Here is a 71,578-nt window from a genome sequence, read left to right as displayed (position 1 = left end):
GCTCGGGCCTGTTTTTTTAATTTAACAGAAGTATTTACGCAGTTTACCCCCAAAAGGATGTACTTTTATACCCAGTTTCCCACAAAACATTCGACAGCCATCCTCAGTAGACAAAACATCACGTATTAACAGCCACAATTCAAGTATCATGAATTTTGGTGGCTGGAAAACAGGACTACCCTAATCAAAGAAACGGACCAGATGTACCTGTGATTGCCCAGTTCACACGGGACGTTTGCATGTACAGGTGTACTCCTGGGTGGCAACCATTGTGGGCATCAGCTGTTAGAAACAAACGCTAGTGAACAAGTCAAGATCGCTCCCTACTTACAGACAGTGGTTGCTACAATCACGATCACGACCAGGAATAAAAACTTGAGGCTTTTCAAGGGAGCCATTTGCTCAGAGACAGTCCTTGGAGATGAGCCTTGAAGTCCGGGTGGAGCAGTGGAAGGAGAATATGCAGCAGAGGCAAGGGGGCTCTGATATGTATTCTGCAGGGAAAGACATCCCAGAGAGTGCCTGGGGCGGGGATTAGACTCAGGCCTGGAGTCGAGGAGGTGCGACAAACTATTTAAAGAAATTTTAGCTGTCTCCTGTATTGCTAGTCTTAAAAAATCTATCAGAAGCTTCTGAAAAGAGGGGTTTGCTTTGAGATGGGGGCGAGAATTAGATCTCCAGATTAAAATGGAGCATGCTTTCAATCAACGTGTGGATGCCCCTGGCAAAAGCAGACCTTGGCTCACACACGTCTCTCCCACAAGACTTTTGTTAACTTCTCAGGTGCCCTGACAGAGCTTGGCTGTTTCTTGTCAGCACTCTGATGTAGAAACACTCTGGAATTAATAACGTGATTATATTGATGGGAAGGAGTGAGGGAGTGTTACGCTAAGGGGGGGCGTCTCCTTGGGAGTTAGGCTGCGCTTCGGTTCTCACAGTCCCTCTGCCTGTTTTTGCCCATCCTCAGGATACCTGCCAAGTCTCAGTTCCTTTTCGTGGCGTGTTTACCGAAAAGCAAGCCCTGCTGAACTCAGAAGAATGATCTGCACGCACACGCACACTTTTTTCAGTCCCTGTGTCTAGGGGAAACGTACCAGTTTTTCAAGTTTGCTCCATTTTTTTCTCTCAAACAGAGGGGAAGCCGATTCCTCTTCCAATTCTATTGATTTTCTATGTGTGAAGAACACTACTGGCTAGTTTGTATAAAATCCCCAACGTGCCTTCCACCTCAACCCTTAGGCTGAGAGCAGAATCACAAGTGACAAAAGGCACAGGTTGGACGCTTGTCTGCTTCCCTCAAGTTTTGATGGGAAATGTAGGCAGCTTGGCGGAATGTTGGACAAGTGACAGTTGAAAAATCCATTGGACAGCAGTCGGAGAGCCAAGCTGCGAGACCAGGATGCCTACATTCCCCATCAAAACTTGAGGGAAGCTGACCAGTGTCCCACCTGTGCCTTTTGTCACTTGTGGTTCTGCTCTCAGTTTTTATTTCAAAAAGTTAAGCAATGAAATATAAATATAGTTTAATCTTTTAACAAAATTTATACTCCACCTTTCTACTTTTATATGGGCCAAATAGTAAGTCCATATTTTAAGAGTTAAAACCAACCAAAACAACAACTGCAGCAACAATACATAATTAAAACTGTTACATCCGAGCTAAAAACATCCTATCATATAAAAGGCAAGCCATACTAATTAGCTATTATCCTAGTGAGCCTCCCAAGACAGTGCTGCGGCATGAAGCCCAGGCTGCGATCAGGCACAGAGCAAGAGGCAATGCCCACCCACCCCTTCACCTAGCTGGAGTCAGGCACAGAGCATGCAGTAATGCCTGATCCCCTTCACCCAGCCTGGATCAGGAGTGGAACAAGAGGCAATGCCCACCCCCTTCAGCCAGCAGGGATCTGGAGCAGAGCAAGTGGAAATGCCCACTCCCTCCTTCACTCGACCATGCTCAAGCACAGAGTAGGCGGCAATGCCTGCTCCCCCTGCCTTCACCTGGCCAGGATCAGGTGTGAAATCAGAGGCAATGCCTGCCCCTTTTCACCTGGCTGGAACCAGGCGCGGCATAGGCGGCAATGCCTGCCCCTCTTCACTCGGCTGGGATCAGGCCTGGAGGAGGGTGTATTGCCTGCCCGCCTGCCCTCCACTTTCTAGAACTCATTGTAATTTTTTTTCACAAGGGGAAGTATATAAAAGAACATCTTGACTGGGACTCCATTCCAGTCACATAAAATACCAGTTGAATTCTGATCCGATTCAAGGTTTTGGTTCTAACCTTAAGGCCTTTAGCAGACTGGGACCAGCGTACCTACGGGACCTCCTCTTGCCATATGTTCACCGGAGGCTGCTTCGTTCAGCAGACCACCTGCCAGTGACCACCTGGCCCCAAGGAGGTTCGCCTTGCCACAACCAGGACCAGGGTTTCTCGGCCCTGGCCCCAACCGGGTGGAACTCTCTGTCTGTGTCAACGTGGGCCCCTTCTATGCTGTTATTGATGTTTATATTGCTGCTCCATCTTATCCTATTTATTGTACATTTTAAAATACTGTGATCCGCTCTGAGCTCTCTTGCAAGGAGAGTGGAATGAAAATCAAATCAAATGAAGAAAAACATTTAAAACAATCAAAAACATTGGGCTTGAAGAAGAGATCACTGAGGAAGCGTTAAAGCAAAAGAAGTCTTCCCTGGCTGGCAGTAGACAATGAAGGAAAGGGGACAGATGAATCTTCCTGGGGAGAGAGTTTTAGAGTTTTGGGGCCACAACTGAAAAGTCCCTCTTCCTGGGTCAGCTGCTGCCTTATCTCAGATAGTGGAGGCACCCAAACCAGGGCCTCCAAAGATTACCTCAGTGGTCAAGAAGGTTCATAAGGGAGTAGATGGTAGACAGTCGTAATGATAGGGTACTTTGGAGGTCACTGCACCAAGTTATGAAAGGGAATTTATTTCAAAGTGTTCTGATTGCCAGTTTACTTTCCCTTTTAGCCGATACCGTCAATCAATTAAGACACCAAAAAGTGACCAATAAAGAAATGTGAATTTTATTATCTTCTTACTATTTAATTGAGTAAGTGTGTTTCAGACAACTCACTTTATACCCTGGTGCACCACCAGAGGGCGGTCACAGATGAAAGCCCAGGTAATTCATCATATCATTCCAGAAAACATGTCATGGTGGGAAGCCCAGGCCGGGAACAGGAGCAGAGCAGGGGGCAATACCCTCCCCGCGCCTTAACCCGGCTGATATTAGGTGTGGAGCAGGTGGCAATGCCCACTCCCCCACCTTAACCCAGCTGATATTTGGAGCAGAGCAGGTGGCAATGCCCGTCCCCCCTTCAGCCAGCTGGTATTAGGAGTGGAACAGGTGACAACGGCCACCACCAGCTTAACCCAGCAGATATTAGTAGCAGAGCAGGTGGTAATATCCACCCCCCATCAGCCAGCTGGGATCACGAGCGGAGCAGGTGGCAATGCCCGCCCCTACCTTAATCCAGCTGGTATTAGGAGTGGAGCAAGCAGCAATGCACACCCCCGTCTTAACTCAGCTGGTATTAGGACAGCAGGTGGCAATTCCCACTCCCCACCTTAACCTAGCTGGTATTAGGAGCGAAGCAGGTGGTAATGCCCACCACCCTCCTTATCACAACTGGCATTAGGAGTGGAGCAGGTGGCTATGCCCACTCTCCATCTTAACCCAGCTGGTATTAGGAGCAAAGCAGGTGGCAATGCCCATCCCCTTCACCCAGCTGCGATCAGGAGCCGGTGCCAATGCCTGCCCAGTGCCTTCACCTGGGTGAGAGCAGGCACAGAACAGGAGGCAATTCCCTTCTGCCCTTCAGCCAGCCAGGATAAGAAGTGGAGCAGGTGGCAATGCCTGCCCCCTTCAACCTACTGGAATATGGCACTGAGAAGGCGGCAATGTCCATCCCGTCTTCACCCTGTCGGAATCAGGTGCCAAGTAGGCAGCAATCTCCGCCCCCCTTCAACCAGTTGGAATCAGGAGCAGAGAAGGTGGCAATGCCCCCACCCCCTTCACCCAGTTGGGATCAGGTGCAGAACATGTAGTCAAGCCCACCACCTGCCTTTGCTTGTCAGGATCAGGCAAGGAACAGGAGATAATGCCCACTCCTTTCTTCTCTCAGCCGGGAACAGGTGGCAGTGCCCACCCCTCTTCACCCAGCTGGGATCATGCTTGGAGCGGGAAACAATGCCTATCCCCCTTCACCCAGCTGTAATCAGGCACAGAGCAGAAGGCAATGCCTGTTTTTCTTTCACCCGGCTGGGATCAGAAGTGGAGCAGGTGGCAATGCCTATCCCCCTTTACCCAACCTGTATCAGGCATGCAGCAGGCAGCAAAGCCCACCACCCCTTCACATTGCTGAAATCAGGTGCGGAACAGGTGGCAATGCCTACTCCCCTCCTTCACCGGCCGGGATCAGTGAAGGAGAAGAAGGGAATGCTTGCCTGCCCGCTTTGCAGGACGATTACTGAGTGCAACTTTTCTACGAAAAACTGGGTGTAGGACAGAGATTTGTACTTGTATTAGGATCAAGCCTCACATGAATTCCGTCTCACTCCAGCCTGTTTTGATGGGTGTTCTCTTCTTGGATATAATCTCACTAGAATATAGGCCCAAGAAAGGTTTGCATATAAAGGTGGGCCAGGATTAGGCGTGGACCTGGTGGCAATGCCCACCTCTTGCCTTCACACGGTCGGGATCCGGAGCCGTGCAAGTGGCAACGCGTGCCCCCCCCCCACTTCACCCAACTGGGTGTCAGTCCCTGGCAGTTAGATCCCTGAGTTCTCCACAGCAAACGCACAGGTGATTTGGTTGAAGTAACTTTATTAGAGATCCACCAGTTCAAGTTGCTCAGACAGTGAAATTGGCAGAAGTGACGTGTTAAGAGAAAGCATAGGTTAAGCATAGGGTAAAATCCCGCCGCAGGTTAGAAGCCCGTGGAAATTCTGGCACGAACGCCAGAGACAAAAAATATCACAATTTAGACTACATTGACAGAATGTTCCCAGGGAAGACATCGTTTAGGCCAGGTACAGCTTGTTCCAAGGGCGCTTGCCTGGAAAGCAAAAGTATGAGAGTGCGTGTGTTCAACTTCAAAGGAGAAATAACACACTGAACTGTCAAATAACAAGCAGCAGATGGTACTTACAACTCTCTCTAGTGTCAGAGGATTAGCAAGTAACGCATAACACGCACATGGCATGTATTGCAGGCAGCCATACTTGACACCGGGATCAGGCATGGAGCAGGTGGCAAAGGGCACCCCCCCACACACACCTTCACCCGGCCAGGATCAGGAGCGGAAGAGGTGGCAATGCACCCCCTCCACCTTCAAACATTTGGGATCAGAAGCCAAGCACATGGTAATGCCTGCCCTCTGCCTTCTCCCAACCACGGAGCAGGTGGCAATGCACACACACACACACTGTCTGCATTCAGCCAGGATCAGGAGCAGAGTAAGTGGCAATGCCCACCCCCTGCCTTCACCCAGCCGGGATCAGGCATGGAGCAGGTGGCAATGTGTGCACACACACCCCATCTTAACTCAGCCAGGATTAGGAGCAGACCAAGTGGCAATGCCCGCCCCCTGCCTTCACCTGGCCGGGATCAGGAGTGGAGCAGGTAGCAATGTCCACTCTCATTCACTCAGCCGGGATCAATCACAGAGCAGGTGGCAAAGCCCACCTGCCTGCCTTCCCCTTTCTAGAGCCCATTGTATTTTTTCCCACAACGAGCTTTGTATCTAGTTTCCAAATAATGTTCTGGTGCGTATTGTCTCTCTAGCACATATGCATAAAGAATAATTACATCCAAGAATCTTGCATACCTCCACACTAATTGTTTGCAAAATAAAAGCTCAAAATCGTTAATACAAACATCTCTTCAGAATTACAATTCCCAGAATACATGGTACCATACAAAGCTTGAGTGACAGGCCAATCAGGTTTCACTATAATACAAACCCCTCAAATGCTGGAGCCATACTTTGGTTATGAGTTCAAAACATGTCTGGGAAGTAACACTTCCTAGACTGAAATCTTAGTTATGGACTGAAAACAAAAGGGTGTTTTCAGTTGCCGGAAACTTTCTTGCTTGTTATGAGTTTATGCTGACTTGCAGCTAAGTCTCAACAATGAAGGAGAAAGAATTTGCCACGGAAGCAAGTTTGCGTTCTGTGTGCATGTCTTGCTTGAATGAATGCTCACACATGGGCTTTAGAAGGGAGGTCCCTCGAAAAATCCTTTAACATGCATCTTATTTATAGTCTACCTTTCTCACTGAGACTCAAGGCAGATTACACAGTGTAAGTCAATACAGACAATGGCTGGGGCATTCAATAAACACTACAATAGCAAAAATTTGAAAACAAGCGGAAATCCAATACAGACCTGAAACGGTGCTGAAACAAAACATAAAGCAATATCACATGGCATATTAAATGATGCAGAAACTACCCAGTAGGAGCAAACTTACAGCAACAGACAGTACACAGAAGTGTAGCTAACAGTCCCTATCTCTTTCCAATGCATCTCTCTGAAACATTTTCTTACGATACAGCAATATTATCTGTGTAAAAAAGACCTCCTTAGTCATTCAGTTTTGCAGTTTGCATCTCTTTTGACTGGCCAAATCACCGGATCCATGAAGGGTCAGACAACCCAAACCTATGTTCAGTTTGATTGTGTATATGTACTTGTTTCCACTTGTCTGAAAAGCTCGACTCAGGTGAAAGTTGGAAATTCGCTGTGACTTGCTCAAAAAATTACTAATGTATCTGAAGTGAGCTTTGACTCACGGAATTTGCTTGGTCTTTAAGATGCTAGCAGAATAAGATTTGTTCTGAATTATTGATTTGTCTTTTCCATATGACTTTTTCAATGTAGCAATTTATGGGTTCTGCATTTTACTGCCCCCGAAGCAGTCAAAAGTTCCAGGTGGAACAGCAGAAGAGAGGCTCGTCTCCTTTTGGATGAGAGGAAGGGATGTTCACGTATTTCTTGAATAAAAAAAGGCAATCAGCACCCATCATCCACTTAATGGAGACAGTGAGAGTAAGGACATTTCAAAAGTGAATGATTTATTAACGATATAAATTTCCAAAATAAGGAAATAGCCACGTCAGTGAACAGTAGCAAAATAGAACAATTCCAAAAAAGTACGCAGTAGAAAACAGCAACAATATAATGTAAAGGCAGAAAACGAACCACAATTTGCTCTACAGGGAGAATTCTAGGAGGTCATTCTGGGCATTCCAGGATCGTTCCTTGAAAACATGGAGGGAGTTCTCATCTTGCTCCCTCTGCGTATTTGCTGCCCCCCAAAGCTGCATTTCTGAGAAGGGAGGTGGGAAAGAAGACAACTGACAGAAGTTCTTGTTTGTGTCTGACTATGCTTCTTCATGCTCTACAGGGGGCATTAAGGAAGCCGGCCAGGAATTCCTCCCACAGCACATGCTGGGGCCCGGAAAGCCGAGAGGAAGAAGCAGGTTGCAGGCCAAGTCAGCTTCTGCTTCACCTTGCTTTGCAGGACGATTACTGAGTGCAACTTTTCTACGAAAAACTGGGTGTAGGACAGAGATTTGTACCTGTGTTAGGATCAAGCCTCACATGAATTTCGTCTCACTCCAGCCTGTTTTGATGGGTGTTCTCTTCTTGGATATAATCTCACTAGAATATAGGCCCAAGAAAGGTTTGCATATAAAGGTGGGCCAGGATCAGGCGTGGACCTGGTGGCAATGCCCACCTCTTGCCTTCACACGGTCGGGATCCGGAGCCGTGCAAGTGGCAACGCGTGCCCCCCCCCCACTTCACCCAACTGGGTGTCAGTCCCTGGCAGTTAGATCCCTGAGTTCTCCACAGCAAACCCACAGGTGATTTGGTTGAAATAACTTTATTAGAGATCCACCAGTTCAAGTTGCTCAGACAGTGAAATTGGCAGAAGTGTCGTGTTAAGAGAAAGCATAGGTTAAGCATAGGGTAAAATCCCGCCGCAGGTTAGAAGCCCGTGGAAATTCTGGCACGAATGCCAGAGACAAAAAATATCACAGTTTAGACTACATTGACAGAATGTTCCCAGGGAAGACATCGTTTAGGCCAGGTACAGCTTGTTCCAAGGGCGCTTGCCTGGAAAGCAAAAGTATGAGAGTGCGTGTGTTCAACTTCAAAGGAGAGATAACACACTGAACTGTCAAATAACAAGCAGCAGGTTGGACTTACAACTCTCTCTAGTGTCAGAGGATTAGCAAGTAACGCATAACACACACATGGCATGTATTGCAAGCAGCCATACATGACACCGGGATCAGGCATGGAGCAGGTGGCAAAGGGCACCCCCCCGGCCAGGATCAGGAGCGGAAGAGGTGGCAATGCACCCCCTCCACCTTCAAACATTTGGGATCAGAAGCCAAGCACATGGTAATGCCTGCCCTCTGCCTTCACCCAACCACGGAGCAGGTGGCAATGCACACACACACACACTGTCTGCATTCAGCCAGGATCAGGAGCAGAGTAAGTGGCAATGCCCACCCCCTGCCTTCACCCAGCCGGGATCAGGCATGGAGCAGGTGGCAATGTGTGCACACACACCCCATCTTAACTCAGCCAGGATTAGGAGCAGACCAAGTGGCAATGCCCGCCCCCTGCCTTCACCTGGCCGGGATCAGGAGTGGAGCAGGTAGCAATGTCCACTCTCATTCACTCGGCCGGGATCAATCACAGAGCAGGTGGCAAAGCCCACCTGCCTGCCTTCCCCTTTCTAGAGCCCATTGTATTTTTTCCCACAACGAGCTTTGTATCTAGTTTCCAAATAATGTTCTGGTGCGTATTGTCTCTCTAGCACATATGCATAAAGAATAATTACATCCAAGAATCTTGCATACCTCCACACTAATTGTTTGCAAAATAAAAGCTCAAAATCGTTAATACAAACATCTCTTCAGAATTACAATTCCCAGAATACATGGTACCATACAAAGCTTGAGTGACAGGCCAATCAGGTTTCACTATAATACAAACCCCTCAAATGCTGGAGCCATACTTTGGTTATGAGTTCAAAACATGTCTGGAAAGTAACACTTCCTAGACTGAAATCTTAGTTATGGACTGAAAACAAAAGGGTGTTTTCAGTTGCCGGAAACTTTCTTGCTTGTTATGAGTTTATGCTGACTTGCAGCTAAGTCTCAACAATGAAGGAGAAAGAATTTGCCACGGAAGCAAGTTTGCGTTCTGTGTGCATGTCTTGCTTGAATGAATGCTCACACATGGGCTTTAGAAGGGAGGTCCCTCGAAAAATCCTTTAACATGCATCTTATTTATAGTCTACCTTTCTCACTGAGACTCAAGGCAGATTACACAGTGTAGGTCAATACAGACAACGGCTGGGGCATTCAATAAACACTACAATAGCAAAAATTTGAAAACAAGCGGAAATCCAATACAGACCTGAAACGGTGCTGAAACAAAACATAAAGCAATATCACATGGCATATTAAATGATGCAGAAACTACCCAGTAGGAGCAAACTTACAGCAACAGACAGTACCCAGAAGTGTGGCTAACAGTCCCTATCTCTTTCCAATGCATCTCTCTGAAACATTTTCTTACGATACAGCAATATTATCTGTGTAAAAAAGACCTCCTTAGTCATTCAGTTTTGCAGTTTGCATCTCTTTTGACTGGCCAAATCACCGGATCCATGAAGGGTCGGACAACCCAAACCTATGTTCAGTTTGATTGTGTATATGTACTTGTTTCCACTTGTCTGAAAAGCTCGACTCAGGTGAAAGTTGGAAATTCGCTGTGACTTGCTCAAAAAATTACTAATGTATCTGAAGTGAGCTTTGACTCACGGAATTTGCTTGGTCTTTAAGATGCTAGCAGAATAAGATTTGTTCTGAATTATTGATTTGTCTTTTCCATATGACTTTTTCAATGTAGCAATTTATGGGTTCTGCATTTTACTGTCCCCGAAGCAGTCAAAAGTTCCAGGTGGAACAGCAGAAGAGAGGCTCGTCTCCTTTTGGATGAGAGGAAGGGATGTTCACGTATTTCTTGAATAAAAAAAGGCAATCAGCACCCATCATCTGCTTAATGGAGACAGTGAGAGTAAGGACATTTCAAAAGTGAATGATTTATTAACGATATAAATTTCCAAAATAAGGAAATAGCCACGTCAGTGAACAGTAGCAAAATAGAACAATTCCAAAAAAGTACGCAGTAGAAAACAGCAACAATATAATGTAAAGGCAGAAAACGAACCACAATTTGCTCTACAGGGAGAATTCTAGGAGGTCATTCTGGGCATTCCAGGATCGTTCCTTGAAAACATGGAGGGAGTTCTCATCTTGCTCCCTCTGCGTATCTGCTGCCCCCCAAAGCTGCATTTCTGAGAAGGGAGGTGGGAAAGAAGACAACTGACAGAAGTTCTTGTTTGTGTCTGACTATGCTTCTTCATGCTCTACAGGGGGCATTAAGGAAGCCGGCCAGGAATTCCTCCCACAGCACATGCTGGGGCCCGGAAAGCCGAGAGGAAGAAGCAGGTTGCAGGCCAAGTCAGCTTCTGCTTCACCTTGCTTTGCAGGACGATTACTGAGTGCAACTTTTCTACGAAAAACTGGGTGTAGGACAGAGATTTGTACCCGTGTTAGGATCAAGCCTCACATGAATTTCGTCTCACTCCAGCCTGTTTTGATGGGTGTTCTCTTCTTGGATATAATCTCACTAGAATATAGGCCCAAGAAAGGTTTGCATATAAAGGTGGGCCAGGATCAGGCGTGGACCTGGTGGCAATGCCCACCTCTTGCCTTCACACGGTCGGGATCCGGAGCCGTGCAAGTGGCAACGCGTGCCCCCCCCCCACTTCACCCAACTGGGTGTCAGTCCCTGGCAGTTAGATCCCTGAGTTCTCCACAGCAAACGCACAGGTGATTGGGTTGAAGTAACTTTATTAGAGATCCACCAGTTCAAGTTGCTCAGACAGTGAAATTGGCAGAAGTGACGTGTTAAGAGAAAGCATAGGTTAAGCATAGGGTAAAATCCCGCCGCAGGTTAGAAGCCCGTGGAAATTCTGGCACAAACACCAGAGACAAAAAATATCACAGTTTAGACTACATTGACAGAATGTTCCCAGGGAAGACATCGTTTGGGCCAGGTACAGCTTGTTCCAAGGGCGCTTGCCTGGAAAGCAAAAGTATGAGAAGTGTGAAAAGCAGCAGTAAACCTCATTCCTGCATAACCCTCAAGCTGTGGCGAGGAAGAAGCAGGTCACTCAACGCGCGTGAAGAAACATCGCCGCCTTGTCCGGGTTGAGTGATTTAAGTGCTTAGGGGTGTTCCCCGTGGGGGCTTTGAAATAGACTCCTGAAGAAGCAAGCGCGAAATCTGCTTGCAGCCAGCCACAGATTGAGGGTTACGCAGGAATGAGATTTACTGCGGCCTTTACAACTCACCCCACGAGTGTTTTGCAGGGGTAAGGTTGACTGTTGTTTTTATAACTTACCTCATGGCAGGAAAGCCTTTCTACTTTATATTTATGAATGCATAAGAAGGAAGATCTGGAAAGAAAGTAAAAAACTGTTTCATCAAGGATTTACCCGGAAGTTATGGACTATTTGGAGAATGCTCATATATGAAATGTTGCCTTGCATGGACTTGTATGGACATTTGTGAATGGATATTTATGAATTTGTTATATTGTGGTAATATTTATGAATTGTCAGCACTTTGCACTTTCAATTGCACTTATAAATTGACTCATTGTATTATAAATGGCATGAAATTGATTCTTTTGTTCCCTGTGGGATTCACCTCCCTCCTTTTTGCATCATAGGGATCAGGAGTAGAGCAGGTAGCAATGTCCACTCTCATTCACTCGGCCGGGATCAATCATAGAGCAGGTGGCAAAGCCCACCTGCCTGCCTTCCCCTTTCTAGAGCCCATTGTATTTTTTCCCACAATGGGCTTTGTTGCTAGTCCTAGCAATAAAGACAGTAAAAAAACTAATTGGAATATAAACACAGGAACAACACTTAGGAGAGGCAGAAGAAAGTAGGATGTGGGCAGCCCCCTAGGTGTGGAACGGGGTGGGGATTTCAGAAACTTGCGTGCAAAGGGATGGGGCTTGTTAATTTTAGGTTAGCCACATTTTCTTCTGTATTGAAGTGTTTATTTTCCATCCTTCTTGATCTTCTGAACATAGCCGGATATAATCTGAGGAAGAGAGGAAAGGAAAGCAAGACAACCCAACCCCAAGCCGGGCTCTATACAAGGTCTGGTCAGCAGCTAGAAGTCAGCCTCTTAGCCAGCTTCAAGAGACATCTGCCATTCTTCTTCCAAGAAGTTTAGGGAGGCATCTCAACCCCAACATGAACCCTACGGGGTAGGCCTGGCAGAGAGGGCCATAACAACAACAACAACAACAACAACAACAACAACAACAACAACATTCAATTCAGATACCGCCCTTCAGGACAACTTAATTCCCACTCAAAGCAGTTTACAAAGTATGTCATTATTATCCCCACAACAATCACCCTATGAGGTGGGTGGGGCTGAGAGAGCTCTGAGAGAGCTGTGACTAGCCCAAAGTCACCCAGCTGGCTTCAAGTGGAGGAGTGGGGAATCAAACCTGGCTCTCCAGATTAGAGTCCTGCCGCTCTTAAGCACTACACCAAACTGGCAAATACTAACCTCAGAACCCCCCACTCCAACTGCAGATCTCAACCCCCCGGGCACTTTTGCATCATTCAGGGATTAGAGCTTCTTCAAGAAACTGAATTTTTAAACAATACTTAACAACACAACAAGCAACATGGCACAAAAGTGCTGCCCTCTGCAAGATGCAAAGGTACAGTCTTAATTCCTTCTTTGCTATGTCACGTTTCAATTTCCTGCTTTTTTCAGCCTCCCTGTAAGAATGTTACTGAACTTGGTATCCCAGATTAATTTATCATGAAATGCAGTGTTTGGCATGCCTCCCTTCAGATGTGTCAGCCTTTTCAAGAGGGTTTGGATTTTTAACAGTAGTAAGGAAGTTAACAACCAATACTCTCAAAACTCGTAAGGAGACAGCTACGGGAGTGTCCAAGGGCTGCCAACGTAGTACAGAATCATGTTCCCGAGATTCCCACCAAAACAATTGCATTCTTTGCAGTCCTGCTCTTCGTTCAGTTACCTTCTAGCTCATCCTCTCTCACTACTGCGACCATGTGGCACTGCGAAGAAAAGGCATTCAGCCCAAAAGACAAACGAGTGGGTATTAGATCAAATGAATTCTGAATCCTCCCTAGAAGCTATTTTTACAATATCCAAATGGTGGGAGAAATTTACAAACACAGTTGATTCATCAATTCATTCATATCGGTGCGCAAGGGCACTCAAATCGAATAATCGAATAATAGTAAAATCTGAAGCTGTAGGCTTGCTCGATAGAGTTGTTGAAGCTGCAAAGCTGTAGAGCTGTAAGGTGCCACGTCTATGGGTTTTGCCAGCATACTTCATCCAACCCCATTTCGTACCAAAACTTCTTCACAGGCAAATTTCTATTCACAACAAATGCTTCACTCAATCTCACACCACCATATTGGTCTAACACCGCAGGTAGTTCCTCTACAATGAAGCAATTTAAACTCTCGTTCCTTTAAAAGGAACTGCAGCCTATAATTTTATATTCCATCCAAAATTTATTCTCATAACTATTCTCATAAGTCCCCTCCCTTTGAGAGCTGCCCACCACTGTTCTTAAGCTGCTGCTATGTTCAACTGCACTGTTGCACTTTTTGTATTCCACGGTATTGCCGCCATCAAGAAAAGAGTGCTGCTATTTTAATATCTTTGTACAATGTTTTTAAATGTTTTATATGAAATGTTTTAAATGTTTTAATGTTGTTATCTGCCCTGAGCCTGCTTGCAGGGAGGGCGGAATATAAATACGATAAAATAAATAAATAAAAAATAATAGGTAAAATCCAATGCATTATTTAGACCATAAGGTGGGGACTACCGCAGGCCGCGAGGGCGGACCGGCTCGCTCTCAGGCATTGGATGCATTGGATTTTACCTGTTACTTAAATGGGATTGGATGGGAAAGGGTTAAAAGAACTGCCTGAAGGGAGAATGATTGACAGGCTGCTCCCTCCTCTCTGTGATGGGCCAGTGAGTAGGTAACAATTGGTGCTGACAGGATTGTTGGAGGGAGCTGAAGTTTGGAGTCTGACAAGGAGGGATAGACCTCTTTGTAAGAGGGGGGGAAACAAAGTTTCCCCTTAAGGTGTAGCTTTAGGTTTATGGAAAACTTTTAGTTAAAGTACTTGAGTGTGGAAGCCAGCACTAATTTACACAGACAAGATAGAGTTGGGGGCATGTTGTTGGCAGAGAAAGCGGCAGTGAAAGGAGACTCACCTTCAGCCAATTTTTGTCTTTTGGAAAAGAATAATTCCTGCCCAGGATCTAAGAAGGGGGGATTGGTTCTGAGGAGGAACCCAGGTGTGGTGTAAAGGGGAAAGAGTGCTGTGTTGACATCAGACCACCTAAGCTGTAAAGTGAAATCTAGGAAGGAACCTTGTGAATGTAAGTTACGTCTGAAACTACCAGCCTCTCTTTTTTAAGATCTGTGACTACTCAAACTAACTTTTAAGAAGATTATTGTGCTCTATCATTGGATAAGGAAGGCATTAGTATCGGTTTGGGAGAGAATAAGATACACTTATTCCCATAAGATTCCTTTATGGGTATCCCCAATTGAAGCATTCACACAACCCACCTTGAAAAAAGAGGGGAAAGCTCATACCTATAAGATACTATTGAAGGCAGGTGGTGTATTAAGAAACTCAAAAGAAATGGCAGATTTAGGTATTGAGCTGGGTTGGTGGGGTAAGGCACAACTGGAATCCAGATACAAAAAGGACAAGATAATGGGTTTTTACAATGCAGATGAGAATATTGATATGATAATGTGTGGCACCAAGACTAAAATGATAAAGAAAATATATGGTATGTTAATAAATGTAAAACTACAGGGAGAGGAAGTCAAGGATACTATGATCAAATGGGCAGAGAATGTGGGACATGCAATTGATCTAGAACAATGGGCACAAATGTGGAAAGACAATTTAAAGATGACAAAATCGGCTTCTTTGAAAGAAAATGTATATAAAATGCTTTACAGGTGGCATCTAACCCCTATTAGGATAGCTAAAATGTCTTTAAATATGTCAAACAAGTGTTGGAAATGTGAAAATACGCCGGGTTCATATTATCATATGTGGTGGACATGCAAAAAAGTGGGGGCGTTTTGGAAGATGGTCCATAGACTAATTCAGCAGATACTTAAAATCTCTTTACCAGTGAAACCAGAACTCTTTTTACTAAATCTTATAATGGTTCCACTCAACAAAAATCAAAAACACCTGATTTTGAATATAAATACAACAGCTAGGATTTTATATGCGAGACTTTGGAAAAAGACAGATGCTCCAACACAAAAAAATCTGATTGAAAGAACTCTGGAGACAGCCAAAATGGATAAACTCTCAAGTGTATTGATATCACAATACATAATGACATATGGGAGCCTTTCTACAGCTGGATGCAAAAGAAGACTGAAGAAATTTAACCTTACCATAGGATGAAGATCTTTATGGATAATATTAAACCAAAAAGGGAAGAATTTGTAAACAAGTAGCTGACCTGTAAGATATAAGATGGTAATGAAAATAATAGATTGAACGGTGCAATGTAACAGATGGGTACTAATTTTAACTCTGTCCCCCACCCCTTCTTCTTCTCTAACCCCTATTTCTAATAAAAAATAAAAACTTTAAAAAAAAAGATTATTGTGCTCAATGTTGATGAAGTATTCTGTTCTGCAATCAAAGTTTACCTCAGGTTTCCTTTCCCTACCCACCCATATACCAACCCTGCCTGTTTAATAAACCTGCTGTTCTCTTTTGAACTTTACTCAGCTTCTAAGACCACTTCATTTGAAGAAGACGTGGGCTCTTGTTTCTCCCCTAACAAATATTTGGGCTGGGATGTAAGCCATAAATACATACACTTACAAAGTGGGACAAAAGACCTTTGAATTACCCCCAGAGACACACTACCAGAGGCTGCCCAGCCACAGCAAGCAATCTTGACAATTTTGGAGGGAAAATCTGCCTCACAGTGACGGAGTCAGCAGGGCTTATATCATAGCACTAGAAACAAAGCCCATTGTAGGGGGAAATACAACGCGCTCTAGAAAGGGGAGAGCCGGCAGGCAAGCATTCCCTCCTCCTCTGTCACTGATCCTGGCCGGTGAAGGGGGTGGGTGGGCATTGCCACCTGCTCCGCACCTGATCTCAGTAACGTGAAGGGGTGGTGGGCTTTGCTGCCTGCTGCATGCCTGATACAGGTCAGGTAAAGGGGGCCAGGCATTGCCACCTGCTCCGCTTCTGATCCCAGCCGGGTGAAAGAAAAACAGGCATTGCCTTCTGCTCTGTGCCTGATTACGGCTGGGTGAAGAGCAATAGGCATTGCTGCCTGCTCCAAGCCTGATCCCTATCAAACAAAAAGAAGCTCCCTTAGCAACAACCCTAATGATCAAAATGGAAACCCACAACTAAGGGCTACAACCAGTCAGGTTCTGAACTTAAAGTGTATTAAAGTGGCGCAGTGCAATATAAATAATTTAAATGACAATACTATTATAAGCATATAAAGTTACATAGACAAGCAATATACAATGAACAGCTTAAAGTCAGCCAATTCGGAAATATTCAATGGTGCAGTCAAGTTCATATCAGAGTTCATAACAGAGATGAAACGTAGATAGCGAACCAGAGAAGCAGTGAGGACCCCTCATTCCTGTTCAAGGTAAGTTAGAAGGACAGAGGCCCACTCTACAACACATACTATGACATCGTCAAGGCGAACCTGCAGAACAGCAGCAAGTGAGCTCTGCCTTTATGTGATGGATCTGTTAGAGGCCTGGGGGGATTCACCTGTAGTTTATTGCCATTGTAGGCTCCAGTCACGTTGTCTGCCCCTCCTCAACCCCCCCCCCCCCGCCTTTCCAGGCTCCGCTGCCAAAATCTCCAGGAATTTCCCGACCTGGACCTGGGCTTGCATCTCTGCCTCCTCCTTGTAGAAGTATTTAAGGCACGATGTATTGTCGAAGGCTTTCACGGCCGGAGAACAATGGTTGTTGTGGGTTTTCCAGGCTGTATTGCCGTGGTCTTGGCATTGTAGTTCCTGACGTTTCGCCAGCAGCTGTGGCTGGCATCTTCAGAGGTGTAGCACCAAAAGACAGAGATCTCTCAGTGTCACTGATGTACAGTGATGTAACACTGTAACACTGAGAGATCTCTGTCTTTTGGTGCTACACCTCTGAAGATGCCAGCCACAGCTGCTGGCGAAACGTCAGGAACTACAATGCCAAGACCACGGCAATACAGCCCGGAAAACCCACAACAACCATTATTTAAGGCACCTTCAGCCCCTGGAACAAAATCCAAGTTACAGTTGGCTACCTCTTGAGCAAGACATTTCCATTAGCTGTGGCCTGTCAGAGCGGTTATTTCCTATTTACTGGGATGCCATCTAGCTTTACCAGTTTAATTATGAAATGAGTGGGAAATAAGGTTGCCAGACTCCAGGTGGTGGCGGGAGATGTCCTGGAATTACAACAGATCTCCAGGCCACCGGGATCAGTCCCTCTGGAGAAAATGGCCGCTTTGGAGGGTGGACTCTCTCTGGCATTATACCCTGCTGAGGCCCCTCCCCTCCCCAAATCCCACCCTTGCCAGGCTCCATCTTCAAATTTCCCAACCTCTGAGTGAATGTTTCTATATATGGCCTGCCAGGTAATTCTGCATGTCTTCCCACACTAATTTATTAATGTTTTATCTTATCCCATGTTTCCTCCAAAAAAATTATGACTGCATCTCCCTGGTCCCTTATCTGTTAAATTCTCATAGCCAAGTGAAGTTGAATTATGTTGGTAGAGGATTCAGGGCACACAAGTACCATAATTCTCCAGGCAACAAATAGAATTATCACCCTCCAAGTGGTGGCTGGAGATCTCCCGGAATTAAAACTGCTCTCCAGGCCGCCGGGATCAGTTCCCTTGGAGAAAAGGTCTGCTTTGGAAGGTGGACTCATCAAGTTGCCAACCTCCAGGTGGTAGAAGATGCCGGCCTCCTGGAATTACAACTGATCGCCATGTGAAAGAGATAAATTCTGGTGGGAGAAAAATTGCTGGTCTGGAAGGTAGACTTTATGGCATTATATTCCAGTGAGATCACTCCCGTCTCCAAACTCTGCCTTCTGCACGATCCACCCCCGAATCTCCAGGAATTTCTCACCCCAGAGTTGGCAACCCTATAATTTCTGGCGATTTGAGAGTATTGCCTGGAATGGGCAGGGTTTGAAGAGAGGCAGAATTTCAGCTAGGAATAAATGCCCTTTTCAAAGCAGTCGTTTTCTCCAGGGGAGCTGAAAACTAGTCTGGAGATTGGTTGTAATTCCGGGAAATCTCCAGGCCCCCCCGAGTGGTTGGCAACCTTTCAGGCTAGCGGCTTTTCCACCGGCGGAAGGAATCGGGCACGCGAAGCTGAGGTGGTGGTTGTTTTTTGGTCCGCCGCGTTTGCCGTAGCGGGGGCGTGCCGACGAGGAGGAGCTGCGCCGTTGCCGTGGAGATCCCAGCCGAAGTGTCCCCAGGCGGCTGCCGTAGCGGGGGCGTGCGGACGAGGGAGCGCTACCCCGTTGCCGTGGAGATCCCAGCCGGAGTGTCCCCAGGCGGCTGCCGTAGCGGGGGCGTGCGGACGAGGGAGCGCTGCGCCGTTGCCGTGGAGATCCCAGCCGGAGTGTCTCCGGGCGGCCGCCGTAGCGCGCGCATCGAGGGAGGCCCGGCGAGCGGGGCTCGGGGGGCGCTGAGGCGGGAGGCGAGCGGGGCCGCCATGGAGGACGAGCTCTACCTGGAGAACATCGACGAGTTCGTCACGGACCAGAACCGAGTCGTGAGTGGCGGGGAGGGGAGGCGGAACAGGAGGCCGGGCCCGGATCCCCGCCTGGGCCTCGGCACGTGCCGGCTCCGGGCTTTTCTCTCTGGGCCCGGCCTGCCTTGCGGGGCTGTTAGGAGGATGGCCGGGCGGGGAGGAGAGCCCTGTATCCCGCCCCCCCCCCTTCCCAAGCAGCCTGGGGGAAAGAGCAGGCCGCTCTTATTAGGCACAGAGGCAGTAGCGTTTGCATATTCAAAGCAGTTCAGGGCCCGCCTTCTTCCCCGTGCAAACAAAACGCGCAGAAAACGGATGTGGCTTCTTGGAAGGAGATACAGAGACGAGGGCGGGGTTTGAGTCAGGGGGCACCTGAGAGGCCCACGAGACTTTGCAGGTGTCAGCTTTCGAGCCTCACAGCTCCCTTCTTCAGACACCATAACGCAGATGTTAGGTTGTGTGATGTGCCCTGACTAGCCTGAGCTTGGAAGAGCTTAGGAGCTTAGAAGCCAGTGTCCGCCCTGTTTAGGACTTGGATGGCTGCAGCAGTGCGGTTGAGTGGTTGAGTGTTTGGCCTGCGAGTCAGCTGTCTGCTGGTTCGATTCCCACTCCTGCCATGAGCTCAGCAGGAGGTCTTGGGGAAGCCCCTCCTCTCAGTCCAGCCCCCAGCTGTATTGTAGGGATAATAATAACACTGACTTTGTTCACCGCTTTGATACCTTCTGGGCACTCATTTGCCCAGAAGGGTGTTATATAAGGTTTTAGCCATCAGCAGAAGGGGAGGTGCCTGGCACCCCCTCTTGGTCCTGTTCTGCTGCTGGGATTGGGCCAGAAGGGAAAGGGAGCACCGTGCTTGGGGTAACAAAAAACTTGAACTAGCCCTGATTCTTTCATATCTTCATTTTTTGATCTCCCTCCACTAGGTAATATTACCTAGTTTGGTTCCCATTGACTCTTTACCTAGTGTAATGCTGCACACCTCCAGCATTGTTAATATGAGAATCATCACCTTTCTCTTTTGTGCTGGAGAGAATGTTGACTAATGGTCGCTTTTCACAGTCACAGAAGGAGGTTGACACATTTCCCTCCCTTACTTTAGTTCAGTGACTTGACAAGATCTGAAACCAGTTCTGCACCCAACATCATGTAAATAAATCCAGTTTGGCTTGAAGGGTGTCTTTTTTATTTATGTATTTACTTCATTTCTTCCTTGCCTTTCTCCCTCAATGGAGACCCATAATGGTTTGCATTATTCTCTCCTCCATTTATTCTCACAACAACCCTGTGAGGCAGGTTAGGCTGTGTGTGACTGGCCCAGGGTCACCCATTGTGCTTTCATAGCAGATTTTGGCTTTGTCACTAAGCCATGCGCTGATCTGTGGTACTGTTTTGTAGTATTTTGATCCGAATAAAAGGTATAACTTTTAAAAAATCTGTGTTATCTGTGAACCGGTGTGTTTTGTATTTACCTTGTCTCTGTAGTTTAGGTTTATTGTTCTTTTAAATAAATCCTAATGAATTTGTCCTACGTGTCAGTTGTAGTTCTGGTCCAAGAAATTGAATAAAGACACGTTTACTGTACAATATTTACTTTAATATGTTTCTCAGTGTTTTATTAATACCTGTTAATTGACTAGAGCTGAAATCCTGCGCTCACGTATTAAAAAACAAACCTCCTAGAGCTCAGCGGGTTGTGAGTAAATGTGTAGGATCAGCCTCATTTTTTGTGATTCTCTATCACCCAACCCCTTTTCTTTGCTGTATGTACCACAGGTTTGTGCTATAGGACTCATACCTTTCCAGGGGACATTAAAAAGGGATTTTGCAAGTGAAACTTGGTATGTTGAGGTGCTCCCCAGATGAGAAAAAGTGCAACTGCCGAATTCTCTTTTCTGCACACCCCTATGTCTCACAACCAGCAATATGACATTTTCCTGGACTGGTTCCATAAACAAAAAGCAATTAAGACTGTAATTAAGACTGGCAAAAAATACCACAAAATAGTGTGCATGCTTTGAAGTTGTCTGGAACTCTTCACTAGTCTAGATGGTCTATCAAAATAAAAAGCGGAGAAAAGTTGAGGCAAAGACCCATGTCTGCAGTTGTGGTCTAAAAATGGAATACAGAAGACTAAACTGGGTGAAATGCAGCTGCGTGGAAAAGCAATTTCCATCCGTGCCTGAACTCTCTGGGGGAATTTCCCCCTTTCTGAAGATAAAAAGCAGCAGCTTGTTAAAGTCTCTCTTTGGGTGAGACCGTCCAGCCACTTGGAAAGTGGAGAAGCCGCATGGTGGGAGAGACACACCGATCTTTGCAGTACCCAAACTGGAGATTAAAATGTCACAAAATTGAATTCAACCCAGGTAATATTACCTAGTGGGTAGAGGGCAAAAAACCGGTTGGGAGAAGAGGATGAGGAGAATTAGAAGCACCTCTGAATGTAGGAAGTACCTTTCTATGTGAAGAACAATGAAAATGTCTGTCTTTGGAGTGGGGAGGCATGTACCTTATTTCTTACTGGTGGCCCTGGATTAGCAAATCTCACAGATTTTTTATTTTATTAAAATACTAGCAACCAAGCCCGTTTTTTAAAAAAATGGGCTCTGGAAAAGGGAGTGCCCTCTGGAGCGATAGGCCGCCTTGCCTGGCCTTCCTTCCACGGCAGCACCCTCTGGAAGTATACCAGAAAAAAGGTGAGTCATCACCAATACAGCTTGCCTTTTATTCATTCATTTATTTATTTATATTCCACCTTTCTCACTGAGCTTCAAGGCAGATTACATAGTGTGAGATTAGTACAATTAGTGGCAAGGAAAAGGGCAGGCATTTCCATACAGTGTCAAGAACATTTCTATAAACAATGTCATAGGGTTAATGAATATAAGTTTACAAAGATACAGTATTAGCAAGGATACAATACAGGGTTGAAAAATTGCTGAAATAGAACATAGTTCTAGGACTTACATTAAACAACATGAAGCACAGTGGTACCTCCTTAGCGAAACATCTGAGACTTCTTTCCTACAATACCACCCTCTTAGCTGAGAAAAAGGCCTTTTTGAATAATTCAGTTTTGCATTGTTTGCGGAAAGCCAGGAGCATGGCGGGGGGGGGGGCGCTCTCCTGACCTCCTCAAGCAGGCTGTTCCATATAGTAGGGGCCACCACAGAGAAAGCCCGTATACAGGCTGCTGTTTTGCCCATTTACAGGCTGGTACGTGCAAGAGACCCTGTTTGGATGAGCGAAGATGCCGTGGAGGAACATAGGGAGGGAGGTGGTCCTCTGGGTATGCTGGACCAAGGCCCTGAAGAGCTTTCCCCCCCATTGCCTTCCCCACAGAACAAAGATCCTAACAATGTGGGGTTCCAGTCCCTGAAACTAATAGATATCAATAGAAACTTCTGAGCTCATTTTCGTAATCCTGTATTTCTATTCTATGTTCTTTACCTAATTTGCACATACTACTTAATTTGAAAAATACGAACATTCATGAATGACCACACCATCCAAACAAAGCATACAGTGACATGCCAAACCATTCTCCCCTTTCTTCTGTGTCCTTGTTTGTGTGCAGAGGCAAACAGTAAATCGTGCTTTGAATTATATTGAAATGCAATGCATTAGTTTAATAACCATCTAGTCTTGGTTGGCACAACATTCAAACAAAACCTGTCTGTTAAATAAAGGAATGTATCTGCCATTTTCTTAAATGATACAAATATATTTTGTGTACTCTTATACTCTCTTTTCCTGTAAATCAGTATGTTGCAATGGCCGGATCAACCAGGGGCAAATCCACGTGGCCTTGGCACGTCCCGGCATTGCGCTAAATGTTCACTAAACACCCGGAAGTATGGCATCTTTCTAGCACGATTCCAGAAATCGCGCTTGAAAGATGCTATATTTTCGAGTGTTTAGGACTCTCTGAGGGCGTGTGGATTTGCCCCATTTCTAGCAGGACTACTAGTTGAGAGAAATGTCTCAATTACAAAGGGGAAACCTGATTTAAAGCAATTACTTAAATTTTTAGTTTTTTCCTTAGTAATTTTCACCAGGTCAAAACAGGAATACAGAAAGAAACTTACTGCATGCGATAACAACAGTGCAGGGCGTCCACAGATATTTCATCGACATTCGCCCCCGTTTTGCAAACAGCTCAGCTATCTTCTATCCAAGATGCTCAGGCCTGTTTTTTGAATTAAACAGAAATATTTACGTAGTTTACCCCCAGGGGGTGCACTTTCAGGCCCAAGTTCCCACAAAGCATTTGACAGCCATCCATCATGGACAAACATCACATATGAATGGCCACAATTCAAGTGTCCTGCGATTGCCCAGTTCACACAGGATGTTTGCACGTACAAGTGTACTCCTGGATGGCAATTATTGTGGGCATCAGCCATTAGAAACAAGCATTAGTGAACGAGAGTGCTCCCTACCTACAGACAGGTGCTGCTAGCATCAGTACCACGATCAGAAATAAAAAACTCAGGCGTTTTGAAGCAACCATTTTCCCAGAGACAGTCCTCAGAGATGAACGTTGAAGTCTGGGTGGAGCAGTGGAAGGCGCTTATGTGGCATAATAAATAATAATAAATATCAGGGCTCTGATATTTATTCTGCAGGGAAAGACATACCAAAGACTCCCTAGAGGGGGGGAATAGACTTGGCCGCAGACTAGGGGAGGTGCAGCTGACTAATTTTTTTTAGCTGTCTCCTGTATTGCTAATCATAAGAAATGTATCAGAAGCTTCTGAAAAGAAGGAATTCTTGGGAGATGGGGAGAGATCTCTTGAGTAAAATGGATGGTGCTTTCAATTAATTTGTGGATGCCCCTCACAAAAGCAGGCGTTGGCTCATACAGATTTTTGCCGTAAGACGTTTGTTAACTTCTCAGGTGCCCTAGGAGACCTTGGTCGCTTCTGGTTCAGCCGACCGATTCTGACGTATGAATATCCTGGAAGTAATACTGTGATTATATTGATGGGATGGAGCGAAGGAGTGTTTCTCTAATGGAGGGGGGGGGGGGTCTCCTTGTGAGTTCGGGGAATTGGGCTTCAAGGAGACTAAACAAGAGGGGGGTAACTAGAGACCGTCACCAATGTATATCAGGATGGTTCCCTTAGAGAACTCTCAAAGGAACAGGCAGATGTTTAAAGGAAAGATTTCTTTATTAACAGAGGAATAAGAGGAAAGCACACAGGAAACACACAGAGCATACACTCCAAGCTAATCCAGAAAAAAGCTGGCTATGAGGGCGATCTGGCTGTGACATCTTGTCACCCATTGATCACCCGGGTTGGCTGATCTGGCTGGCTAGGCGGGTGTCCCTCCCTCACCGCTCCATGTGCGTCCCTCCCGAAGCTGCGTGCTCGGTGGAAGAGGACGACCATCCCAGATAGAAGGAGTGCACCGTTCTTCGGTCAAGGGTATACGATAGCTGTGCTCCCCTGCTAGAACCTCCAAACAAGCTCGAGGTCCATTTGTAGGAGAAGAAAGCGAGGAAACAGGAAAGCAGTTTCTGGGAGGGCTATCGTTCCCTGTCTTGAAGGAGACTTCTACGGACACAGCAAAACAACCAGCGCTTTGTGGAAGGGGAAGAGAGGTCTCAGACGCAATCGAAGGGTTCACTGCAGAACAGAGGAAGGGCAGTTGGCATAGGCCTACAATTCTGAGGGAGCATACTCCAAGAAAGTTAAGGGGCAGATAACAGAGAAACGAACTCTGTGCCAAATTTAAGTGACAATTCATGGAAAACAAGGGAGTACAGAAAAATGTTGATGAGATGTTTGGTGTTGGTGTTACACTGGAAGCTAGGGACAGCAGCCATCTTAATTTTACAGCTAAACATCTTGTAACTATTTTCGATTCTCCACTATTTCTAACGGGTGGACTAAAGTGGTCATGGGACCCTAGGGCATAGGATATTAATTGTAGCATAAATGGATGACATATTGTACTAGTGTTGCTACTAGCAACTAGCTTTTTGCCAATTGTGACGTTGCATTTGTTACAATAGTGAGACAATCAGACAGTCCACGGCAATCAGTCATGGAAGAACTGGCAGGCAGGGGGGCATAGAAGGACTGGCAGGCAGCCCCACACAGGCGCACCAGGATAAAAGTGCGTCGTCTGAAAGTCGCTAAGACAATTATGTAGTAGGATATTGCACTGATATCTCAGGAATCATGTTTCTTACTGAGTATTAATATTTCTTACAGACACACAGAAACCTAGGTGCGGCCGCCGTTTTATGAAATTGACTTAGCATATTGAATGTGCTGGATGGGCCCATTGGTTGTCCCTGAAGAAGTCATTTGATGAAACATTTAAGTTTCTGTAGCTGGCCCTGTGTTGGTTGGGCAGGCAACGTTGCTTTGGCGTCCCAACATGGATGGCACCGTCTATGGGAAACAGAAGAGAACTGTGTTAACTTATTCATCGAGTACTGTGGGAATTTACCTTTGTGGACGTCTTCCCCAGCTCTGATTCCTCTGCTGCACCTACAGGATAAAAAGACTGATTAGTATTTGCAAAAATTGCTTAAAGGTAAATGTTGTCCCCCTGTGCAAGCACCAAGTCACTACTGACGCATGAGGGGACGTCGCATCACGACATTTTCTTTGCAGATTTTTTTGTTACGGGGTGGCTTGCCATTGCCTTCCCCAGTCATCAACACTTTACACCCAGGAACCTGGGTACTCATTTTACCGACCTCGGAAGGATGGAAGGCTGAGTCAACCTTGAGTTGGCAACCTGAACCCAGCTTCCACCAGGATCGAACTCAGGTCGTGAGCAGAGCTTGGGCTGCAGTACTGCCGCTTACCACTCTGCGCCACAGGATTCCTACGTTGCACATATACTGGCGGTCTACATTGTCATTCATGTATATGTCTGGTTATATGTCAATCAAGTATATGTCTGGTTATGCGATGGTATTTCTCTGAGTGAAATGTTCCTTGTATTTTTGTACACGTGTCTTTTATATTTATGCATATTTACTAGAGCACTTTGTCACTTTCATAGATAGCGCATTTACAGAATTTCAGAATCAGAACAATATATTGTATTGTAAAAAAATGCTATCCATTCTATTCTAAAAAAAATGGATCATATTACAGTAAAGGGTGAAGAGAGACTGGTGCAGAATATGAAAAAAATAGCATATACACACACACACTCCGCACACTTTTTCAGTCCTTGTGTGTGTGGGACTGTTAAGGGATTCTTTTTGAGGCCCCACTTTTAGAACCCAGGTGTGAGCATTCATTTAAGCAAGACATGCGCACAGAAGGCAAACTTGCTTCAGCGGCAAATTCTTTCACCTTCGGTATTGAGATTTAGCTACGTGTCAGCATCAACTCATAACAAGTAAGAAAGTTTCCGGCAACTGTAAACAGACTTTTTTTTTCATCCCATAATTAAGATTTCAGCATTGGAAATGTTACTTCCCCGAAGTGTTTTGAACTCATAACAAAAGTGTGGCTCCAGCATTTGAGGTGTTTGCATTATAGTGAGACCTGACTGACATGTCACTCAAGCTTGCACGGTGCCATGTATTCTGGGAAATGTAATTCTGAAGAAATGTTCATATTAACCTTTTTCGATTGTTTATTCCTTAACCAATTGGTGGTAAGGTGTTACATTAGATCTACATCTCCCCTCAGAGCCGTCTCTCCCTCAACTGTCCAACCAACTCACCAACCGACTCTCTCCCTCGCTGGAACTGGCCTCTCCCCTCTGCAGCCCATGGGAAGTTAACTCCACAAACAAAAGGGCGTTTCTCCACAATATAAATTTCCAAAAAAAGAAAATAGCCATGTCAGTGAACAGTAGCAAAACAGATCAATTCCAAAAACAGTACCTTACTATATAAAAGGCTAAGTGTATTCAAGACAACTCACTTCCTACCATGGTGCACCACCAGAGGGCGCTGCCTCGGAGAGAAGCCCAGATAAGGCAGCCAGACCTCCAGAGAGCACGCCATGGCGGGAAACCCAGGCTGGGATCAGGAGCAGAGCAGGTGGCAATGCCCGCCTGCCGCCTTCATCCAGCTGGGATCAGGCATGGAGCAGGTGGCAATGCCCACCCCCTGCCTTCATGCAGGTGGGATCAGACACTGAGCAGGTGGCAATGCCAGCCCCCCTTCACACAGCTGCGATCAGGAGCAGAGCAGGTAGCAATGACCCTCCTTCACCTGGCCAGAATCAGGTGCAGAGCAGGAGGCAATGTCCGCCCGCCTTCACCCAGTCGGGATCAGGAATGGCTCCTGTGGCAACGTCTGCCCCCCTGCCTTCACCCGGCTAGAATCAGTCACGGAGGAGGAGGCAATGCTTGCCCACCCATCCTCCCCTTTCTAGAGCCCGTTGTATTTTCCTCCACAATGGGCTTTGTTACCAGTACAGTGTAAAACAGCAATAATATAATGTAAGGGGAGAGAGAATGAGTCATGGCTCATGAATTGCTGTACAGGGAGAAATCTGGGAGGTCATTCCGTGCATTCTACGGACATTCCTTGAAAACACGGCGGGAGTTCTCATCCTGCTCCTTCTGCGTATTTGCTGACCCCGGAGCTGTATTTCTGAGATGGGGAGGGGGAGAGAAGACAACAGACGGAAGTTCTTGTTTGTTTCTGACTTTGCATCTTCACGCTCTACGGGGAGCATTAAGGAAGCCGGCCAGGAATTCCTCCCACAGCACATGCTGGGACCCGGAAAGCGGAGAGGAAGAAGCAGGTTGCAGGTCAGGGCAGCTTCTGCTTCACCTTGCTTTGCAGGATGGTGCTGAGTGCAACTTTTCTTCTGAATGCTGGACATAGGAAGAAGATCTGTACCTGTGGATCAAGCCACACATGAATTTCATCTCATGCCATCTTAACAGCATATGTTCAGGATCTGAATAGTACTGCTTTTCCAGTATTTGTTTGTTGGTTATAATCTCACTTGATGGGCTCCCAAGCATGGCTGGTGCAGTTTTGTGTTTCATAAGCCAAATGCTACTCTCTCTAAAGGGCTCCCAATCTTTTCCCCTTGACACTGAGCTTATATACCGCTCTTCTAGACAGATTAGCACCCTGTAGTTCCTGATGTTTCGCCAGCAGCCGTGACTGGCATCTTCAGAGGTGTAGCACCAAAAACAGAGATCTCTCAATGTCAAAGTGAGAGATCTTTGACACTGAGAGATCTCTGTTTTTTGGTGCTACACCTCTGAAGATGCCAGCCACAGCTGCTGGCGAAACATCAGGAACTACAATGCCAAGACCACGGCCATACAGCCCGTAAAATCCACAACAACCATCACATCACACAATTTTAGCAATTTTCATGAATAAACTTGGACTGGGAAAACTGGCCACTAATAATTGTTATGATCTTTCCTTTTGCAGCCATTTCAGCTGCCAGTTATGACAATGAAGCAACACTTCACATTAGCACAAAATGACTCGTCCTTATTAGACTTGGAAATTTAAGCTTAATGGTACGCATGATAAGTCTGCACTAGATTTCTCCAGACTGCAGGTGAGGGCTCATGCAACTGGACATTCCTGGACGCCATGCACACGCGCATTTTCAAGAAAATTCCCCGCACTCAGAAACCTAGCCTGTCAGGGACAAGCATCCTATTTTTGGCCTTCTTACTGGTATGCTGGTTTTCTACACGAAGGGAATTTTTCTGTAGAGGAGCAATCAAATATATGAGCCCCTATTTGTGAAGAGCCAAAATACACCAGATCTCATGGCATGTAATCTTAACTGTAATCATAAGTTTGTAGGTGGAAATGTGGATTTGGATAAGGCTCTGGTGCTTTCCCCCCTTTCATTCCTTCCTCAACAGAAACTGCCCCCCCCCCAATGATGACGATTTCCGCTGTAGGAAAAAACAGGCAGGAACCCAAGTGGATTCTTTTTCCCCTGGAGGGGCTAAAAGGAGCCAGAGAGAGGGATGCTCCAAGTGGAAGACGATGCAGAACTTCCTTCCCAAGTCCAGCATCCTGGATTCAAACCAGCCCCCCCCCCCAAGACTTTTTTATAAAAAGGATCTAATTAAAGATTTCTGGGATATTGGATAGCACGCTCATTACTAGGGCCCATTCTCTATTTATATGTCCAACAAGTCCTGAGATGCTCAGGAGGAAAGCGGACATATAAATATTTGGGGGGGGGGGAATTATCTATACAATCTGATGAAATGCTTTGCAGAGGTTGGCTACCTCCCGAGCATCACCAGTCTGAGAGGCAGCTGGCATCACTTCCTGGGCTTGCACCAGCACTAGCAAAGTCCAAGCCGAGGCCCCGAGGCTTGAGCCTGGCTGGTAAGGGTGACAGTCCAGCCAGTACTGCGCTCAGGACAACAAAACACCTTGAAGTGGCATGGCTTCTTGTTAGTGTTTGCTGCCTCCTTTCCAGCACGTTTTTTAAAAAATGGAAGGCTGAATTATATCAGTTTGGATATGCAGATATTCCAAAATTTGGAGCAGAGCCTTTTCAGTGGTGGCCCTGGAGCCATGGCATGTGGTCCCCCAAAGAGGGTTTGTGTGTGACTGTAGGAGTTAGTATATCATAATGGCTAAAAGCAGGGCTCATTTTGAGGGGGAACGCGCAGGAACGCAGTTCCGGCAGTTCTCCCAAGAGATCACATGTCAGGTGGCCCGTTTCGGCCTGGAGTGGGGCCAAAATGGCCCGGATCGGGCCTCTGATGGGTGGTGGATCACTCTCCCGCTCAGCAGTGTCCCAATCCTGACCATTTGGGGCCCTTTCTCGGCCATTTTCAGCCCCTTTTTGCCGTTTTGGGGCCAATTTTGGCCCGGAATGGCCAGGATTGGGTCCAAAACAGCCAGGATAGGTGACACCAGGGGGTGTGGCATATGTAAATCAATTATGCAAATGACACACTTCTGGTGATGCCAAGGGGCGTGGCATATGCTAATGAGTGATGACCCCTGGCTAAGAGAATCTGAAAGATCGATTTAAATCTTGCACCTGCTTGGGTAAAGCACACTCAGTCTTAGCCCTGCATCTTCCATGTGGAAACAATACTGCCTACCTTACATGGTTGTTGTAAGGAAGACAAGATAATGTTCAATGGAGATTTTTTTGAAAAGTTACGTAGTTTTGATTGTTTCATATGCATCGTGTGTCTCATCCCATGAACTTTTTAAAGTTGAAATGCAGTCTAGAAAGATTGCAAATGAAAAAATACCTTTATGAGAACGGAATCATCCCGGCTTCGTCTATGCCCTTCCACACAGAGAAGCACAAGTTCCCCTTCACTGCCAGGTTCTGAACCTCGTCCGTGTCCCACTGGCTTTACAAGCAGGATGCGGGCAGTAAACTTACACCCGAGATCCCCGCTTGCAGCGGCTTGTTTTCCAAAAGTCCTGACCTGTTTGCTGCACCGTCTTCCTGCTGTTACGTGGGCCCTTGCTGTAGCAAGCCAAAAAGGAAAAACGGTCGTCTCCGAAATGAACGCAAGACTTCCTTGAGAAAGAAGGAAATAGCCAGGCACTAAAATACCAGGTGGCCTTCTCAGAAAAACACCTCTCTCTCTCTCTCTCTCTCTCTCTTATCAGGGGGACCTTCTGTAACTTCAGCCTTTGCAGCTTTTTTAAATATTATGCACCCCAAACTGGTTCTCTTAACAGGAAGATTGGAAGGGTTGGGAAGACACTGCCCGCCTCTGAGCATATACAGAGTGAAATTCTAAAGTTCTGCAGAACCTTGCTTTCTATCCCTCCTCTCTTCAATTTTTTCTTTCATCAAAAAGGAATTGAGTAGAAACTGACTCCAAATTCCGAAAAGGAGGAAAGGAAATTGATTGTTGAAATTTCAGGGAGAAACTGGGTCAAGAGGAATGAAGAGAATTCCTTTTTAACAACCCTACGGAACCCTTAGCAACCCTCTGCTAGTTGCAGCCTTTGTCCTGGGTTGGTCGAGGTCTTGCGATTGTGCTTAACAGCTAGCAGTCAAAAGGTGCCTGCAACTTCCCAACCCTAAAGTGTCGCCAGAAGGGGGCAAACAGAGAGCTTCAGGCTTTAGTACCAAAACAGGTGTGAAAAAGAGTCCATTGACACACCTGTGCAACTGCAATTTGGTTCAGGGTTGCATGTGGAGGAGAGAGGGAATTTAACCCTACAAGAGCCTCTCACTTGGATATCAAAATTGAGCTTCCCACCCTGGCATTGATTGCATTTTTAAGGGTTCTTTTAAAACCTGCTTCAAAACTCAGGGACCTGGAGTCCCTCGACGGGATTCCCAGGTCCCTGTAGTCTCCCGGCGGGGGATTGGGAGCTGGTACGTTTGCTTGCTCACTCTCATTTGTGGCACATGGGCTGCCGCGGTGAGAGGCAGCAGTGGTGGCAGCGGCAAGAGCCAGCAGCAGTGGCGGCAGCGGCAAGAGTTAGCGGCCAAGCTTGCAGGGAGAGCCTACTCTTGCTGCTGCTGCCGCCGCCACCCGCTCTTGCAGCATGGGAGTGCGCCCCAGGGAGCACAACCCCCTGCCAGCCAGGTAGGTGGGTGCAGGGGGTGGAATCTAGGGATCCCCCACCCCTGGTGGGGGAACGGCGGGCAACCCTACCAGTAGCAAATAGGGAAGCCTGGTTAGCAAAACCAATCTTGGGTTGAAGGATTAAATCCCTCTTTGGCCTCCTTCCAGGGCCCTAATCTGAATGAAGTCTGGTGGCACACACGTCCCTATTTTACCCTCATGACAGCCTTGCAAGGTAGGGCAGGCTGAAGGTCATTAGTAGGGTAACCAACCTCCAGGTGGTGGCTGAAGATCTGTCATGTATGCCTGCCTACATACCTGCCATTAATGTGTTTTGCATTCTGTGCCAATCATAAATATTTGCTGAGGTTGTATTCCGTACACTGTGTTGATCATCTGAGAGTGTGTGAACTGTTAACATGAAATGTACTGAGCCAGTGGGGGTTGTTTGTTATCTGTTGAAGGTATTTACTTTCACTTCTCCAGCAAGTATCCTTGGATGCAAGTTGCGGGCAGTGAGCGATGTGTCTTTTCTCAGAGACTGAGATGATTTCATTCTGCACTATGTCTAGCTAAAACTAATCAGTTCCCATGTAACTCTTTGTGGTTTTTATGCCAGAATGTCAATGGACCCAAAGGGCGGGAAGTTTCCCTATAATTAACACTACCCGATTTGAATAGTCACTTCTGCCAATGCATTCGTATAGATCCCTTGGACTGTATAGATCTCTAATAAAAGTTACTTCAACCAATGCACTTGAGTGCTTGCTGTGAGGGACCTGGGGATCTATCTGCCATGAACTGACGAGATCTCCCAGAATTACAACTGATCTCCATGTAACTGAAATCAGTTCCACTGGTGAAAATGGCTTTTTTTGGAAGGCGGACTCTATGGCATTATACTGCACTGAGGTCCCTCACCTCCCCAGACTCCATCCCCCCAAATCTCCAGCAATTCCCAACCTGGAGTTGGGAACTCCATCAAGAGAGCTTAATGCAGAGTGGATTTGATCCCAGGACTCTGTGATCTTAGTTAGATCCTACGTAGCAAATGTACCCTTTACTTTTTCCCCCCCTAGGTGAATGCACTCCACTCCAACCATTCCAGTTTATCTGGGACAGTCCCTTTTTGCTGCTTTTTGCATCGTGATGTGGGTGTGTCAGCATGAAGATTCATTTGGAATTGCGGGGTAACATATTCTAACTACTATCTCATTGATAACATATAATAATTATCTTTTCCTGGCATATCTTTGAGCAGAAGAACACCCTTTCTTATTCCTCGCCGGGAAGAGTGTTGCAAATTGGCGTGGATAAACCATACAGCTTGCAGATAAACAACAATTACAAGTGGGTGGGGGGATACTCTTCTGGGCAGTAGTCTATGTGAAAGAGATCTTGCGGTAAGAGTGGACTGTAAACTTAATATGAGCCGTCAGTGTGATGCGGTGGCAAAAAAGGCTAATTCAATCCTGGGTTGTATCAAAGGGGCCATAGCATCGAAATCGCAGGAGGTCATAGCCCCTCTCTATACTGCCTTGGTCAGGCCACACCTGGAGTATTGTGTGCAGTTCTGGAGGCCTCCCTTCAAAAAGGATGTGGACAAAATCGAGAGGGTGCAGAGGAGAGCGACGAGGATGATCAGGGGTCTGGAGACTGAGCCCTACGAGGAAAGGCAGAGGGGAATGTTTGGGAATGTTTAGTTTGGAGAAGAGGAGGTTGAGGGGGGACAGGATTGCTCTCTTTAAATATTTGAAAGGCTGTCATTTGGAGGAGAGCAGGGAGCTGTTCCAGCTGGCAGCAGAGGGTAGGACCCGAAGCAATGGGCTTAAATTACATGCACAAAGGTACCGGCTGGATATTAGGAAAAACTTTTTCACGGTCAGAGTAGTTCAAAGGTAGAATCAGCTGCCTAGGGAGGTGTTGAGCTCCCCTTCACTGGCAGTTTTCAAGAAGAGGCTGGATGAATACTTGTCACAGATGCTTTAGGCTGATCCTGCACTGGGCAGGGGGTTGGACTAGATGGTCTGTATGGCCCCTTCCAACTCTATGATTCTACGATTCTATGAATTAAAAAAATTGCAGTGGGGAATGGATTACAGAAAATAATCCCGATGTGAGAACAGAGTTGGTCCCAGATGTCCTTGTTTCTTCAGTAAAATGTTAGCGATTAGGTGAATGGTTACTCTACTCACCTATGGGGAAAAGTGCCCCATTTGTTTAGTTGAAGGTGGAACCTTCCTTGCGGATTGACAATGGGTAGCCTGGCCGGCTTACTGCCGGGGAACCTGCAGGGAGATTGTAGTCCGGGGTGGAGTGGGAAGGTTTGTACTATATATCCAGAGCTCCCCGAAATTCTCTAAAATACCCTCCTTCCAAAGGGCCTTTGCACAAAACAAGCCCTCCTTGCTTATCAAAGGAGAGCATTTTGCCAGTTAAAAGTATCATCGGGAGTGTTGCCAACTCCAGGCTGGGAAATTCCTGGAGATTTGGGGGTGGAGTCTAGGGAGGGTAAGGTTTGGGGGAGGAGAGACCTCAGCTGGGTATAAGGCCATAGAGCCCACCCTCCAAAAAGCAGCCATTTTCTCCAGAAGATAGTTTCAGGTGGGGATCTTGAAAAAAACGTTTACCCTGGAAACTCTTCTCGGTCTTTAAAGTCTTGAACCTTGCTCATTTTCTCCAGAGGAACGGATCTCTGCAGCCGGCAGATTAGTTGTAATTCTAGATCGCCAGGCCACACCTGGAAGTTGGCAGCCCTATCAATCTGTCCTGACATGGTAAGGCAGTGAAAATATCGGAAGGGGCGTCTCTGTTGTCAGTCACCTGGTTTGGTACATTATGTTTGTTTACTGATGCTCGTGTACAGTCATCTCATAAACTGATTTATGGCCTTTGGCTACCGCCCTTTTTAACTAGTGAGAAAGTCAACATGGATGAGAAAGAGTTCAGAGCGCCTTCTCCTTGTCTTGGTTCTTTTCCTTGTTCCGGTGCGATGCTCTTTCAGGACACAGCAGAAAAGCAAGTCGCTTCGGGTCCGGTTAACAATCAAACTCACCTCGTGCGTCTTAACGGTTTATAAGATTACGCATGGGATAGAGAGAGTTGGACGGAGAGAACTTTTCCTCCCAAAATAGTAGAACTGCAGGGCGGAATTCACTGCCAGCGGATGCAGTGATAGCCAAGGGAATTGGACAGAGATTCATGGAGGAAAGGTTGATCAGTGGCTACTAGCCGTGATGACTAAAGAGAGCTTCCACATCCAGAGGCAGTCAACCTCTAAACCCCAGTGCCAGGAAGCGACTTCAGGGGAGGTAGTTGTGAATTTCCTGCATTGTACAGGGGGTTGGACTAGATGACCCTAGAGATCCATCTCTATGATTCTAAGGCCTCTGCCCCATGCCCTTTAGTGGACCCTCCATAGCAACTGGTTGGCAGCCAAGTAAGACAGGATGAAGCACCAGACGGGCTTCTGCTCTGATCCAGCAGGGCTCTTCTGATGTCCTTATGACATGGGGAAGCCCTTCTCCTGCAGATGCTACATACGGGACGCGTTGTTCCAAAACAGTCTCTACCAGGTGTACAGCCAACCCCCACGTGCAGCGTTTGGATGTTGTTGTGTTTCCTCCTAATGGAGGAATTCCAGATCTTGCTAATTAACATGGGGCACGATCCACCGAGAAACACTCCTGTACAAGCCTCACTGAAGTGAACAGAAGCTGTCAAGAGAGCCCCCCCCTCTCCTAGCTTTCTGCAAATGATGCAAAACCGAATTATTCAAAAAGGCTTTTGTATTGTAAGGAGTGGGGGGGGGCTCAGATGTTCCGCTAATGAGTCAGGGACTTCACCCATAGAATTCACCACTCTGTTGCCGTATGCACTATCTGTTGCTTTACATATGTGCTCCTATGTCAGCCCTAGAATTGCTTATGTTGTGTTTCAGCATTTCTTCAGCTCTGTATTGGATTCTTGCTAATGCTGTCTTTGTAAACTTGTGTTTATTTACCCTATGGCATGGTTTATGGAGATATCCTTGAAATGGTCTGTACTGGTCTCGTAATGTGTAATCCACCTTGAATCTCAGTGAGAAAGGCAGACTATAAATGACAGACATAAGAACATAAGAGAAGCCATGTTGGATCAGGCCAGTGGCCCATCCAGTCCAACGCTCTGTGTCACACAGTGGCCAAAAACCAGGTGTCCTCAGGAGGTCTGCCAGTGGGGAAGGGACACTAGAAGCCCCCCCACTGATTGCCCCCCCCCAAACACCAACAGCAACATCGAGTTTGCAAGAAAGGCATTATTGTTTACAGCGCTTTTGGACATTGAGATCATTCGTTTTCTCTTCATATACCCGACAACAGAAAATCTTCTTTGCATCTGTAAAAGAAAAAACAACAGATGATATATGAACTTGTGTTACTTGCAAAATTGGGAACTACCTAGTGCGTCCAGTGGTGTTTATTTCTCCTACTATTTAATAGCTGTTGTATTTATACTGTCTTCATATTATCACGTCATAAAATATTTTGTCATTGAGCACTTATGCACTTTAAAGATAATACTTTGGTTTAAATGCATAAAACTTGTAGCAAACCCTTTCTCCCCAGTGAGGCTTTGCCTTTTGTTGTCGTGTTCTCATCTGAGGAGTTCCCCCTCTTTGTATAAGGAACACACGCTGGCAAAGATCTGGTGTCATTTTATGACTTTGGTATTTTGTAACCAACGTATCCATCTATGCGAAAGGCCATGATTTAGCAAGAGAGCATCTACTTTGCAGGCGGAAGGTACCGGGTTCAATTCCTCCTTTTAAAAGGGCTGGGTAGTAGGTGCTGGGAAAGACTTGAACTAAGACTGCAGAAAGCTGACGCTAGTCTGAGTAAACAACACTGTACTTCATTTACGGCCCCCTTTCTCGCAGAGACTCTGGGTGGATTACAACCTTGATGGACCAATGCTCTGATTTAGTATGAGGCAGCTTTATGCATTCATGTGTGCCTGCAGGTGCCAGCCAGCATGTGGGCAAAATCAACAGCAGCCTGCACGCGGGCTTTCTCTGTGGTGGCCCCTACCCTGTGGAACGGCCTGCCTGAGGAGGTCAGGAGAGCCCCCATTCCCCTGGCTTTCCGCAAATGATGCAAAACTGAATTATTCAAAAAGGCTTTTTACTCAGATAGGAGGGCTGTATTGGGGGGGGGGGGGCTGACCTGGATAGCTCAGGTGAGCCTGATCTCGTCAGATCTCAGAAGCTAAACAGGGTTGGCCTTGGTTAGTAATTGGACAGGAGACCTCCAACGAAGGCCAGGGCTGCAAAGGCAGGCAATAGCAAACCACCTGTTAGTCTCTTGCCATGAAAACCCTGCCAGAGGACGCCATAAGTCAGCTATGACTTGACAGCACTCTCCACCACTATTGATGGGAGGGGGTCTCAGATACTTCGTTAATGAGTCAGGGGACATAAGCTTCACCATGTTTCCTTACATCTTATCTGCTGCTTTAAATATGTACACCTGTGCTTCATGTTGTCCAATGTCAGTCCTAGAATTATGTTCTGTTTCAGCATTTCTTCAGTTCTGTATTGGATGTTTGCTAATGCTATGTCTTTGTGAACTTATATTTATTTACCCCATGGCATTATTTATGACACTGTATGGAAATGCCCTTGATACGAATTGTACTAATCTCACACTATGTAATCTGCCTTGAGTCTCAGGGCCAAGCTACAAGTGACAAATGACAAGCGAACAGGGAGAAATACACTTGCCGTTCAAGTGTCGTTCGTCACTTGTAGCTTGGCCCTCAATTAGTAATTTGTGGTCAATATCATCTTTGTAATGCGATATGATACGTTTACTATTGTCCTCATCAATTTTATTGCTGAACTACAGAGGAAGGAGGAATGCATTTCCATATGGTGGGTTGCACGCATGTAGCTTTTCTTCTCCAGAGGAAGAAGGGAGACGTAGCCCTCCCTGCAAGCGGGCTCAGGGCGGGTCACGCAACACAAATATATAATACCAGGAACGGATAAAAACTTAAAAGCATACAATAGATATGAATAAAATACAGTTACAATCAACTGTTATCCACTCCCATTTGCGGGGAGAGTGGGCTAAATGCCAAAGAAATAAAATCAAATAGAATAAAATCAACATAATTTAAATCCCAATCATCAAAGATGCGGCCTTGTCAGATGTGTGCAGTGTCCCAATCCGCTGCATTTACTCCGAAGTAAACCTAGGCTTACCAGCTGCAGGGCGGGAGATTCCTGGAGATTTGGGGGGGGGGGTGAAGCCTGGGGATTTGGGGGGGAGGGCGTTGGGGAGGGACCTGAGAGAGGCATGATGACGGGTTACTGTTAAATTGCAGAGGAAGGAGGGAGGCCTTTCCCCTGAGTTACTGACATTGTAGGGTTGCCAGCTGCAGGGCAGGAGATTCCTGGAGATCTGGGGGCATGAAGACCTGGCTGCTGGCTCCCAGAGTGCCATCCAGCCCGCTGCAAGGGTTGCCATCTTCAGGGCGGGAGATTCCTGGTGCTTTGGGGGCGAAGCTGTGAGGAGTGATCCCAATGGAGGGAGTCCCCCGTCAAGCCTCTGGGTCTCAGTTAGGCCAAGACAGCCAATATGGGGAGGGCTTAGAGACGAGCCTAACGAAGCCTTATGGTTGACCTGCAGGAGGAGGAGGAACGTCTCCCCCCCACCAGATGGGCTGAGTTTGCAGGGTTGCCAGCCGCAGGGCGGGAGATTCCTGGAGCCTTGGGGGGCGAAGCTGTGAGGGGCAAACCCAATGGAGTCCCCCGGATCTCAATCAGGATCTCTGGGTCTGCGTTAGGCCATGGGGAGGGACCCCGGAGGGACCAAACGATGCCTTATGGTTGACCTGCAGGAGGGGGAGGAACGTCTCCCCCCCACCGGATGGGCTGACTTTGCAGGGTTGCCAGCCGCAGGGCGGGAGATTCCTGGAGCCTTGGGGGGCGAAGCTGTGAGGGGCGATCCCCACGGAGGGAGTCCCCGCCAAGCCTCTGGCTCTCCGCCAGGCCCGGGCAGCCCACCTGGGGAGGGCCCGCAGGGAGGCCGAAGGCCTCAGGGCCGCCGCCGCCGCCGCCTCTCCTCCCCGGGAAGCCCCGCTCCCCGCGGCACGGAGGCGGCCCGAGTCCTGCGGGGAGGCGGAGCGGCGGCGCGGGGATGCGGGCCGGGCCGGCGGTGCGGCTGGTGCGGCTGGGCCGGGCCTCGTACGCGGCCTCGCGGGCGGCCCAGGAGCGCTGCGTGCGGCGGCAGCGGGCCGAGGCCGAGGCCGCGGCGGGGGGCGCGGGCGGCGGGGGCCCCGGCGGGCCGGCTGCTGGTGTGGGAGCCGTCGGGCCCGGTGTTCACGGCGGGGCTGCGGGGCGCGGCGGCGGCGGAGGCGCGGCGGCTGCGGGCGCTGGGGGCCGGCTTCGAGCGGGCGGGCCGCGGCGGCCTGCTGACCTTCCACGGGCCCGGGCAGCTGGTGGCCTACCCGGTGCTGGACCTGCGCCGCCTGGGCCTGCCGCTGCGCGCCTACGTGGCCGCCCTGGAGCGCCTGGGCCGCGCCGCCGCCGCCGCCCTCGGCCTGCCCCACGCCCGCGCCCTGCCGCCGCCCTGCACCGGCGTCTGGGTGGGCGACGCCAAGCTCTGCGCCATCGGTGAGCCGCGGGCGCCGGGGGCGGGCGGGAGGGCGGGAGGCCTGGGCGCGGGTCCCCCTTACTCCCGAGCAAGCCCATCGGCAGCCAAGCAGGCCCTTCCTCTCCCCCCCGCCCCGAGCCCGTGCTTTGCAGTGGGTTTGCCGCCCAAAGGAATGGCTGGGTAGGGGACTTTGCAGTGCAATCCTAAGCAGAGTGACTGCAGGCTAAGCCCATGCATTGCAATGGGCTTCGACTCGTGTAACTCTGCCTGGGATTGCACTGGAAGGTGCAAGGCTGGCAGCAGGAAAAATAAGTAAGTGTGGTGGCATCTTGAAGATTGACAAGATTTTTATTCCCATAGAAGCTGTTGTGGACTAGAGTTAAGAGTCCTCGGCACCCACTTCTGAGGGTTGCCTGGGAGTAACGCTGCCAAAAGGAATAGGTTGGCAGCAGGGTTGCCAACCTCCAAGCGCTGTCTGGAGATCTCCTGGAATTACAACAGATCTCCAGACAACCGAGATTTATTTACTTGTTTGTTTATTTAATTATTTGATTTCTACCCTGCCCTCCCCGTCAACGGGCTAAGGGCAGCTTACAACATAAAATATGCATTGGGGGTGGAACATGCCCTCAAGTCATAGCTGACTAATGGCGACCCCTGCTGGGGCTTTCATGGCAAGAGACTATCAGGGGTGGCTTGCCATTGCCCGCCTCTGCAACCCTGGTCTTCCTTGGAGGTTTCCCATCCAATTACTAACCAAGGCCGACCCTGCTTAGCTTCTGAGATCTGACGAGATGAGGCTCACCTGGGTTATCCAGGTCAGGGAAAAATATACATTAAAACGTCATAAAATATAAAACTAATTTAACAAAGCTGTTGCCCTGGAGAAAATGACTTCTTTGGTGAGTAAACTTTATGGCATTTAACTCCACTGAAGTTCTTCACAGACACAAACTCTACCCTCGCCAGGCTCCACCCTCAAAATCTCCCAGGATTTTTCACAATCTTGAGCTGACAACCTTAGTTGGTAGGTGACTTGCGGCTGAAAAAAAATAATAAACGGGTGTGGCACCTTGAAGACTGACAAGATTTTATTCCCACAAAAGCTTTCAAATGCATGTTTTGGGGCCATGAAAATACAGGAAGTTCACAGCTGTCCCCCCCACCATATAACCTTGTTTGTGTGTGTGTGTCTGCTTCTCTGTTGTGAACCCATGATGTGTATGTGATGTAGGTCTCCGTAAGACCTTATGGCTGAGTAAAATCTTCAGTCTTCAAGGTGCCACAAGATTCCTTTGTATTTTTACTCAGAAGAAAGTCCCATGGAATTCCCTCGGTCTTTCTTCGACATAAGTAGCATTGCAGAATTCCCCAACTGGGAGCTAAGCCTTTTACAGCCTCAAAACCACAAAAACCGCAGTCACATTAAAAACAAACAAAAACACTAAAAGGTCATCAGTTCCATGAAATCGTTCACATCTGTCTTGTGCAGAGCTTGCATCTAAGTGTCTAAAGCATCTTGCACAGATTACCTGGTTGCCTGCCTTACAGGTGAGATAAACATATGGAAGCAATATGGAGGAAGATAGAAATGCTTGAGTGCTTGTCAAGGTTACATGTGAAATACGCCTGAAATTAAGGAGAGAAACGGAGTAGGCACAATGTTTCAGGCGCTATCATAAAGACTAACCAATTTGTTGCAACAGGAACTTTGAGAGGTCAAAGAAGGGAGCTTTGACTCGCGAAAGCTTACACCCTGAAAATCTTTGTGGGTCTCTAAGGTGCCACAGAACTTAAATCCTGCTGTTCTACTGCAGAACGGCACCGCTGCCCACCTGAAACCTTGTCAGATAAAACAGCCTTATCTGGCAGAGTTGGGGGGGGGGTGTTCTGAGGCAGGGTGTGGCTAGCTTAACGCCACCAACAAATTATAAGGAGTTCCAGCAACTTAGAAAGCTAGATTCAAGGAGAAACCTAGCCTGGCTCAGATCCCTTCTTGACATGCTACTCTTCTGCATTTAGGGAAGTTTCTAGTATAGAGGGGTGTTCAAGCGTGCGAGCCCGTTCCGCCAGAAGATGAAACAGGGCGGGCTTGCCTCTTCCGTCCAAAAATGAAAATGTGTTGAGTACTGCAAAGGACCTAATGCAAGTTTCAAACCATTTCTCCCACCCCTCTGGCGGGACTTTTGTGCTTTTTAAAAAACCAAACTGAAATCCAGGTTAAGCTTTTCCCACTCTCCATATCCAAATTTGGACAGTAAGAGGTGGTTCCTGGAATGTAAGGATGTCACCCCTACTGAAGAGAGGGATACAGGAACCCATGCACAGGGTAGTGTTCTGCCGTCCCTGTTGAACGCAGCCTTGTAAACTTTACAGAAATTCCTGGTGGCTTTTTACAAGAATTGTGGCTTCTTAACAAGTGTTTTGTGGTGTCCCTTTTTAACTTTGGCAGTAGCACAACACCGGCTGGCCCTCTCCTGGCACTGTGTTTTGGCCTGTGTTCACATGAACAAACCCTGTGGAATAAGTTTCTGGAAGGTGATACGCAGGTGCCAAATCCGCCCTTGGTTTACAAGCTCTTTCTTTTGAAATGTGCATTCCTGAAAGGACTCTTAAAAGCAGTTTACGTACAAGTTAGTGATATAGTTTGAAACTTTCATGCAAAACTAGTAGTCCAATGCAAATTAATGTGCACAACTGTTCTTTGAAATGGTGCTTCTCGGGACCCTTCCTCCCATTTTTTTCCCTTAAAAATATTTGCTGGCATCATTCAAAAGTTTGTGACTCTCTTCCTCTTCCTGTAGACTCCGGATCTCCACTCTTGCTGGACAGTTGTCCCTATCCAGTCAGTGTAATGTATCTTTTGCAACTTGCTCTCTAGGTGTCCACTGTGGGAGGCATATAACGTCGCATGGCCTGGCTTTGAACTGCTGCACCGATTTGACGTGGTTTGACCACATCGTTCCTTGTGGACTGGAGGGCAAAGGGGTGACCTCCCTAAGCCAAGAACTCCAGAGGCATGTGTCTGTTGAAGAGGCCACTGAACCTTTCTTGGATGCTTTTCAGGAGGTGTTTAAGTGCACTTTAACTGACTCTGAAGAACCTTTGAGCTAGAGAGATTTCAGCAGCCCCTGTTTTGGAGAGTAATTTGTGGTCCTTTCTAGGTATATTGTGGCACCCAGGCGGCTTTTCCCTACAGAAGACACTAAAACATGAAAGGAAGTATATACATTGTGTACAAGGGGGCGCGTTACACATTTTAAATGTCAGAGCATCTGGCCCAAAGTATCCTGGGAACTTTGTGGAGAGGAATAGAGAATGTTGACTTTCTTCAATAAAACTACAGTTCCCAGGCGTCCTTCCAGAAAGCATTAATCACTGAAGCCCAGTGAGAAAGGTAGACTATAAATGAAAATAAATAAAACAAACTGCCCATTTTTCTGGTAAATATATGTAAAAATGAGTCAGTTGCCTTTAAATATATGTTGTGTTCAAACATCAGTCTATGTATGTCATTAATGTGAGGGGGTTGGGGGGAAGTGATAACAATGAAAGAGAAATGCTTTGCAGGTCGCATGGCTAGTAAAAGGTAGAGGTGGTCCCCTGTGCAAGCACCGAGTCATTACTGACCCATGGGGGGACGTCGCATCACGATGTTTTCTTGGCAGACTTTTTACAGGGTGGTTTGCCATTGCCTTCCCCAGTCATCTACACTTTACCCCCAGGAAACGGTACTCATTTTACCGACCTTGGATGGAAGGCAGAGTCAACCTTGAGCCGGCTACCTGAACCCAGCTTCCGCCAGGATCGAACTCAGGTCGTGAGCAGAGCTTGGGCTGCAGTACTGCCACTTACCACTCTGTGCCAGCATGGCTAGTAATGCGCCCAAATCAGAGAATGCAGTCTACGGCTTTGGTTGTCTGAAGCGTGTCTGGATTTGGCCAAGTGCCTGGGTGTAGAACACTTGGAAACGTCCTGTACACGGCCTTTCGTTCCATGTAGGATCATAAATGGAAATGCATACAAATCTGGTAACCTGTGCAGAGTTTTTGGAATCATCGTTTTCATTTGAAGAAATTGTATAACCCTTGGTATTATAGGGAGAAAAACGGCAGTGACATGCAGGTGATTTTTGTGTAAGGTTTGGGGCAAATAACACCAGATCGCTTAACACCGTTTGGTTCCCCTCGGTGTATTTTTTTTTGAAATATTGGGGGTTTTTTGGTGGGGGATATAATAATTACTTGATCTCCCCCCCATAAATTAACAGGATAAATACTGTGAATATTTTTCTTTTGGTGGCCTATTAATAACTGACTTCATTCAGCTGAGATGCTTACTTGGGGATATCTGTGGCCAACTATGGCTACTGTTCATTTACTCAAGTAAATTTGTCTTTTGTTTTAGATGGTGTAGGGCAGGGGTCCCCAACATTTTTGAGCCCGAGGGCAACTATGGGATTCTGACACAGGGCGTCATAAAATGGCCACTGCTGGATGAGGAACCATACACACAGGAAGCCAAGAGCGGCAGAGAAGGGGGGTAATTTCAAAACATACGCTGGGAAACAGGAGTAAGAGAATAAAGCAGCTGCTGCCAACACAACGTAACTTTAACCTGCATAGCCAATCCTCTCCATCAGAAGCCTCATTGGGCAAGACCCCTACCTGGCCCCACCCACTTCGCAGGTGCCAGGAAAGGTGCCAGCGGGCTCCACAGGCACCGTGTGGGAGATCCCGGATGTAGGGTTTCCGGAGACAAGGCGCACAGAGTTTTTCCTCTGTTTCTGTTCCTATAGCCCCCATATCCACCAGAAAGATCGTTCTTGGGGTCACAGAATCCATGCAGAGGAATAGCCGTGCATGTTAGTCAGCTGGGCCCCTTCCCTCAGCAGAGCTGTGGCGGTGGAAAAGGAAAGACGAGTGATTTAACCCCCTAGAAGAGGAGGATTTAATGGTTGTCCCTTAGGTTTTAGAGCGGGACAAACGAGAAAGAAAAATAAACAGGTCAGGGCATCTGTTTACTGTTTACTGCTCTGAAGTATCCTTTGAAGTGTAGATTGCTTCCTCCCTGGATCACACAACCATCTCTTCTCTCCATCTTGCACCATAGATGGAGGATTTGTTCTACAATCCATGCCCATCCTTAGACTAGATAGGTAGGGATCTCTCATTTCCTATCAGAGTATGGAGTTACTATAACAAATAACTCATTTCTTTTCTGAACCTAAGCTAAGTGTAAGTTGGTTATTTTCTCTTTCACACACCAGCTAGCAAGCTCCAAAACACCCATCACGTTTTTTCTGCAATTGACGCTACTCTGTTGCCCTACTGCCGGTTTATGGAGGCCCACTTCTAATAGGTTCTGGGCCCAGTTGTTTTATGTGTTTTAATATTTTGCCCTTCACTCCCTCAATCTAGCCTATTATTTCTCCATGCTGGTTCCACAGCTCAGAGAATGATCTTTTGGGGGGGCAGAAAGGGTCACCGAAACAAAGAGGGAGGGAGGAAAACTCTGCATTCTGTGCAAGGCATGGATGGATCCCTGCCTGCAAATGTTTTGTCACAATTGCCATAGCTTGTGCCATACTGGTATATTTCCTCCAGGAAAAGCGGAAGTGAAAGCATAACTTTATTTATTTACGTCATTTATAGTCCGCCTTTCTCACTGAGACTCAAGGCGGATTACACAGTGTGAGGTTAATATGATCAGTGTCAAGTACATTTCAGTACAATACCATAATGTAAACAGATGCAAGTTTAAAAGACATAGCATTAGCGAGGATCCAAGACAGAGTAACCTTTTCACAGGCCAGATGGGTTAGAGAGCAGTAACTAAATTTGTTCCGTACTTTCAAAGCCTGCTTATTGTGAGTGAAATTAATTTAAACCTGAGAGCCAGTAGCTATTTCAGAGTTCCCCATGAATCCAGAATGAATGGGTTTTCTGCATATGTGCCCTTGGAAGCCGGAAGAAAATTTTGAGAGGGGAAAAAAAAACTGGTGGAGGAAATATTGGGAGTGGTCCCCTTAGAGCCACAAGAGAAGAGTCTGGGTGTAGTGGTTGAAGTGCTCCCAAGAGCCTGGCTTTTTTTCTGGGAAAAGTGGTAGAACTCAGTGGGTTGCCAGCACAGGGGGCAACTCTTGGCGGGAGGTGGTGCCCCTGGTACCACATGTGCGAGCACAAAGTACACACATGCTCCCAGGGCCAATGATGTCACTTCGGGTCAGCTGGAACAAAGGGGGAGTTTTAAAAAGTTTAAATTGCCCTCGGCAAAAATGGTCACATGGCTGGTGGCCCCGCTCCCTGATCTCCAGACAGACGGGAGTTTAGATTGCCCTCCACGGTGCAGCGCAGCACGGAGGGCAATCTAAACTCCCCTCTGTCTGGAGATCAGGGGGCGGGGCCATCGGCCATATGACCATTTTCGAGAGGTGCCAGAACTCCGTTCCACCGCATTCCAGCTGAAAAAAAGCCGTGCCCAAGAGCATTGGGAGGTCTTTGGCCAGTCACACGCACTCAGCCTAACCTACCTCACGGGGTTGTTGTGAGGATAAAATGAATGACGATGATGTAGGCTGCTTTGGGTCTTCCACTGGGAAGGTGGAGTATAAATGGATGCATTCCCCCTGCAATATACTGAGCCCTTTGATCTGTCTGGCAGTAGCTCTCAGGCAGGGGTCTTTCACATCTCCTATACCCTAATGCTCTTAATAATAACAACAACAACAACAACATCCGATTTATATACCGCCCTTCAGGACAACTTAATGCCCACTCAGAGCAGTTTATTTTTTTTTTTATTAAATTTTTATTGTTATTGTAACATTAGATGTAACTAATAACCTTCAAGTAACAAACAACATTTCAAATTTGAATGAAACAAAAACCAATATACAATACGCAGTTAGACTTACATCCTTAATAGTTAACATAGAGAAAAAGTAATTCCATGTAATTACACAGTTATACTATCAGCTTAATAGAAGGAGAGGTATCCATTGTTTGTTACAACTTGTAGTATTTTCGAGTTGGGCTGCATATTGTTCTTTTCTATGTATTCCAGAAATGGGAGCCACTTTTCAATAAAATTAGTATTTTCTGTGAGTTGTACTGCATTTTGCATATCATTGCTTACTTTTTCTAGAATGAAATGATTCCAAACTTTAGAGAACCAGTTTTCGATTGTTGGTAGTTTTTTTGATTTCCATACTGTCGCTATGGCACTCTTAGCTGCTACAAAAAAAGAGGCAATGAGCTCCTTTCTGATTTTGGGGACGTGTGAGTTTTCCCACAAGTCTAAAAAAATCATTTTTGGGTTAAAGGGGAGGTCGTGGTTTGTGATATCTTTAATTTTCATTAATATCCACTCAGAGCAGTTTACAAAGTATGTCATTATTATCCCCACAACAAAACACCCTGTGAGGTGGGTGGGGCTGAGAGAGCTCTGAGAGAGCTGTGACTGACCCAAGGTAACCCAGCTGGCTTCTTACCTGGAGATGCTCAGGATGGAATGGGAGACCCTCTGCATGCCACCCAGGTGCTCTGCCACTGAGCTTCTCTATGCCCCAGCATTAGCGCCAGGGGATAAAGAGGGGTTTGGGGAATCATGTCTCTGCTGGGTAAGGCGTTGCAGCCTAGGAGGGTGAGGATCAGGCTTGGTATTGCAGTGGAGAGCCCATCCCAGTGCGTAGCAGACCTGCTGGCCTACACGAGCGCACGCCAGGCACGTCCGCACCGGCTCCATCTTTCGTCATCTCTCTGAAAAGTGACAGGGTTCTATTATCTCTTGGGACAGCCCAGATTTATGACTTAAGGAGACTGCAATCCAAGGGCCTTCGGGCAAAGCCTGTGCCCACACCCAGGACATCTTGCATCAGTACAGGGCACGGCCCTTCTGCGGTGGACGCCTTTGACCTTCCCTCCGAACAAGACGGGTGATGTACTTGAAACCATAAATAGGACACAATGCAATGCTGGATCTTCTGGTACAGAAAGTCAGGGGGCTGGGAGAAATATGGGCACATGACATGTCTCATGGAAGGAGCCCTTCCCAGCTGCAACAGCGTTCTAGGTATTGGGGATGTGTCCGGCTTTGATTGAAACCAGGGGCAGAAGCAAAAGTGTTGTGAGATTTGTATCCTGGGGAACAGAAACTTTTTGCACTACTTACGGTGCCCGCCGAGGATCGGCAGGGAGCAAATTGAGCTGAGAAGTCCCTTTCTAAATTATGAAAGATACAGGAAAACTTTGCTCGTGTTCAGATATTGGACACATTTCCAGATCCCTCCCTCATGAGGAGGAGGGCAGGAAAGGTTACATCAGTGCTTAGTTCTTGCTGCCCCTTCTTACATGCCCAGGGTAAGGCCAATTGCAACCTTGGGGTCAGGTATTTATTTATTTTATTTATTTCAAATTTGTATTCCGCCCTCCCCGTGAGCGGGCTCGGGGCAGATAACAACATATTAAAAATACAATTCAAATACAATTAAAAATTCATGTTAATTAAAAACACATTTAAAAGAGGACGGTGGACAGCCTTCACAGGGAGGGTTTTATACACCCCTTTTTTCCAGGCCGGCAGAGGCCCAGCCTCAGCCACATGCCTGGCGGAACAACTCCGTCTTGCAGGCCCAGTGAAAAGATAGTAGGTCCTGCCGGGCCCTGATTTCAGCAGACAGAGCGTTCCACCAGGTGGGAGCCAGGACCGAAAAGGCCCTGGCTCTAGTCGAGGGTAGGCAGGCCTCCTTAGGGCCAGGGACCACCAACAGCTGTTTGTCCCCTGATCGGAGTGTCCTCCGGGGAATATATGGGGAGAGACGGTCCCGTAGATACGCTGGTCCCAGTCCGCACAGGGCCTTATAGGTCAATACTAGAACCTTGAATCTGATCCGGTACTCCACTGGCAACCAATGCAGCTCGCGTAAGAACGGTGTTATATGCGCCAGGTAGCAATTTCCCCCAGGCCAGTTCAGCTAGGGATCCTGACAGTGTTTTGCTATCTTCTGGGCATGGAGCAGGGGTCACTGTGTGGGGGGGGGAGAGCGGGGGGGAGGAAGGAGAGGTAGCTGTGAATTTCCTGCATTATGCAGGGGGTTGGACTAGATGACCCTGGAGATCCCTCCCAACCCTACGATTCTATGATTCTAAACAACAGACTTTTCAGACCATGATGGGAAAGTTAGTGCCACAAAGCTGTTTTGATGGTCATTCCTTCTTCCCAGAGAATGTCGGAACTGTCACTTGGGGAAGAAATGTCCAGGGTTGCTAGCCGAATAGGCTCACCACACTCAGTTTCCCAAGATCCTTTGTGAAATTCCCAGGGTTCTTTCAGAACATTTGGCCACGCTCAAGGAAGAGGCGATTAGTCAGAGCACCTTCAACTGACCAGTTGTGATCAGTGTGCCAGCCTTGCTCAGGAATGCATAGCCCAAGCTGGTTAGGGCTCTGCCATAGGTCAAAACAAAAGTCAAGAAAGAATGCACAATTTTCATGTATGCCAAAATATGAGAATTGTTACAGATGACCCACTGAGAAGTGATGGCTAGAAGTTTCGAGATACGCAAGCAGACTTCAGGCTGTTTTCAAACACATGGGATAAAGCACTTCAGCTACTGTTTGCAAGTGGATTTTCCGGGATGAAACAGGAAAATCCACTTCCAAACAATTGCAAAAGTGCATTGAAATTGCATTATCCAATGGGAATGAAAGCCGCCTTCATGGGTATAGGAATTAAAGCATTTTGGTGGAGGCTACAGTTTGTTAATCCTATTCACGCTCCACCATTCTCCAGGAAGGCGTGTGTTGTGTTTGTCAGTCGCAACAACCCAGAGAGAGAACACCCCCCCCCCCCCGGCAGACTGGTAGAAAAGTGATACCTATTTTTAGAGGAGACACACACTCCTTCCAAGCCCTCATCTTACAAAGTCAGCGGCCAGAGAAACAGGGAACACGATGCTTATGATATGCTAAGGAATGTACTTTTCAATCCTTATATACGTCAAGGAAGCCTAGTCACGGTGTGTGTGTGTGTTTGTGTACATAAGCGAGTACATAACTAACTGAGAGTGGTAGGGAATTATGTACCCAAGCGTTTCGTCTTCTGCTTTTGTTGATGTCACTGGCACTCATAAAAGCGGCAGCCAAAACATTTTACGAAGTTATATTCGGCCTCTTTCTATTTGGTCAATTAGTTCCTTCTTTACATGTGAAGTTTTATGCCTGGCAGTATTCTGCCCAGCTCCAGAGCCTACTAGCGGGCTACGCTGTTGTTTCTCCAAGTGTCCCTCTTCCTTAGCTACCAGCCTGGCTGTTTCTAAACAGGTTCATGTAGGCCTGGAGATGAGAAGGCCCAGGGAAAAAAAACAATTTTGGGGGTGGGCAGCCCCCATTTTTTCTATATAGTAAAGAGTCCAGTAGCATCTTTAAGACTAACCAACTTTATTGTAGCATAAGCTTTCGAGAACCACAGCTCTCTTCGTCAGATGCAGTTCTTGAAAGGTGATGCATCTGATGAAGAGAACTGTGGTCTCAAAAGCTGGTGCATCTGATGAAGAGAGCTGTGGTTCTTGAAAGCTGATGCATCTGATGAAGAGAGCTGTGGTTCTCGAAAACTTATGCCACAATAAAGTTGGTTAGTCTTAAAGGTGCTACTGGACTCCACTATTTTGTAACTACAGACTAACATGGCTAACTCCTCTGGATCTATGACCATTTTTTCTATGACTGTTTTGGGAAATTTTGTGGAACACATTGAAGGGGGGAAAAATTCCTGTGAACTGTTTTTTTTTAGGCTGCACATCAGTTTGAGGGATATTATGTTCCTTTTTAATTAAAAGTTTTATATCATTAAAAACAAACCTAAATAACCCTACAATTACACATATATTAATAAAACAAAAGCAACGAATCAACAGACAAAAACATACAACATACAAAAATAATAACAGAAAAAAACAACAAAAAACAAACCATCTAAACTAAAAGGTTTCCCATTTTCTCCAAAACAAATATTCGTATCATGTCAAATCTATACTTTCTCTAAGTGACGATTAACAGCTCTCTTTTTTCTAATGTCGGGAAATCCCTTAATCCAGAAATCATGACATCGGTATCTGTTTCATACAAATAGTCCTGTGAACTATTTTTGACTGTTCTCAGACAATGCAGTCTAGGATTCTTTGTGAAGCTTTGTAGACACTGTTTTTCTCACTCAAAACATACAGAATAAAAATGTCTGGGCACCTTTTCAATGTTTCCAGTAGAAAAACTGGGGAAATTGGGGGGAGGCATTGAGAAAAAAACCTTATTTTTTTCTCCTTTTGAAATGATTTCAATGTTTTAAAGGCAAAGTTTTACCCAAAACATGTAAATGTTTTTATATAAAACAATCTCTAGCATGAAGCAATGATGATTCCTGTGTAGACATATACAATGTATCTTTATAATGTTTTATTGTTTAAACAACAATTTTGGAAACAACTGATGTGCTAGATCCAGAGGAGCTGGCCGTATTGGTCTGTAGTCACAAAATAGTAAAGAGTCCAGTAGCACCTTTAAGACTAACCAACTTTATTGTAGCATAAGCTTTGAGAACTACAGTTCTCTTTGTCAGATGCATGATGTGCTAGAATGATGTGCTAGCATTGATGTGCTAGAATGTGTTTAATGACAAAGTGTTATTTAAAAGTTGTGTTTTCTCAATGTTATAAAATAGGAAAATTTCACATCGAAATATGCTAGTAGTCCTACCAACTGTGACTGTATGAGGGTGTTTGTGTCCAAATAATACACTTCCTTTGTTTACTACAGAATTTATTTTCTACCTTCAGCTTGTATTTTTCCCTGCCTCTCAGATGGCAAAATGTTCCTTAACCTTTGTTAAGGAAGCAGGGTGCAGCAGTTTACAACTCTCTATCAAGTATTAGGTATATTTGCAAATTAAAATAAAAAACAAGACCTTCAAAAGTATATAATTCTATCAATATGCCAAATAGCACACTTTTACATGTTAACTGAATTAGAAAGGATGAATTTTATGTGGTCAAATTAGTAAAATAGATTTAGGTTTGATTTATTTTATTTATTTATTATTTATGTCATTTATAGTCCGCCTTTCTCACTGAGACTCAAGGCGCATTACACAATATGAGGTAGTACAATCAGTATCAAGTACATTTCCATACACTGTCAAGGACATTTCTATAAACAATGCCAGAGGGTAAATAAATACAAGTTTACAAAGACATACCATAAGCAAGGATCCAATACAGAGGAGAAATGCTGAAACAGAACATAATCAATTCCATGACCAACATTAATAAGAAAATAAGTATTGTATATCTTTCAGTTTTTCCCAGTTTCTACCCTTCCTATGGCTTTTTTGTTGTTGTTGCAATCTTACATCCCTAGGTAGGCTTTCATTCTCAATGCATTCATCACTTCCCCTTCTGCAAAATAAACTTTCCTTGTAACATGTGGTGCCACACACAAACTCACGCAGGGGGGCAGCATGAAGTATTAAAACGTGTGAGGAGTACGGTGTGGCCTCTAAGTGAGTTTGGACCTCCAGTGCTTGCAAACACGGCCTTGATACCTCCAACTATTTGTGCATATTGATCAAGCAGGCCTGAATGTGCAAAGGTGCGCCACGATGCCGCATTCATGTACAAGCGCAGTCACTGGGATATTGTTAACTGTGGCCCCCGCCCCCTCTTTTCTTTACATTATGATTAGGGAAATTGGAGGGGGCCACCGCCTGAGATGCTGTTCCTTGCGTATTGTGTTTTTTGGATTTTTAAATGTATTTATATGTTTTAAGGTGCACTGAGCATTTTATTGTGTCCTGCCCAGAGCCCGTTCGCAGGGAGGGTGGGCTAAAAACCAAATAAATAAATAAGCTCTTTGCACATGTTCACTAGCGCTCTTTCTTTGGAACCTCCGCTTCAAAGACAGCTGCAATCCCAGGCATAGGTATTTGAGAAAGAGCCAGACTGAACTCCTGAGGTTAACTTGTGAGTAAACACAGGAACTGCCAATGCCTGGAACATGCAAACACCACATCCGGAGGCATTCCCACCCCCACTGCGTTTATGTGGTTTCTACCACACATGGAATGTCTCTCTATCTCCGCCCATAGACAGGGTCACTCCCTGCCTCAGCTCCCCATGTGTGAACTGGCAGGAAGAGCCACTGTCCCTCCTCGCAGGCTAGTAAGCTGCTTGCAAGCGCCCACTGCACATGGCACTAGCCTTGCCTGCCGAGCTTGTGAGCAATGTTGCTGCAGTGCCATTTTGCGCAGCACAGAGAGTGGCAGTTGGCTATGGTGGCGGAGACCTTGGCGGTCCTTGTTGCACTGGAAGGGTGCAAATGTTTAAGCTCGTGGGACTGCAGCATTCCCCGGGGGGGGGGGGGGAGTTTGAAGCTTTGTCACCAGCCTCTGGTATACTGCCTCTGTTCCTGCAGTCTCCATCTGTGTTTTCTTGTTCAGAGTGAACCACAGATGGACCTCTTGCCCTTCCAGGCGTGGACTCCTTCTCAAAAGTGGATGGTCCAAACAGAAGAGCAGGATACCAGTCCAGTGGCACCTTAGAGACTAGCCAGATTTTCAGGGTGAAAGCTCTGGAGTCAAAGCTCCTGTCTTCAAATAGGTCCAAATAGGGTTGCCAACTCCAGGATGGAAAATTCCTGGAGATTTGAGGGCAGAGCCTGGGGAGGGCAGGGTTTGGAGAGAGGAGAGACCTCAACGGGGTGTAATGCCTTAGAGTTTACCCTCCAAACCAGCCATTTCCTCCATGGGAATTGATCTCTGCAGTTTGGGGAGCTCTTGTAATTCCGGAAGATCTCCAGGCCCTACCTGGAGGTGGCAACCCGACTTCCAGACGAAGCCACGCCTTGCGGGGGTCCCGAAATTGGCACCTTTTTCCGTTGCCCCCTTCAGACCAACCTGCTCTGCTCGACAGTGAAGAGCGGGCAGGGCAGGGCAGGGCAGGGCAGGTTGGCCCGCCCCGCAGGGCAGGCCCGCCCCGGCCACGCTCGGTGCAGCAAGCGAAGCGCCGGGCCAGCAGGAGCTGCGGACGGGGCGCCCGGCGGTGCTGCAGGCGAGGTGAGCGCGGGAGAGGCGCGCGGGAGCCGGCACGGCTCATGCACGCGGGTCGCCCATGCACACGTGCAAGCGCGCCCCGGGGGCGGCGGAAGGGCAGGCTCGTTTTGTATGCGCGAAAGCCGCGCTCTGGTGCCTCTGAGCGCGTGCAGAGAGCGAGCCGGTTCCGGGGAGGCTGGAGGGCACCAGGCGCCGGTCGAGCCCGCAGGGACTTCTGCACGCTCCCGGGGGGAGGGGGAGGGTACACGAGTTCTCCTCCGGCTGGAAGGAGAGGCGCCGGGGGGCGTCCTAGAGGGGGCCCTGGAAAGAAGGGACAGCCCGTTGGGGGGCGGGGGCGTGAATCCCCGGGCCGGCCCGCTTGGAATAGGCGTGCATGGGGAGGGTTGGGACCGGGGGGGGGGGCGAGAGGGAGACCAGACCCGGGAGGGTGGGAGACTAGAGGTGTCAAGTTTGCAAGCCAGAGGGGGGGAAACACCCCCCCCCCAGATAGAAATTTGTGGGAAACTGAAATGACATGCAGGTACCTCCTTCTGCAGCCTAAACTTCATCTACTGCTTTAGCAACATAAAATGCGCCTCTAATAGCATATATGACATTGTCCTATTGCAAAAGGATAAGGGCTTTCCTTGTGCACAAGCAAAATTGCGAGCGTACCCTGGCAAAAGAGAGCAGCAGTCAGTTGCGTTGCATGCTCTTAGCACGCGCATCCTCCCTTGCATCTGTTTCAGCGCTTGAAAAAGGGCGGGGGGGGTCAAGATGGTCTGCCCCCCCCCGTGCTGTGGGCCCAATCCGGATCGGGCCCAAGTTCACCTCTAGAAAGGGGCAGCATCCAGGGGCAGGACTCAGGAGGCTGTAACGTTTAGTTTGGTTCCGTTTGTTATTTAAGAGGTGGGAAAAAACAAAAGTTGGAATTAGAAAGCATAGATTTGGTAGCAAATAAAAAGAAGTTTATGATTTGGACTACCCAGCTTCATGGCTTCACAGGGGGACAAGCACCCTTTTTGAATAAAGAGTTGAACGTTGAAAACACTGAATTTTTCTTCATTCTCATTATAATACATTATTTGTGGACAAAACTAGTCACATTTCAATATATGCTTGAAATGAAATGAATGAAATCCTACCCTCAAGTCCTAGCTGACCTATGGTGACCCCTGGTGGGGTTTTCTTGGCAAGAAAACTCCTTTGAACCTTTACATAAACAAACTGATCCCCACATCAAAAGGAGCTGTTTGCTTCTCCATATCAAAGGAGTTGTTTACATCCCCCCTCTCCTCCCCCCTCCCCCCTCCCCTCCTCTATATTTGACCAGTTTCCTTCTGCCCTCCATGCATCTGACGAAGAGAACTGTGATTCTCGAAAGCTTATGCTACAATAAAATTGGTTAGTCTTAAAGGTGCTACTGGACTATTTTTGATTTTGCTACTACAGACTAACATGGCTAACTCCTCTGGATCTTGGCAAGAGACTAACAGGTGATCTGCCATTGCCTGCCTCTGTATAGCGATCCTGGTCTTTTTGGAGGTCTCCCATCCAATTACCAACCAAGCCTGACCCTGCGGATTACACAAAGTAAGCCGATACAAAAAACAGGATGAGACAACTAATAAGCAATGCAATCTTCTTTCTGCACCGTCTGAGTAAGCAAAACCTTTGGAGGCATTTCATTCATTGTAAAAAAAGAAAATACTTCATAGGAGACTCCCCAGTTCTCCAGTTTTTAACATTGGATTTTATTTTATTTTTAAGTCTGGAGGAGGCACGTTTCTGCTTTTTATCTCCAGGCATTCACATCTCAATGGGAGGCTGCTCTTGCTTGCATTCCAGATATTCTGTCCAGTTGAGTGATTTTGGAAGCGGTCACTTCTTCCTTCTTTCCTATGACTGATTCTGTATTACTCTGTGAGTGGATTCCGACAGTTGTTTTCTCTCCTGTCGTACTTGGTGGCTTTTGCAGTAAGTGTTTCCCTTCCACCCTCCAAAAGATCTCAGGGTTGTAGTCGAAACACTTGTTGCCTGTAGGGCTGGATTTTGTGGTGCGCTTTTGATGCAATGTTTAATTTTCAGCACAAGAGGCACCCGAGCAGAAGGAAGTCACGCCCTTAGGCTCGGGAAAACTCCCTGCCGGAATCCCAGTGGATTGCAATTCCTAAGAGGTGAGTCAAAGGCTCCACCTGTTCCCTGCTGACACTTGGCCCCAGTGGAGCCATATTCTGTTGCCCTGGTGCACCTGTCTGCTGTTTATCAAAACCCACTGCGATGTCCCCCACCGGTTGAATTTTGCTACACTGTCGCCAACCTGCAGAAGTCTCGTTTAGGTGGGTAGCCGTGTCGGCCGGCAGTAAAACAGCAGGATTGGAGTCCAGTGGCACCTTCGAGACCAGCAAGATTTTCAGAGTGTAAGCTTTCAAGGGTCAGAGATCCCTTCCACAGAAGTCTTGCTTACTGATTATGTGATAACATTGGGCTCGAGCAGGATATGCAAACTTTCAGGTTACACAGAAGATTTAGTTGGCTGGAGGCTAATCGCTGCATAGTGTGGATTATATAATTCTGATTCAAGGAACAGTCCACCAGAGGGAGCTGAAGAGGCACGTTATTTTGTTCTTTATCTGAGCCAGGGTTTCTGTCCCACTACAAACTTCCATCAATTTTATACCAGTTAATATCATGTAAATATGTTATGACCGTATAATCTTTAAAAATCATATAGGAGTAGAGGTATTGGGGGGAGGGAGTGGAGCTCGTATGGGGCTCCCATTAATTTTTTTTTACAGTTCTTTAAATTTGGTATAGATTTAGATACCAATAGTCTATAGGGTGTATCACTTAGGCTACAGGGAACTGTTTAGAATAATTTACACCATAGTTTATTTATCAGTCTGTAAAATATTCATTATTTAACCGATCTAGGTATTAATATCATTGAAAAAAGAGGGGGATTAGGGTTAAGTGTGGGAGGGGGGAATGAAGGAAGGGATTATCTTAGTTAATAAGAGTTCTAATAAAAGCTACAAATCAAAGTTTTTCTTTTAAGAAGGAATAGAGTTAAGAGAGGGAGGGGGGAAGGGAAGGAGGGATTAGTTAAGCAGGTTATTAAGTGTTTGAATAATGGTTACAAATCATTGTTTCTTTTCTTTTTTATATATCATTTTTGATAACCAATCTACTGAAGATCTGGCACGATGACAATCCTTTTTTCAGTAATAATGGCAGGCCTTTGGATAACGCTTAAGAAAAAATTTACTCATTTATTTAACTATTTTTTTATAGGTAGCAAACATTGGAAATAAAACTAATAATATTATTGTATGCTAACTACCTTTAACATCTGTAATAGAAGACTTATTTGATATCATTGTACAATATCTATCTTTATTATATTTGTAACTGTTTATTAAGCATAATTTAAATTAAAAAAATATTTAAAAATAATTTATACCAGTTTAACTCTCACGGCACAGCACCAACTCCTGGGAATTGTGAGCGAGGGTGCTAAAAATTCCACTTGAGGTGGCTCTTCAGCCCCATTATTGAAAGAGATTAACCACGAAAGCAGTTTGCATGCTTAGAGTCCGCCTTTCCCAGGGCCAAGCTAGATGTGCAGGTTTTTACTCAACTTTCCTGCAGCTGCACAGCACATGGAGCGGTGAAAATGGGTGAAAAACTCCCTCCTTGCTATTCTGACACGGGGAAACAGCTTGAGGGGGGAGGGGGGAGCCTTTACTCCCCCCTTGGAGACATTCAGAGGCCATTTGGTCTCTCTTTTATTTTTTAACAGCCATTTACTTTTTAACTGCTGTATGGATGTGGAAACCTGCATTGAGTCTCATCCTCCACTACTATCGTGACTCAAGGCAGATTACACAAAGTAAGCCGATACAAACCACAGGACAAGACAACTAATAAGCAATGCAACAGGACAGAGATTGGAGGAATCTTAACTTTGCTGTGTGAAGAATGCAGGAGTTAGAAATCTGTTGTCGATTATAGCATTGGGTGCCCAGAGACGGAGGCTGCGATGGCTTCAGTAAGTTTATCGCAAAATAGCAAAGAGTCCAGTAGCACCTTTAAGACTAACCAACTTTATTGTAGCATAAGCTTTCGAGAGGCACAGCTCTCTTCATCAGATGCAAGTAGGTTTAGAGCAAAGGGAAGTTTGTTGGAGCAGCTGGATATTTCGAAGTGAGAAAAAACTGCCTGCTCAAGTTCCCTTTGCTATAACTCTTAAAGACATAGGAGCTTCTCTGGTCTCCCTTAAGGCAAGCGTGACTTCTGCTGTCCCATAAAGGGCCCTGAGGGAGCTTGCAAATGCCCAGCTGAAACATGCGAAACCTGAGCATATCCCTCATGCCACCGATGGAATGAAACAGGAGAGCTCTGTTTGAACAAATCAGGAAAAACACACAATGCCACTGTTGGCCCTTGAAATATGCAATTAATTCACTTGTGTAAATAACCAAGATAAGAGGGCATGGGAGGAAAGAGGCTGATTGGATCCATGCAGTTCCCAGATTTCGAAGTCAGACAGGAGGCAGCTGCAGAGCTTTTGCCACCGCGAGCGATGCTGCTACCTTGTACAGTCTGAGAGGTGCCTCCACTGCCCCTTTGCATTGTCTTAGAGGGTGCCTGGGTTAGAAGAAGGGATTCTGGGGTAACTCAGAGGGTCTTGGAGGGTGCTCGGGTGCAATGTTTGTGCATGATCATAGTCTTGGATCACTCGAAGGAATTCTGGGGTAACTCAGAGGGTCTTGGAGGGGGCTCGGGTGTAATGTTTGTGCATGATCATAGTCTTGGATGACTAGAAAGAATTCTGGGGTAACTCAGAGGGTCTTGGAGGGTGCTCGGGTGCAATGTTTGTGCATGATCATAGTCTTGGATCACTCGAAGGAATTCTGGGGTAACTCAGAGGGTCTTGGAGGGGGCTCAGGTGTAATGTTTGTGCATGATCATAGTCTTGGATGACTAGAAAGAATTCTGGGGTAACTCAGGGTCTTGGAGGGTGGTCGGGTGCAATGTTTGTGCATGGTCATAGTCTTGGATGACTAGAAGGAATTCTGGGGTAACTCAGAGGGTCTTGGAGGGGGCTCTGGTGTAATGTTTGTGCATGGTCATAGTCTCGGATGACTAGAAGGAATTCTGGGGTAACTCAGAGGGTCTTGGAGGGTGGTCGGGTGCAATGTTTGTGCATGGTCATAGTCTCGGATGACTAGAAGGAATTCTGGGGTAACTCAGAGGGTCTCGGAGGGTGGGCGGGTGCAATGTTTGTGCATGATCATAGTCTTGAATGACTAGAAGGGACTCTGGGGTAACTCGGAGGGTCTCGGAGGGGGCTCCCCTAGGAAGAGTGGGTGTCCAACTCAGATCCCTGCAAAGCAGGCTGACTGACCCTTAGGCTGGGAGAACACCCATAATTTAGGGGATGTTCCGGTGCATTGGGTGGTCTCTCTGGTCATGCGATGACCCAGGACATGGATTCAGGTGAGTAGCTGTGTTGGTCTAGAGCAAGATTAGACTCCAGCAGCACCTTAAAGACCAACAGGGTTTCCAGGGTTTGAGCTTCGGTGAGTCAAAGCTCCCTTCATCGGTATCTGCAGAAAGGAGCTCTGACTCTCAAAAGCTTGTATGCTGAAAATGATGGTGGTCTTTGAGGTGCCGCTGGACTTGAATCTTGCTCTCCGAGGAAAGAGGGTGTTCACGGACTGTGGATGAGATAAAGTGGGACAGAGGGAAGACTTCGCACACCAGTACTGCCGTATAGGAATGACTTCTCCTCCCCCAAGTTGTGCAGTGGGCTGTTCACACCAGCCCGTCGACTTCAAAGAGCCCAGTGGAATCTGATCTTCTGGAAAAAAGCAGTGGTATTCACGTGGGAAGAGGCTCGGCTCGGGGAAGATCATGTTTCTGCCACGCACCCAAAACAAGCAAGGAAATGATTTCTTGTTTATGGCCCAGGGCATTGTAGAAGGGAGGGTGGCGTAAGACGTCTGGCAGGTCGAGGGCAGCCTGGCTTCTTGCTTGGCGACTTACAGTGCAATCCTAAACCCGGTTACTTCAATCTAAGCCCATTCGAATCGGTGGGCTTAGACTGGAATAACTCTTTTTAGGATTGCACTGCTGGTTGTTGGAGAGCTCAGGTATTCTGGCTTGTCTCCAGTTGGACACCAAACAATAGGGGCATTCACAAAATGTAGAGGAGGTGTTTTGATAAGACGGGATCAGGAAATAAAGGGTGTTTGCTGGAGAATGGGGCTGATACGGCAAGAAATGAAAGAGCCCTGCGCTGTTTCCCGTGGGTGGTTTTTGGAAGAATGCAGGGCAACTGTGTCGAAGAGGGACTTAGCAATGCTGGGGTCATTCTTGGCTCTCTTTAACAGGCCTTGCAACATTTCATTGAACGTCAAATTTAAAAGGTATCTGTCATTCAAAAATGCAAAAGCGCCGGTTGTTTTTATTGTACCGACATAGAGATGGGAGGCAAGTGCCTTCCGAGAAGAGACGACCTTGCAGGAGGCATTGCGGAGGTGGTGCCTTCCTTTATCATGCTAAAAATAGGATGCATCTTCTCCCCCTAGCTCAGTAATGTCATATCAGGCTGCGGTCTGCAGCAGAGGGTGGTCTTTCTTAACTCTTGGCACCTACAATCATTAACTGGGGACGCCGGGGATTCAACCTACAACCTTCTGCATGCAAAACAGGCTCTGCGCTGGGACCCCTCCCCCCTTCAGAATTTCTGGCCTTATCCCCCGAAAGTGAAGGGATCCTCCCTCGGCTGGAGGAAAGCATCCAGCTTTGCTGAGCGGAATGGGGAGGATACATTCCCTTTGGTCACCGATGCAAATTTATGCAAATTTAATTAAGTGATTAAATGCACACAATACGTGGATTAAAATGTCTTCAGTGACAGTCCTTCCTTTCAGAAGTGGAAGACGCAAGAAGTACCATCTGTTGAAAATTGGATCCAAAAACTGCTGTACGTGGCAGAAATGGATAAAATGACGAGAAAGTTGAGAGAACAGAATCCAGAGGAATTTCTTAATGACGGGGGTAAACTGAAACAGTATTTGGAAAAGAAGTGGGACGTTAAGGGACAATTGTGGTTGTTAGATAACTATTAATTTTGCAGAAAGGAGGAGATCCTAATCTTTACAAGAGAAGAGAGGAGATAAGTTAGAAACATAATGTAACTGATAGTTTGATGTTAGGTTTTGTTCAATCTAATATATATTATCTATTTTACTAGTGTGTTAAGATAGTTAAGAATAGAAAAGGGGATATAAGTAGTAGATTCAGACAGCGGGTTGGAAAACTGTTGGAAGTCTTAGATTAAGGGGGGAGGGGAAAGGGTGGGAGAATATGGAAGTGAGGTTTTTAATTGAAAATCTGAAATATTAATTTTTACTCACCCAATAAAATTTCTTTTAAAAAAAAAGTGCCAGTCCTTCTTTTCCAAAGGCACGGTTTCCGCCCTGCATGCTGCGTTCAGCCCACGCGCCGTCATCTCTGGATGCCTTCTGCCACAGGGAGGTGTGTCTTGTGTGCCGGAATCTCAGGCAGAAGTTCTGAGACATTAGAAAGACAAGCGCTGGCCAGTCAAGTTGCTTAAGCCCTTTGTAACTAGCCCCCGGGGACCTGGTTTTTACATTCATGAAAGCAGTCTGGATTCTCTTGGGTGAGGCCTGCCACGGGAGCAGCTGTTTGCGTGGGGCTTCGGCTAGTCAGCTGGCATGGAGGCATGGACTGTGACATCTGTCTCCCTTTTGATAGGAGCAGAAATCATGCCATTGCGAACCTGTGCTAGAGCCCACAGGAGGCTGCCAGCAGAGGTTGAAGGATTTGATGCTGATTATCCATCGAGGTGATTGGCCCTGAGCTGATACCGACGGATGCTAAAGTGCAGCCTCAAACCAACTGCTTGTCCTGTTTGAACTTAGTGCTTCCCTCAAGCTCCGGGGTTATCATCTGTCTGTCTTGAAACACAAGCAAGGAAGCCGCATTTGTTCGTGTTTGCAAAGCCCTCTGCGGTCCTTGCGTGAGCTCAGCTATGGGGCTGCAAAGGAACAAATCCCTCCTGTTGCATTCCCGGTGAAGGAGACGGAGGCCATTTCCACACGTCCATAAAGGCACAGCTCACTCACGGAATTCCGCCAGCTTTCCCCCTTCACTCCACACGTCTCTGATTTCAGAACAGTAGCAAGCTGTTCGGCTTCTGTTTTTTTGCCACTTTTTCCCATGGTCCTTGAAAAGGCACTGACAAAACGGAAGCCAAACAGCCTGCTACCATTTTGAAATCAGAGATGTGTGGAGTGAAAGAGAAAAGCTTGCAGCGTTCGGTGAGTGGGCTGTCCCTTTAAGGACATTGGGAAATGGCCTTAGTTGTGACTCTTCAGCACATGATTTTCTCTTTCTTAAATGAATAGAGCAAGCTTCCAGTTCTCATGGTACAGATCATGGTACAAATCTTGCTGTTCTACTGAGACCAACACAGCTACCCGAAACTATATAAAACTTTGACTACAGTTACCTGAATGGCTTGCGAGTTTGTCCCCTGGCTTCGCAAGGCTTCCCTCTGAGCACATCCAAAGTGCAAACCAAAACAAACATATGAAGCAGCCTTAGAGCCAAGCTACAAGTGACACCTGAGACAGGTTGGACACTTGTCAGCTTCCCTCAAGTTTTGATGGGAAATGTAGGCATCCTGGTCTTACAGCTTGGCTTTCCATTTAATTGAAGTTTACAGAAACCCACACTCACACATGCAGTGCAGGGGAAGGGGGGCGCCCGGTGAGAGCCCGATGCCTGCAATCCCCTCCCAACCACATGTTCTCCCTTCCATAGACTGCCACTCTGTAAACTTCAATTAAATGGAGAGCCAAGCTGCAAGACCAGGACGCCTACATTTCCCATCAAAACTTGAAGGAAGCTGACAAGTGTCCAACCTGTGTCAGGCGTCACTTGTAGCTTGGCTCTTAGACAGGATCCAAATACAGGTTGGTCTAAGCCTGCATTATCTACTCTGATTGACAGCTGCTCTCCAAGGTCTGTTCCGGATCCTTCAGACCATTTTAAAGTGGAAACTGATGGCTTAATCTGTTGTTTTTTATTCTGCCCTCCCTCTGAAGAGCTCAGGCCAACATCCGTGATTCTCTCCCTTCCTCCATTTTATCCTTAACCAAACCCTGAGACTGCCAGGAAGCTTTACGGGGGGCTTGACATCAAATCAAAGCATTTCACGGCGAAACAGAAGGGAGTGTGAATCCTGACCGTAATAGTTTCAAGTTCAAGGGCTGGCACGGGACTTCATGCTCCTGCCAAGCACGCCTGTTGTGGCTGGTGCAACTCTGGTAATTACCCTAATTATGATGTTTTATAGGAGATCACCTGGAGGTCGCTTGGCAGCACAAAGTCCTGGGGATTTTGAGAGACACATCTTCCATTTGTAATAACGGCACAATAGGGGTTGTGGTCTTGCCACTGTTGGTTGAGGATTCTCTGATCTGAACCAATGTTGCCAGAGAGTTACTTTCAGCCTGGAATGTCCGTCTGTATGTGGGGTGCTTTTAGAAGTGACGGTAGGGGCTGTTCTCTTGAGTAGAGGACTTCAGCATCAGGTGGATGTATTGCATGTGAGCACGGGAGAGGCCGAACAGATCAAATGCCGCAGACCAATGACGGAGCATTCGTTCCCCCTTGTGTGTTTTCCGGCTTTGGAACGGAGTTAACCATCCGTTGAAGAATGCGTGCATGAGTCAAGAAGGGAGTGAGCTCTTAACCTTGAGAATACCGTGGGGCGAACTTCCTAGCTCAGTTGTGTAGTTCATAGAACTGTAGTTCTGCAATGGGGTTTAGGTGTCTCCAACGGAGGGTTTTCAGCACCTTTACAAAATTGCTTCCTTTTGGAAGAAGCAGTGCTATGGTTAAACCAGTTCACATTGGTAGCATAGTTAGACTGTCTAATAAGAACTCTGGGGACCCAGCTCTTCTGAAATTTCAGGAATTGAGTCCAGCGGCACTTTAGAGACCCACAAGATTTTCAGGGTGTAAGCTTTAGAGAGACAAAGGGAGCTGTAACTCCCGAAAGCTTACACACTGAAAATCTTGTGGGTCTCTAAAGTGCCGCTGGACTCAGTTCCTGCGGTTCTACTGCAGACCAACATGGCTACCGAGGGCCAGATCGGAGGGGGGCGGGCAGGGAGGGTAGTCTGTCCCCAGCGCCATCAGGTAGGGGGCGCTGGGAGCGGCTGTCAGCTGCCGGAGCACACAGGTGGCAGCACAGGCAGCCTCGCAGCCCCCCATGATGCCTTTCACCTGCTCCGCAGGACAAGGGGTGGCTGGCTTGCAGGGCAGGCAGAAGGCAGAAGGCAGTGTGGCCGCCCGTGCCATTCGCATGCCCTGCTTTGCTTGCCGGCCGCCCCCTGTCCTGTGGGGCAGGCAAAAGGCAGCACGGAGGCTGCGAGGCTGCCCGCGCCATTCGACTGCGGGAAGGCGACTGGCACGGGTGGCTTCCCAGCCCCGCACGCTGCCTCCACTGCTCCGCCCCTGCGTGATGACATCATCACGCAGTGCTGGGAGCGCTTGCGCGCGTGCGCAGGACAGTCGGATTAGGGTTGCCCTGGGCGCCGACAACCCTAGATCCGGCCCTGTGGCTACCCCCTTAAAACTGTTCCAAAATTGTGTTTCTTTTTGTCTTTTCACCAGCAACAGTGTCTCCTGGCAAAGACAATGTTGGCAGCAAACCTGACGGACTCCTGGTTCAGCCGCCTCGACTCGGTGGTGAGGGCTCTGAACCAGACATTCTACCACACTGATCCATGCGCCCAGGAACCAAAACACAGAAATGAAGAGGACGAGAGCTATGCCTACATGTACATTCTCTTCGTGATGATTCTCTTTGCTATAACAGTTGGGAGTTTGATCTTGGGATACACCAGATCCCGGAAGGAATTTGATAAGCAGAGCGACCCGTACCACGTTTATATCAAGAACCGAGTGACCATGATATGAGGAGAGGCACCGAGAGAGAGACTACGGCTGCTGTGGAGATATATAGTGGCGCTCTCAGAAAACGGAATATCTTCCCTAGATCTTTCTGGGCTCTTCCTTCAGGAACTGGGATACCTCTTGGCAGGCTGAACGACATGGGAGGAGACAAGGGGAATGTGCCAATTTTGGGGGGGAATTAATTTTTTAAAAAACAGTTTAACGTTGATCCCCCCCCACACACACACACACACAATAAATAGGTTGCTGTTCAGGGATGGATCAAGATATTTCAGCGCTTGAACGGGGAAATCCAAAAGACAGTCTCCTCTCATCGATCAGTCTGAATGAGAAGTTCTCTTACTCAAACCCAATTGGAAAAAATGGGACAAAGTGAGGACAGGTTCTTGCGCTGGCCCCATTCCCTTCACTGGGGCTTGAGCATATGACTGCAGACTCACGTGTGCTCATGCACCTCGGGCAAACAAAGCAGCCTGACTTTTACCTTCCACAATATATGAAAAATGGTCAACCATAGATGCAGGGCCAAGATCAACAGATGACTTGTACATCCCAACAACAACAACAACAACATTCGATTTATATACGCCCACTCAGAGCGGTTTACAAACTATGTCATTATTATCCCCACAACAATAATCACCCTGTGAGGTGGGTGAGGTTGAGAGAGCTCCGAGAAGCTGTGACTGGCCCAAGGTCACCCAAATGGCTTCAAGCGAAGGAGTGGGGAATAGGGATGTGCGTTTCGGCATTCAGAATGCCGAAAGAATGCCGAAACAAAAGTGTTTTTGCCAGGAATTGTGTTTTTGTGATTCTCTGATGTTAAGTGAGTTGTGTTATTTTTGTGTAAGATAGTGCTGCCATGCCCTTTGGTGTTCCCCCCTGCTGTGTAACCTAAAGCTGTTCAAGAAATAAAGTGTTTTTGACAGGAATTGTGTTTTGTGATTCTCTGATGTTAAGTGAGTTGTGTTATTTTTGTGTAAGATAGTGCTGCCATGCCCTTTCGTGTTCCCCCCTGCTGTGTAACCTAAAGCTGTTCAAGAAATAAAGTGTTTTTGACAGGAATCATGCTTTGTGATTCTCTGATGTTAAGTGAGTTTTGTTTTAATTTTACTGTGTGGGGGACTGCTGGTGTAATGTGTCATAATGCTTTGCCTACTTGTACTTTGGAAGGGATGAAATGGCCCCCCCAAGTGGGAGCAGGCTGAGCCTTGGTGGGGGGTGGGAGGAGGGGTGGGAGAAGGGCCCCTGAGGGCTGGGGGGCATTTTGCATGCAAAATGCCACCCCTGGCAAAGGAAGCCTGCCTCTTCATTTTTTCCCCATAGGAAATAATGAAGAAAGATCAGCAGCAGCATGCTAACAATATGCTGCTCTTTCGCTTTCTTATGGGAGGATGGGGGGACCTAACATGGCCCTCCAAAGTCCAATCTGTCTGAAACTTGGGTGGTTGTTAGAGAAGGGTTAGAGGAAGGTCCCCACCAATTTTGGGCTTATTCGGTGGGAAAATGCCTCCTCCAGGCGTCCTGGAAGACGGAGGCATTTTCCCATAGAAAAAAGCCGAAAGAATGCCGAAATAATGCCGAAAGAATCCCGAAAGTCGAAAGCCGAAAGAGATTCTTGTTTCGGCTTTCGGCTTTAACGATAGAGAATCTTCTTTCGGCTTTCTACTTTCGGCTATAGCCGAAAATTTTTGGCTTGCACACCCCTAGTGGGGAATCAAACCCGGCTCTCCAGATTAGAGTCCGGTGCTGTTAACCACTAAACCAAACTGGCTTTCCCCTAAATCAGACAGGCTTCAATAAATTATCTGTGGAGTCTGGGGTTACGGATGGGGTTACATATGAAAGGCATCTAGAAACTTAACCTGGTTTGAAAACACAGCAGCCAGGTTATTAACTGGGACTTGCGGTGTTAATCATATCGTGCTTTTGAAGGGTGCAATCCTGATCTTGACCTATGGAGCCTAAAGAGCTTGAGGTCAAGGGGCGGGCAATGCTGTTCCCCTCCCCAGTACCTTCCCATGTTCTGGGATTGCCAGGTGAGGGTCTGTTCCAGGTGTCCCCACCTTGGGAGTTCAGGTGTGAGGCCACCAGGGACAGGGCCTTCTCTGCTGTGGCACCCTGATTATGGAATGTTCCCCCCCACCAAACACATTTTGATGCTGCTGACTTTGCTATCTTTTAGGCCTGAGGTGAGAACTGCCCAATTCCCCCAAAAGCTTTTGGTGGGATAGAATTAATCATCAGTGGGTTGGCCGCTTTCTGAATGCTGCTGCTGACTGAACTCTACTTTGTTTTGTATTCTGTCCTTGCAGTGTTCAGATTCTTATAGGCAAACTGCCTTGGAGGCCATTGGTGTAAACATGGGGAACACATCTTTGTAAGAAATAAATATATATTTTAAAATATGAAATTTGGGACTTAGCAACAGTTCAGCTGTGAAGTTCCTCCTTCCCTCCCTCCCTTACTTTTCCATATCTCTAGTGCCTCAGCATAGATTCTCCTATTTTTACATCATGTTGATGTATTTATTTTAAAACTAGCAACAAAGCCTATTGTAGCAAAAATACAATGGGCTCTAGAAAGGGCAGGGGAGGAGGGCTGCCCATTGGCCTCTCCCCAGAGCCACTATCTGGAGGTGGGGAGGAGGGCAAAGTGGCTGGACTGGGCATTGCCCCCTCCCCAAAATCCCTATCTGAGGTGGGGGGGGAAGGGCAGGGTTGCCCGGATGGGCATTGCCCCCTCCCTAGCATCCTGATCTGGGATAAGGAAGGGGGCAGGGGGCCTGATGGCATTGCCTCCTCCCCAGTGCCGTAACGAGAGGGACGGGCTCCTGACGGGCTCCTGCACCTGGCAGTGACCACCATGGGTGGGGAGCATGCGATGGGGGTGGCTCCAGTTCTTCTGTCCTGCAGCCACTCGGATCGGGGCTGTTGTGGGCAGGGAATGCGTGAGGGGGGCGGCTCCAGCTCATCCACTCAACAGCCACCCAGATCGGGGCCACTGTGGGTGGGGAGTGCGTGAGGGGGGCATCTCCAGCTCATCCACCCAACAGCCACCCGGATCAGGGCTGCTGTGGGCAGGGAGTGTGTGAGGGGGGCGGCTCCAGCTCATCCACCCGACAGCCACCTGGATTGGGGCCGCTTTGGGCAGGGAGTGTGTGAGGGGGGCGGCTCCAGCTCATCCACCCGACAGCCACCCAGATTGGGGCCACTGTGGGCGGGGAGTGCGTGAGGGGGCAGCTCCAGCTCCTGTGTCCAGCAGCGACTCATTCTGGCCCCATTGGCCCATAGAATGACTCCCCTCTTCTCCCGCTAGGGGCGCACTAACACGCCTGCATTGTGGAATCCCAGTGAGTCGTCTTAAACCCGCTTACAGAATTATGTAGTAGGATGGCCTGCCTTTCAGGGATACGCTCAAGACTGAACTTTTGGTATCTCTGTAATTTATGACAAAATACAAAAACAGAGAGACAAGCCGTACAGCATAGATAAGAAGAACAACAACAATAACAACCAGTAACTGCAACAGGTCAAGAACAGAAATCGGCAGAAAAGTAGCTGCTATCCCCAGTCCAAATGCCCATTGAGAAAAGATGGTCTTCACGTGTCTTTTGCAATTCAATTCAAGACCCCAGTGAATAACGTTTCTCCAAGCGGCTGTTCTCGCTGGATGTGCCCTGCGCCCAGAGGCAGGTAAAGCTGTCCTCCTCCCTCCCGGGCTAGCCCAAACTTCCCTTTCTTAGGTCCTACTCGGCAACTTTATCTCTCATCCCATCACTTCCTACAATTCTAGAATGGGTTCTTTTATCAGGCCATTACAGCAGAATGGGTTGTACTTGCCTTTGCCAGCCGATGTGTGTGCAGTCAGCCTTGCTTTTCCCACACAGTGAGACATGTTTGCTCAGTAACGTTTCACAACAAGCTCTGCAAAAAACAGGCAGGCTTGCTTTGTAATTATTTTCCTCTCCTGTCTTACCTCTTGAAGCCTAAATCTACCTGTTAGCGCCTGGGAGAAAAATGAAATCTGGCCCTCAAGTTAGAGTTGACTTATGGCGACCCCTGGTAGGGTTTTCATGGCAAGAGACGGTAACAGAGGAGGTTTGCCATTGCCTGCCTCTGCAACCCTGGTCTTTGTTGGAGGTCTCCCATCCAATTACTAACCAAGGCCGACCCTGCTTAGCTTCTGAGATCTGTACTTGGGAGACCCAGGTTTAAATCTCCACTTTGCTGTGAAGCCCACTGGAGGACCTTGGGCCAGCCATATTCTCTCAGCCGAACCCATCTCACAAGTTTGTTTATTTTATTTTATTTATACCCCACCCTCCCCACAAATGGGCTCAGGGCAGCTAACAACATTCAAAAAACACATTAAAAGTCACAATACCATGGATTCGGTTTCGTTTTCTCGGCCATGTCGGACACTCCTCTTCGCAGGTCCGAGAGGAAGCGTCCGAGCAGCCTGACCGGGCGGCTGATCTGCAAAGATTAGCCCCCAGGACTCCCAGGGAGGGAATCAGGGTCCGGGACGCTGCAGGAAGAGCCCTCTGGCAAATCGAGGCAGGGGGTAAATTGCCCGTTTGTCCCCATGGAGGCCGGCAGATGTGCGCAGCACCTTGCGTGCTGCCAGGCCACGGAAAACGGCAAAGAACAGTACTAGGCGGAAGCCTGTAAGTAAGCAAATCCCTTCTGTTATTACAAGCGTATGCGAAAGAGTGGTGGGATCTGAAGTTAAGAAGACTCGGATTTCTTCCCCCTCACTGAGTTTCAGAAGGTTGGCGGTCCCCCCCCCCTAAAATGGCAGCGAAAAAGCAGAGTCCCGCTTTGGGCAAGTCAATCTCGGCTGCCCTGCAGGGAAAAGCGGAGTCGCTCGAGGACTTGGTGAAAAGGTCGGTCATCGAAGCCATAAAACCCTTTGTTGACAAGCTGAATGAAACAGATCAAATGGTGGGCTTAATTGAGAGCGATGTGAAAGCCATTAAGAAAGCAGTGGGGGGGGCAGAGAAGTCTGCTCGGGAAAATGCGTCACTCATGAGAGCAACGAACAAGGAGCTAAAGCTGGTGGAAAACCAGCTGATCGGGCTGCAAGTGGAACGAACACAGACTGTTTTGCATCTCCAGAATGTTAAAGAGGAGGAAAACGAGGATCTAAGGGAGCTTGCCTCGGAATTATTGGCGACACCCGCGAGGGCAACTAAGGAAGAGGTAAAAAGCACCATTTTGGAAGTCCGTCAGGCTTCTTCAAAATATGCAATGAAGCGGCAGCTGCCTCGCGAGATTTTTATTGAGTTTTCATCTAGGAGGGTCCGGGACACTATCCTATTTAACTCATATAATGCGGACTTGGACTTTCTGGGAAATAAAGTCAAGATACTGAAGGACGTTCCATTTCTAGTTCAGAAAAGAAGATTTAAGTATAAAAAGCTCGCAGCTCTCCTGAGGGAACGAGGGATAAAGTATAAATGGCTATTTCCGGAAGGAATTTGGTTCAATTATAAAGATCAAGCTTACAAGATAAATTCAGAAGATCAGCTAAGGGATTTTGTGGATAAAAATCAAGAATTTGGGCAAGACACCAAGCAAAAAGAAGAAGATCTGAAGCCTGAAGGGAGGGGGGAGGCAACGAGCGCAGTGGCTGCGGCTGCTCAGAGAGAACTGCGTCCGAGGTCTAGCGGGGGGAAGAAGGTTTAATTTGGGCTGTAATTTGTATTTTGTAAGGTCAACCACTCCATCATTACTTTATGAAGGTTTAAAACTTTAACTATGGCAGTATGAAGGGAAAGCATTGTAGTGTAGTGTTTATTGTTTGTATGTTACCTCCCCCCCTTTCCCAGCCCTCCTTCCCTTTTTTTTTCTTCTTTCCCCTTTCCCCTTCCCATTTACTTTTGTAGTTTTTTTTCTGTAGGTTTTTGTCTTAGATATTAAAAAATAAAAAAAAAGTCACAATACCATAAAATCAATAGTAATTTTTAAAAAGTCATCAAATAGTCCAGGAGCAGGCTATTTAAACAAATATTGGGAGTCCGTATATGAGCACAGCAGATGGCCGAGGGCAGCCCCAGAAGAAGTGGTGGTCTTAGATGGAAGCAGGAGGACACCTGCTGGCACTCAGCCAAAGGCCCGGTGGAACATCTCCGTTTTCCGGGCCCTGCGGAACTGTAACAGGTCCCGCAGGGCCTGGATCTCCAGCGGGAGAGCGTTCCACCAGGCTGGGGCCCGGGCAGAAAAAGCCCTGGCCCTGGTTGAGGCCAGACGGATGTCCTTCGGGCTGGGGACCAACAGGAGTTGCTTGTCTGCAGAGCGTAACACCCTGCAGGGGACATAACGGAAGAGGCGGTCCTGCAGGTATGCAGGTCCCAGTCCGTGAAGGGCTTTAAACACCAAGGTTAACACCTTGAACCGGATCCGGAACTCCACTGGGAGCCAGTGCAGCTGGCACAGCACAGGATGAATGTGCGCTCGGATGGGCATTCCAGTAAGGACGCGTGCTGCTGCATTCTGGACCAGCTGTAACTTCCAGGTCAGGCCCAAGGGCAGCCCAGCATAGAGTGAGTTGCAGTAGTCTAGCCTAGAGGTGATCATTGCGGGGATTACTGTGGCCAGGTCCCGGGGCGAAAGATAGGGCGCCAGTTGCCTGGCCTGTCGAAGATGAAAAAAGGCAGAACCTGGCAACGGTCGTGACCTGGTCCTCGATTGAAAGTGTGAGGGTAAACCAGGGAAAAGTGGGTCACGCCTGAGCAACCCTTCCTCCAGAGAACTTAGGACTCCATACATGACCCTCCCTCCCTCCATTTTAATCCTCAAAACAACCCTGAGTAACTGGATTAAGGTCATCAAATGAGCTTGGATGCCGAAAGGTGAATTGCAGTCCGTGGGTGCCACATTAGATCCTACAACAGCCCTGGAGAGAAGGCTAGGCGCAGAGACAGCGGGTGCAGTCAGACATCACAAGCAAACCTTTTTGTTGAGACAAAAATAAGCTGGGAAGCCCTCTGGGTAATCTGGGATGCTCCTCTGGCTGCCAAAAGTTATCCCAGTGGTCCTTGCAGAGTGCAAATCTTTAAGTTCACCCTTCACCTTGGGAACTACAGTCCCCCCCCAGCTGGCCTTAGCAGGGGTCAGAGCAGGACGAAAACCAACATGGGCGGGTTTCGCACAGCATGGAGATTCAAGTGACAGGGAGTTCCACCTCCTGAGAACTGTCCCAGCAGGGAAGCGGTAAAGACACAAGTGTCCTGGCAGGCAAAAAAAAAAAAATGTTGGAATCTGATTCAGCCGGAGCTGATAAACTTGGGCCGTAGCAGGGAGGGGGCAGCAAGATCCCTCCCCATTTACACAGCCTCAACCCTTTTTGTTTGTGGTTGCAA

The 71,578-nt window shown here is 47.2% G+C and overlaps 1 protein-coding gene and 1 pseudogene across 3 annotated transcripts; both read left to right on the top strand.

The window, feature by feature from the left end:
• The first annotated feature begins 38,640 nt into the window (after positions 1-38,640).
• LOC129325978 (putative lipoyltransferase 2, mitochondrial) lies at positions 38,641-42,609 on the top strand (annotated as a pseudogene).
• A 10,526-nt stretch (positions 42,610-53,135) lies between these two features.
• LOC129325479 (potassium voltage-gated channel subfamily E member 3-like) lies at positions 53,136-65,239 on the top strand. 3 transcript variants are annotated; one of them, XR_008596633.1, is made up of 4 exons: positions 53,187-53,214; positions 54,643-54,783; positions 55,279-55,367; positions 63,910-63,919. XR_008596633.1 is itself a non-coding variant. In XM_054973149.1 (2 exons), exon 2 carries the CDS (start codon positions 63,934-63,936, stop codon positions 64,213-64,215), a length of 282 nt encoding a protein of 93 aa, XP_054829124.1. In that variant the 5' UTR covers positions 53,136-53,214; positions 63,910-63,933; the 3' UTR covers positions 64,216-65,239. The 3 variants fall into 3 exon arrangements, 1 of the variants encoding a protein (XP_054829124.1); XR_008596632.1 differs by lacking the exon at positions 54,643-54,783 and having other exon boundaries at positions 53,137-53,214; XM_054973149.1 differs by lacking the exons at positions 54,643-54,783; positions 55,279-55,367 and having other exon boundaries at positions 53,136-53,214; positions 63,910-65,239.
• Positions 65,240-71,578: the final 6,339 nt, after the last annotated feature.

The sequence above is a fragment of the Eublepharis macularius genome, chromosome 3 (assembly GCF_028583425.1).
Source record: "Eublepharis macularius isolate TG4126 chromosome 3, MPM_Emac_v1.0, whole genome shotgun sequence".
Lineage (NCBI taxonomy): Eukaryota > Metazoa > Chordata > Lepidosauria > Squamata > Eublepharidae > Eublepharis > Eublepharis macularius.
The sequence above is the reverse complement of the archived record's forward strand: the minus strand, read 5'-3'. Positions and strand labels throughout refer to the sequence as shown.

Coding starts and splice junctions, on each gene's coding strand:
- LOC129325479 (XM_054973149.1), top strand. CDS start 63,934: ATGTTGGCAGCAAACCTGACGGACTCCTGGTTCAGCCGCCTCGACTCG.